Below are 72,089 nucleotides of genomic sequence, written 5' to 3'. Positions count from 1 at the left end.
CTCTCCTCCTCCCCACCTCCCCATACTCTCCCCTCAAGCCAGCAACAACTCTTCATAAGGTAAAGTACAATTGAAAACAGTAAAACAAAACATTTATAATAATTACATGTATTATAACTGCATTATAAAATTTCATATTGATGTTTTTCGGGGTGGAATGGATTAATTTTATTTCCATTATTTTAAATGGGGAAATTCGTTTCGCAAGACGAGTGGTTTCACATGACGAGCTCAGTGTCGGAACGGATTAAATTCGTTAATCGAGGCTCCTCTGTTTCTTTATTGTTCAACAATACATGCCATATCAATAAGCAAATTTTTGTAAACAAAGAATTTTGTAATCCTATTTGATATTCATATTTATCTTCTTAGCTACTTATATGTGGAGTACTGTATGTCCAAATCTGTTACCCATGTATTACAGATATGTCAATAGAATCAACAATTACAATATAAAATATACATGTTTTGCTTCCAAAATATAGTACCGATCTACCAGAATAAAACCAGAATTTTATCAAATTTTCTACCATCTTAAGAATCAAATGAGAGAGAGAGAAAGTATTAATGAATTGCAACAGGTAGGAACAAGTAAACACTGTGTGTGTCACTGTGTGTATCAGTGTTTAGATTACAGTACTGTACAGTACTTCGCTGCAAGACAACATATGTTGTGTAAATAGATTTTTTACCCACCTGTGATGCCTGTACTGCCTGCCGCAGTTTCTCTGCTAACTCTACCAATGAGAAAGTTGGCGACACGCTGAGGTCAGGGAGGCTTGCTAAATCCAGTTGTGTGCCTGCAAAATATATACAAAAATATCTCTCTGCAAATATATAAACAAAGTTCAAACTAAAATTAGTGCTTATAAAATGTTAGCTTATTTTATTATTCCACTTGGATGCTCCGTAAGGCAAGTCCAACTTGATCCCGAAGAAGTGGATCATGATACTCAGAGCAGTGATATTCTGAACTGGCACAACAGGAATCCTTTTAAACATCCATGGTGTTTAAATTGGCACTAGGGAGGATATTGGCACTAGAGAACAGCTCAACCCAGCCAAGTGACCACATAATAAACACTCAAATGACTTTCCAGGCCCAACTTATCATCACAAAGACATCTGAGAAACATTCTCCCAAACTGTCAATTTTCCTGTTTGCTTCCTTCAACTGGCCCCTAGATGCCAGCATCCATACCAACACCCAGTTCCTTTGCCTTAGCTGAATCACATTACAGTACTGTACTCTATTTATAACAAGTCCCCATGATGGTCATGCACGCTCAAGACTAGATTCGTTTAAATGATTTGTTATCATCCATATAAACTATATTTTCCCTGTGCTTGTTTATATGGATTTGTTTTCATCCATATAAATTATATTTTCCATGTGCTCTAGACTCGTGCTTTGTTCCTTCTGTGGTAGTACATGTAACAAGAGCAATATAATTCCGTACATGTAATAAGATCAATATACGTAATGACCTAAAGAAAATATCATACCTGATGAAGGCCCACCTGCAGGCTGTAGGAAACAACAATGACATTAAACACCATCATTAATAAATGCTCACACTGTATAGCACCTGATCGGTCTAGAAATTGTTATTAATATAATAATAATAATTATAATAATAATAATAATAATAATTTTTATTTAGGTAAGGTACATACATAAAGAGATTTTACAAAGTTTGTTGGCTTTATAGATAGAGCTAGTACATACAATGCCTAAAGCCACTATTACGCAAAGCGTTTCGGGCAGAGCTCTGCTCTATTAACAAGCTCTGTATCTCCTGGAAAAAAAAAATGGGTTAAGAAAAAATCCATCCAAACAGAATCTTATGGCTACTCAAGGAAGAGGCAACATGAATACTGTAACATATCAAAATGTGTATTAGAAGACATTAATGAGGTAGAAAGTATAAAATAATATCAGAATGTTTGCTAGAATGCATTAATGAGGCAACAAGAACATTATAACATCGCATGTGTGTAGACTCACTGATGAAGCAGCAAGAACATTGTAATATCAGAATGTGTGTTAGAATGCACCAATGATACAGAACATTGTAACATCGGAATGTGCTAGAATGCACCAATGAGACAACGTTATATCATCGGAATGTATGTTTGAATACACCAATGAGACAGAACATTATAATATCAGAATGTATGTTTGAATACACCAATGAGACAGAACATTATAATATCAGAATGTGTGTTTGAATGCACCAATGAGACAGAACATTATAATATCAGAATGTGTGTGTTTGAATGCACCAATGAGACAGAACATTATAATATCAGAATGTGTGTTTGAATGCACCAATGAGACAGAACATTATAACATCAGAATGTGTGTTTGAATACACCAATGAGATACAAAATTATAACATAAGAATGTGATATCATAAAATTATGCTGCAAACCATAGCAAGTTATGTGCTTTAATTTAATAATACACAAGCTCTTTATCACAAAGAGCAGAATAGTTTGTACAACATTATTGGCGACACAAAACAGCAAAGATGAGTTCACTAAAACTTTCATGCACATTGAAATTACATAAATTTGATGTAAGTGTGTATCTGATGAAACTCATATTTCTACTATAAACTCTATAATAAATTGTCAATGGTTGATAGATGTGTCCAACCAGAAACAACAATATTATTAATACAAATATTGCCTGTTAGCAATATTTAGCTCCACAAATAATTAAATAATTTAATTTCCATAGAGGTTTCCTTCACACAAGGAGATAAAAACTGGTACGAGAGCAACTAAAGCGTTGTGATCACCTGCTATGATGCCATCCATCTGCTGTAATGCAGCCTCCAGCATTTTAGAGGCTTCTACATTTGGGTGGAGAAGTTGAGCACTCATCCCTTGACCACTGGACTTTCTTCTGATACAAAACTTTGTTTGGACCGCTGCCACACTTTCCAAGAGCTTCTTACTTGTTAATCAGTGTTGCACTGTCCTTGTTTGTTAGCAGTGTATAACAAAATATTCTTCTTTTTAAATGAGCCTTAAGTAATCTGCATGCTCACATGATTGACAAGATGTACTCATATTATTGTTGGCACGAACCCGTAAGTTGATCCGAATACAACCTGAAAGATATACATTGTAAATAAATACTAATGAGCATTAATACATCTAAAACTGAGAGATAACAATACAGCAATAATGGCACTGAATAGATGAATTCATATTACAGTATACTGTATCACTAAAGAATGATAGTAACCCACTCATTAACATAGCAATACAACAGATATGATTAAAGCTTAAAGTACTGTAAATAGTTTCAACTGGGCTGTGGTGGATATACGGGCCTGCAGGCTGCCCCAAGCAACAGCCTGTTGGACCAAGCTCTCAAGTCAAGCCTGACTTGGGGGAGTAGAACAACTCCCAGGACCCCATCCAGGTACAATCCAGGTAGTAGCAGCAGCACCAACATAGTACTCATACATACTGAAAAGCATATATTAGCTCTGGGTCAAGCTGATATGTGACGGGCTATAAAAAAAAAAACAAGATGCTGACACATCTCTTCCTTTTATGATTAGGCAAAGTGCTCTTCTCTGAATTACATACAAAATTATGGTAAAGTATTTATCTAGCTATCTGAATACATTGTAATATGTAAATCTTCTTTTACTTTAAATTCACAAATACAGTACATAATGAAATCCAGAAAGCTTGAGATGTACAATGACACAATACAAAATGTTTTGTAAAACACAAAAATAATGCCTGTGAAAGCCCAATACATAATCAAGAATTTGCATGTACATACTGTATTATCGACATCAACTCGTGCTCAACTTGTTTACCACTGAAATTGACCCCATGCACTTCAAAACTTGATATAGGAGGGGAGGGGAATTATCAGGATAAAGTCCCAAGACATTACGACTATATGACACTTATAAGGGATCAGGATAAGGATTTGGGATGGGACGGAGAGGAAGGAATGGTGCCCCGCCACTTGGATGGTCGGGGACTGAACGCTGCCCATCATGAAGTGAGACCGTCGCTTTACCATCCAGCCCAAGTGGTTATGGGAGAGTACCTATATACCACAGTATGTATGCAAATTCTGCTTGAGAATTTAATTCATGATGTCACACACTTCATGTACACTATATATAACATGACATTTTGTCTGTTTTTTTCGTTAGGTTAGGATGGGTTAGGATAAGATAGGTTAGGTATGGTTAGATTTGTTGAAAGAGTAGAGATTGGTCAAGCTGGCCATAATTTTTATTAGTTCTTAGACCCTACTCAACAAGTCAGGTTAAGGTAGGCGCCGAATAGAAGACCTTGTGGAAAACCCTCATCCTTGGCTAATAAAACCTTGATAATCCTAACAGACTCCACGCCCCGGACTGGGATACCATAACTAATAGTCTTAAGTCATGCAAAAAACTGACTTCCACCTCAGTTCGAAGGCAAATGTGTAGGAGGCGACAACACCTCACACTGAGTCAGTCGCTTGGCAAGTGAATATTGGCTCTCCAATTAAATTTATTTGAAAATATACCTTGTGAGGTGACCCCCTTCACAATCACCTGTCACCTGACGGGTCCCGTCGGCCTCACACTAACCCCACCACGGCACTCACACTAACACAGCAACCTTACACACACACAGTACACGCTACGCCCAATAATTCCAAGGTAAACGTGGATTATGTATTATCATAAAAAGCTAGAGAAAATAGCAAGCTGGTCCCCTACCACAGTCAAGAAACACCTCTCACTCCTCCGGAAACAATTTGTAAACAAACATTTCTTAATAACAATTGCACAATAATTTATTTTGTAGTTTTATAAGGCTTATTCGTAAATTTAAATTTATAATACACTCACACTTATCAAAAGGCAACTTTCTATGCTTGAACCTTTTACCTTATTTAAGTAAAAACTTATATATTTAGCAATTCTTGAGAAATAAGTGACAACTGTTGCTCGAGTGGTCGTGGTTCAGATCCAGCACAGAAAGAGCCTTTTTATTATTATTATTATTTAAAGAAAAAACATGAACGTCAAATATCCGTGAATGAAATTTAATATTTACGGAACTTCAGTTCTAAAATGCCATTCGATTTAAAATCACTGATAACTAACTATTCACTTTGTTTAGTTAGTTTAGTTCATTTATTATGCACCCCATACCCATCTCGTGGACGGTAGTGGAAAGGGTTACAGAGGCACATAATGGGCTCAGGGACTCTAGTCTTGCTCCACAAAGTTGATTATACATTGAACCAACGCAACTCTTGGACACGGTGCCCACTGGGTCCCTGCGGTTGCCTGTCAAAAGAAAGCAAATGTGGGTCACCACATACGTACAAGACATAAACACAGTATCTGTAACTGTAGACAATCCAAAATCCGTTATCATGTTGTGTACCTCGCTCGGACCTATTAACACTATTATTCACGCATGTAGCGTGTTAATAATACTTTTTTTTTTTGCAAGGATATTCGTGCACGGGCCCTAAGCCTCTAGCTGGCCCACTAAGTGTTGCTTGTTTCTGGTTTACTTGGGCGGAGTATGAGTATTTATGACTCGTATGGACGCTTCAGTAAGATTTTGCTATATGTGTTTAACAACTTCTGCTCTGTTGAATCTAAGTTGAAATCTTAATGGGTTTGTAACTGTGCACTGTGTTAGATAATGTTCCAGTGGTCTGTCGGGTATTTCTCCACAGTGCTGACATTTCCTCTCATCTTCCGGAACCTGTAAGCCTATTTCCCATGCGCATGGGTATCCAAGCCTGATGCGACGTAAGTGTACTTTTTTTGCTCTACTGCTCCCTTTCATCAAACTAAGTGGTTAGTAGTTGGTTGAATTCTTGTACCAACCCGCAGATCCTGATGTTGCAACTGCTGTGTTGTGGTCACTGTACATATTTTGCATTGCTCTGTTTCTAATTACTTTCTTAATTTGTGATAGATTCTGTGGAATGGAATGTAAATGTCTACATTTCTTCTCTTAGTTGCAAGTTTTGCAGCTTCATCTGCAATGCCATTTCCTATTATTCCCACATGACTTGGCACCCAGTTGTAAAGTACCCATCGGCCTTGTCGTTTGAGTGTTTGCATTAATGATATGACATTTGTGATCAGATGTATGTTATCACATGTGTTCTTGTTGCAAGGTTTCAGTGGCGGTTCTCGAATCTGTATGTATGATAAGCATGTTGTCGGTGTTCAGCAAAAGCATGTTCCAAAGCCTTTTGAATGGCTAGCATCTCTGTTTATAAAGTCGAACACCCATTTGAGAGTCTACAACTATTTACAGAGTTTCCTGCTTTAACTGCAGCTCCAGTTTCTTGTCCCTGCTGATCTACTTACTTCGATCTGTGAAGTAAGTGAAGCTGTCGGATGCCAAGTTGCTTGCTAGGGTTCGAGTCTCCTGGTGGGTGTATATCTAAAGTTGTTTAACTTCACTTGCGAGTTTAGGTAAGTTAGTGCACAAAGCATAGACACAGTGTTCTTCCATATTAACAGGGACTTGATGAAAAACGTGAGTGACCTCTCACCTGCTCTGGTGCTCTTGGGGGGATGGGGATATTTGGGGCTTAAATACCCCAAAATTTCCATCCCTTTTTAAGGGTCTGAGTTTGGTGTAGTGGGTTAAAGGCGTACCAGCTATGCCAGTTGTTTGTTGTGAAGCAGCTGTTCTTGTTAGGGTTCGAGTCTCCTGGTGGGTGTGTCTAAAGTCGTTTAACTTCACTTGCGAGTTTAGGCAAGTTAGTGCACTTATAATATATATATATATATATATATATATATATATATATATATATATATATATATATATATATATATATATGTATATATATATATATATATATATATATATATATATATATATATATATATATACATATATATATATATATATATATATATATATATATATATATATATATAATATATATATATATATTTATATATATATAGGGTTGAAGGTGTTAATATATTGGTGAAGGTGTAATAGTGTATTGTTAATCCTCCCCCCTTTATTGTCCCAGGTTACTGGCCCAAAGTGGCCGTATCACCATGACAACGGTGGCACCAAGACAAGAGAAGCGTCCATGACAACGGTGACACCAAGACAAGAGAAGCGTCCATGACAACGGTGGCGTCCATGACAACGGTGGCGCCTTCTGGGAGAGAGATCTTACCCTTGAGCTTATCACGTCCCTTGTCGTGTTTACGGGCGACTAACTAGGAGCGTTATGATAGAGATGATAACACAGCGGTCACTGCACGTCTGCATCATGCCACACCGTCTCCAGGATAACTCCCGTGGGTATATACACAAACAACCCAACGAAATCTCCACCAGGAATTTCGGTCAAGAATATACCCAAGTAGAAAGACGTGGATTTAATATGAAATTGAAACTGAAATAAGTTTATTGAGGTATAAATACCCACGCAGGGATGAGGCAGCTCAAGCTATTGTCACCACGTTCAGTACAACGTGTTCACATATATTTACGCACATCACAACCAACATTACTGACCAGTCTGGTTGATAAACATGTTCATTTCTTCCGGAGGATTTAAGAACGTTGTAGTTCTTAAGGGCAAATACTATCAACAATAATGAGCGAGATGTAGGGCATAGAGGTTCGCCCGTACTCACCCAACACACTACAAATGAACTCTTCAAGTTTTATGATTCAACAGCGATTGGAGTCAGTAAAATAAATACACTGCTTCAAAACGAATGAGTATACAGGTAGTTGGCTTCGTTCTCGACTCACAACTAGGGATCCTGAGTTCGATTCCTAGGCAGAAATGGTTAAGCAAGTTTCCTGTCACCTAATGCCTCTGTTCACCTAGCAGTAAATAGGTACTTGGGAGTTAGGCCAATGTTGTGGGGTTGCATCCTGGGAAGGTCAGTAGTTCGACCTAGGGGGACGGGATTGCACATCTCGGTACAAATTGTTCAGTCTTTGACGCGGTGACGTAACGTACTCACCTAGTTGTGCTTGTGGGGGTTGAGCTCCGGCTCTGTGGGATCCTCCAGGGAGCCTCAAAGACGTGTCTCGTGGATTGTTGTAGATTAGATCATGGGGCGTCTGAGATCCCTGAGAGGGACCTCTACGGTCCACCAGGACACCCAAGACTGTCCCTTCACAATACCTCAGAGAGTTCTCAGGGGCGCCTGACTAGGGATCTCCGGAGCTCCTGAAGAGACCTCAAGAATACTCTAGGAGGCCCTTATAGAAGACTTAGTATGACCTCAAGGATGACTCAGGGGCTCCACGGAGGGGGCCTCGGGGTACAGCTCCCTCGGCATACCAACAAAGCACACTTGCTTCTTAAGCCAGAGAGACTAGGTTCGATTCCTGGTCAGGGTGGAATGACGTGACACAGTTTCTCCGTGAGCCCTTGTGCACTTTACAGCAATTTCATATCCTACTCCTGTACTCTCCTGCACTAAAAACAAATCAAATATTTCTAGTGTCAGGATTCATCGAGAATTTAAGTATCCATCTACGAAACCTGTACATCTTCCCTGAATCATGGCGGCTTTGTTTACATTTAAGAGCTTCGAATGATCTCACAATGTTCCCCATGCTCGTAAACTGTTAAATAAACACACCCTACACCGATTTAATTGAGAAAAGATATACAGGTTTGGTAATTAGAGACGTAAGTACTTGATGAACCCGACAGTGGATATGGCAAGACAACAACTGACGTACCACCAGCCCTGCCTTGCTTCACCAGCAACTCGTCAAGAAGTTGTTTTTTAAGCTGGTCAACAATACACAGGTAATACCATATAATCTCAAAACAAAAGAACTCGCAAGAGATGGGAGTTCTCCTGGGAGTTCTTTTAATGCCATTTGTCATCTTTGCCATCTCGTGGGCGTTTTAGAACTCCCAGTAGATGGCAAACGTTTCCTATATGGCTATCCTGCGCGGGCCCGAAGTTTATGATGCCAAACCAACTTACTAAGTACATAGGAAACATCTTCTCCAAGAAGAAAGATTTACAGAAACAGATTTTTACCATTTCATGGACACCAAATACAAATGAGTGCACTGGAAAAGTACACCAAAACACTTAGAATGAGCACTTATAATCTACACATGGAAAAATACTTGAAGGTCAAGAGCCTAATCACACTAAAATAAAATAGCTGAGGATTAAGAGATACGGAACGAGATAAGAAGGAGATACAGCGCTGGGAGATAAGAGATAGAAGAGGTGGTAGATAAGACGGATCACAAGTACAACTAAATAACTTAAAAGTGTGTCTCAGGTCCACGACCTACTTAATTTAGAAACTGTACTTGTGATCGGTCTCGAGTCCATTGTTGATGGGACGATGTGTATTGAATTTTGTAACTAGCTCATCAAGACTGTAACTTAGCTAAATGAATTGTGGGGTTCAGTCCCTCAGCCCATTATGTGCCTCTGTAACCCTCTCCACTACCGCCCATAGGAAGGGTATGGGGTGCATAATAAATGAACTACACTAAACTATCGTCGCAGTTTACAGTTTACATACAAAGTAAAAGTATGAGGTGTCTGGGGTGAACTAAAAGCCTCATATTGATATTATTTAAAGTTTACCACTGTCTTCTTTTTATCTTCCTCCTTCCTTTACATATTCCTTTTCTAACTCTCCTTCCGTCTCCATCTCCACATATCGGCCTTCTCTTCCTCCTCCTCCCCGTGTATCTGTTAATTTGTTCTCTCTTTTCCATATTGCTCTTAATTCTACCGTTCTCTTTCTCCTTTATTTTTCTTCTTTTGGTCCTCTTCTAGCACACCATCCGTGGCTCATAACGCTGGTCCAACATTAGCCTGCCACCACACTCTGCCACCACACAACTAACCACACACTACCACCACACAACCTAACCACACACTACCACCACACTCTGCCACCACACAACTAACCACACACTACCACCACACACTACCACCACACTACCAACCACACACTACCACCACACTACCAACTACACACTACCACCACACAACCAACCACACACTACCACCACACTACCCTATCTCCTATACAACACCTCATGTCCCTTCTATTCACTCACAATAATTATTTTTTAACAACAATTATTGACTGAAAAACTCAGATCTGGGATTAATTTAATACAAAAATATAATCAATTTAAACTTTGAGTCAAAATAGCACATGCTTGCTATATTACACCCCCTGAAGCTTAATCTTGACACGAAAGTTGCTGATAAGGAACCACGGGGGATTAAAATCTCTGTCAGTTAATGACCATCATTGACTATGGTTACCACACACCACAAGTCAATACTGCCGCTGCAGACAATGAGTTACAATACCGGAAGATATAATGACCAAACCACATCTCAGAAAGGGAAGCACGACAAAGATTCGGCCCGTCCCGGATCATTATCAAGTCTTAATAAATATTGTTCGTCAATCAATATTTTTGTATTATCCAAGGCTGAGTAAAAGTGACGGAGGAGCGGTTTATCTTCTGGTTTTTAACCTTATATATGATTGTTATTGTTTGTACATAGTATGTTAAAAATGTTGTTTGGTTTTTCTCCTAGTGGAAGGTCATTGTGTAAGGCGAGGTGCCACATGGAGCTCAGTCAAGTGCCACCTGGCTCAAGGCCACAGTGGTGGGTCTGGTGCCACTAGTGACAGTGGTGGTGGGTCTGGTGCCACTAGTGACAGTGGTGGGTCTGGTGCCACTAATGTCAGTGGTGGTGGTCTAGTGCCACTAGTGACAGTGGTGGTGGGTCTGGTGCCACTAGTGACAGTGGTGGGTCTGGTGCCACTGTGACAGTGGTGGGTCTGGTGCCACTAGTGACAGTGGTGGGTCTGGTGCCACTGTGACAGTGGTGGGTCTGGTGCCACTAGTGACAGTGGTGGGTCTGGTGCCACTAGTGACAGTGGTGGGTCTGGTGCCACTAGTGACAGTGGTGGGTCTGGTGCCACTAGTGACAGTGGTGGGTCTGGTGCCACTAGTGACAGTGGTGGGTCTGGTGCCACTAGTGACAGTGGTGGGTCTGGTGCCACTAGTGACAGTGGTGGGTCTGGTGCCACTAGTGACAGTGGTGGGTCTGGTGCCACTAGTGACAGTGGTGGGTCTGGTGCCACTAGTGACAGTGGTGGATCTGGTGCCACTAGTGACAGTGGTGGGTCTGGTGCCACTAGTGACAGTGGTGGGTCTGGTGCCACTAGTGACAGTGGTGGGTCTGGTGCCACTAGTGACAGTGGTGGGTCTGGTGCCACTAGTGTACAGGACGGTCCTAACACACTCACAGGGACATGTTCTCTTACACCATGAAAGCTTCGTATACTGTATATGTACTGCATAAGTACACATGTACTTATATGTACAACCTTGACCAACCGGGTTGCACTCAACTATTAGTACTTAACTATAAGTGTGTACGGGGGCGTGAGTCTACCTGTGTATGCCCCGCCTACCGGCCTTGTTCTACCTGTCGGGTTATAATGGAACTAGTCTGACGTTGTAATTCTTTGTTGAATCTGGTCTTAAAATTGTGGGTGGAGGTGGCTCCCACAACGTCTTCCTTCAGTGCTTTCCTCTTGTTGACCAACCACTTGGGCTGGACGGTAGAGCGACGGTCTCGCTTCATGCAGGTCGGCGTTCAATTCCCGACCGTCCAAGTGGTTAGACACCATTCCTGCCTCCCGTCCCATCCCAAATCCTTATCCTGACCCCTTCCAAGTGCTATATAGTCGTAATGGCTTGGCGCTTTCCCCCTGATAGTTCCTTCCTTCCTTCTTGTTGACCACCCGTTCAGGGGACGAGTATCTCCTAACATTCCTTTTTTTTGAGTAAAGAGGAAGGAGAGGCATAGGTGAAGGGAAGTATAGAAGTGGGAATACAGCATTCATTCCACTCCTTCCACATTCCTCCTAACATTCCTTCCACTCAGAAGATCTGTCATCTTCTACTTTCTCTCAATTTGAAGAGGTTCTCCTTGTGCACCTTGTCTAGTCCCCTCGGTATCTTGTATGTTGTGATTAAATCTCATCTATCCTTTATTGTTGTAAAGAATATGTGGGTCTGCAGGCAGCTCTAAGCAACAGCCTTCTAGATCAAGCCATGACCAGCGTGGCTCCAGACGGGGGTTAAGGAGTATAAGGACTCCCAGAAGACACTCCAGGGACACTACGTGTATACACATTCTCAGTCACGTGTTCTAAATGATATATCTTGGCGTCAGCTATGGAGGGAGAGAGGGTGTGTAGGCCACACCTTTTTTAGCCGGGGTTGTTCTAGGTTAACGGTCAACAAATCAGGCTGCTTGCCAGCGTGTTGTCTGTCTGACCAATCACCTGCCTCGCTCTTATCCAACTTGAAGTACGTTCATAACAAAAAAAAAGTATTTGGGAAGCACATGACTTGTATCAGGTCGAGTACAAAACACTTGACAACACCAAATAAACCGTGTCAACATCCTTGGCATATATCCAAGTTATGTTTTGGCCGGAATAACTAAATTAATAGGTCTAGTCTTTGGTTTTGACACGGAAACCTCGGCGAGTGTGTTATAAACACCAGGTCAATTAAAATTGAAATTGAAATCAGTTTATTGAGGTAAAATACACACAAAGGGATGAGGTAGCTCAAGCTATTCTCACCCCGTTCAGTACATCGTGTTAATACATACATAGACACACATCACAAGCAATAAACATATTACCAAACATTCTGAGAGATAAACATCTACATTTCGTCCTTTACACAAGTAGTATGGTATCAGACGTACACAAATACTTTTATGACCTAGATATACTGTATAGACATCCAGGTATAAACATATGATACTTGAAAAAACGAGAGAATATCACACCATATGAACCGAACGAAGTAATACTCAACACGTGACATCACTCTCAGTGTAGCCCGTCCTCCCAAGGTTCCATAAACATCAAGAAATCGGTCAAAGTAAAGTGTCCTCTCCTAACCTACCAAAGGACCCAAAACAGAAAACGGGACAGTACGTCAATTTCGCCAGCCGCTTCCGTTTACTAGCACAACCATTTTTGGCCTTATGTAACGCCTACGAGCGAAATGTGACGTTCTTTGTAAGAGTACAGACTGTCCAGCGCTAACACAAGTCCCTCAGCGTCCAACAAGACTATTACGCTGCCTCCAGGACTAGTCCAACACGTTATAATCTCTCTAGAAACAAAAATATCTATAACTAGCCCCGGATATACCAGTCAAAACATAAAACAACCCACAGGAACACTTTTCCATAGTATCCTTCAAGATGGATTTGTGCGAATTCTTTCTTAAGATCAAATTTCACTTTCTAGGAGCCACCTTTCCAACGGAAGGTCTACTAATGCAATGGAACCTTTCATTCTGCTTACTACTATTACTAATAATAATAATAATAATAATAATAATAATAATAATAATAATAATAATAATAATTTATTTTAAATATACGAAAGAATAATGTTCAGTGGTTTCATAATTGTTACAAAGTACGGGGATTAAATAGGACATTAATATGCAAAATATTTATTCATATATATGTGTAATCTGCATATGTAGCCCTTTGTGTATGTCCTATGTTGACGGCTTGTTTATTGTGCACCCCATACTCATCCTGTGAGTGGTAGTTATTGTGCACCCCATACTCATCCTGTGAGTGGTAGTTATTGTGCACCCCATACTCATCCTGTGAGTGGTAGTTATTGTGCACCCCATACTCATCCTGTGAGTGGTAGTTATTGTGCACCCCATACTCATCCTGTGAGTGGTAGTTATTGTGCACCCCATACTCATCCTGTGAGTGGTAGTTATTGTGCACCCCATACTCATCCTGTGAGTGGTAGTTATTGTGCACCCCATACTCATCCTGTGAGTGGTAGTTTATTGTGCACCCCATACTCATCCTGTGAGTGGTAGTTATTGTGCACCCCATACTCATCCTGTGAGTGGTAGTTATTGTGCACCCCATACTCATCCTGTGAGTGGTAGTTATTGTGCACCCCATACTCATCCTGTGAGTGGTAGTTATTGTGCACCCCATACTCATCCTGTGAGTGGTAGTTTATTGTGCACCCCATACTCATCCTGTGAGTGGTAGTTATTGTGCACCCCATACTTATCCTGTGAGTTGTAGTTTATTGTGCACCCCATACTCATCCTTTGAGTGGTAGTTATTGTGCACCCCATACTCATCCTGTGAGTGGTAGCCCATAACAGAATTACTGAGAGCACAGAAGGTCTTAATCAGACCTCAGTGGATATATTTACATTATCAATTACATCTAACTATGCTGTAGTTATAATGGCAGCTAGTTACAAAAATATTTGCATTACAATATATATAAGTATTTACATGAATTGTTATACATTGATGGTCTGTATTTTGCTAATACATAAAATATTTATATGTGGGGATATTACAAGATCATTGAAGAGCTGCTGTTTGTTATTATTAGTCTTCGCACTACACCGTTTGATCATTAGTCTCATATGTCATTCATCTACTTGAAGAGTAACATACATACAGTGCAAAGATTTCACATATTCTATATGTGAAATATTTCAGATATTCTATATGTGAAATATTTCAGATATTCTATATGTGAAATATTTCAGATATTCTATATGTGAAATATTTCAGATATTCTATATGTGAAATATTTCAGATATTCTATATGTGAAATATTTCAGATATTCTATATGTGAAATATTTCAGATATTCTATATGTGAAATATTTCAGATATTCTATATGTGAAATATTTCAGATATTCTATATGTGAAATATTTCAGATATTCTATATGTGAAATATTTCAGATATTCTATATGTGAAATATTTCAGATATTCTATATGTGAAATATTTCAGATATTCTATATGTGAAATATTTCAGATATTCTATATGTGAAATATTTCAGATATTCTATATGTGAAATATTTCAGATATTCTATATGTGAAATATTTCAGATATTCTATATGTGAAATATTTCAGATATTCTATATGTGAAATATTTCAGATATTCTATATGTGAAATATTTCAGATATTCTATCATTTGTAATAAGATGGTTCGCCATTTCATGCAACATGAGTTAAGGTTTATCTCTAAATGGCTCAAATGGTCACAGTTTAGGATGTAATGTCCTAGTGTGTGTGTGTGTGTGTGTGTGTGTGTGTGTGTGTGTGTGTGTGTGTGTGTGTGTGTGTGTGTGTGTGTGTGTGTGTATGTGTGCCCATCTGCCAGATATACTTGTAACCAAGCACTCACCTACTTGTACTCAGCTTGTTGTGCTTGCGGGGGAGGTTGAGCTTCGGCTCTTTGTTCCCGCCTTCCAACTGTCAGTCTACTGGTGTTCAGGTTACTGAGCTTATCAAGCTCTATCACATCTACATGTGAAACTGTGTATGGAGTCAGCCTCAGTGGTATTCGTATCCCAGCTGTGACAACGTTTCTTTGTCTGGTGATTTTGTTACTTGTCCCCAAACACATGTTTTGCTTGACACATCTTATTGTAATATTAAGGGGATCTGCTAGTTCCTCTTTATTTTACCGTCTTCAGATTCATCCAAGAGATCTCCTCTAATGACATTTTTGATAGATATATTTGATATCTGGAGATTACATTGAGCATTGTGTTTATTTACTGCAAGCTAAGCAAGGGCATCAACTTTATCATGTTGCTACACTCCAAGGATATAACCAACCTTAGGGGAGCCGGTCGGCCGAGCGGACAGTACGCTGGACTTGTGATCTTGTGGTCCCGGGTTCGATCCCGGGCGCCGGTGAGAAACAATGGGCAGAGTCTCTTTCACCCTATGCCCCTGTTACCTAGCAGTAAAATAGGTACCTGGGTGTTAGTCAGCTGTCACGGGCTGCTTCCTGGGGGTGCAGGCCTGGTCGAGGACCGGGCCGCGGGGACACTAAAAGCCCTGAAATCATCTCAAGATAACCTCAAGATAACCTAACCTTACTGTATGTATCATGTTCGATTTATTTCTTCTTCGTGTGCCACTGGGTTCAGCTCCCTCAATCTTTTATTCATTTGTTTATATACACAAGAGTTCTTACATGCTTGTACAGCCACTAGCAAGCGCAGCGTGTCGGGCAGGTCCTTAAGCCTGTGTTCCCTGGAATACGACCCTGACAAATCGCTTAACAAGCAGGTACCCATTTACTGTTGGGTAAAAAGAGGCTACAGGTAAGGATTGACGCCCGGTAAACCCTCTCCGGCCAGGATACGAACCCAGAAAAAAACGCTCGCCTCCTGGTGACTTCCTCCTGGTGCTAATATCCTCAGCTTCAGCCCTCCTGATCAGTCCTGTGTGTTGCTTCCTTACTCTTCCTTGTGATATCTTTCAAACTGATTGATTAAGCCACCCAAAAGGTGGCACGGGCATGAATAGCCCGTAAATGGTGGCCCTTTTGAGCCATTACCAGTATCAAGAGCTGATACTGGAGATCTGTGGAGGTGCGACTGCACCCTGCGTGACGGGAGATGTCTCCCGTGTCTTCCAAACTGCTGATACCAAGTATTTGTATCACCACACCTCGCTATAGCCCGGTGCCCGGCCTCTCTCCCTCACTGTCTCTCAGGTAAACAATATACTGTAATGTTTATGTAAGCTTATATGATTATAATTGTACAACAGTTCATGAATAAAGGTTTTGATTTGATTTAATTTGGAAGAAGAACTCTGGTGGTGGGTGTTTGGCCTGGGGACGGTGGTCTGAGATCACTTGAGAGGTTACTCACTAAGCTGTCGCCCGACTCACAATACCCAGCGGACTGACAGCCCATGAATATTGTATATTATGTGTGGCTTGTGGACATTATCACATTGACTGGTGGTTATTCACTGTATTTGTCAGTCTTCTGTCGTGCGCTATTGTTTACATCTCCGGGGTTTAGTGAGTGTAGCGTAGTCAAAGTTGGGTGTTGTCTTCGACACTCCCTCCTCCTTTGATGTCCGCGGGACAATGAGCCGGCGGCTTGACACATGTCCCCTCCCTCCCTCCTCAACATTGCTCCTAAGGAAAATTTCCAGGTGAATTTTAAAGTGAGGTAGTGTTAACAGTTTGGGGAGGGGGGGGGTGTTCCATGGGTAACACCTGTGAGTGAAAAAACATCTCCTGCCTTATGTGTGATTGTGGCTTGTTGAGCTGTAAGTTGTAGCCCCTTGTGTGTGTGTGTTACATTGTGGCTTCAAAAGACGTGGTCTGGATTAATATCTTCCACGTGTTGTATCTTGGGACAACAGCGTCCGTCCTTCCTCGTTCCCTTTTGGCGGAAACCACCACAGCAGCAAGTTACTGATAGCAGCAGGTTTACTCCCAGTAACCTCGGTGATAGGATAACAAAAAAGCAAGAGAGCTGCGATAAGGGAGGGAGGTGGGGGTGGGGGAGGAGTGTTGCTATATATTGCGGGGAGCTGACTGAGGTAGTCGCAGTTCTCCTGAAGGAGGAGACACCAGCGGTTAAGTGTTTCCTCGCAAGACACGGGATACATCCATGAGTTTTAAGGTGGGCCAGACATTGTTTCTTATGACGCTGCAATTGTTATATAATCATTTGAAAATAGCTCTATAGTTTATATATATTAAGAATATATTATTTTTATCCTGAACTATGACACTAACAGTCGCTAGTTTTGATTTGTTGGTTGGCTAGTCCAGGGGCCAGATTCACGAAAGCAATTACGCAAGCACTTACGAACCTGTACATCTTTTCTCAATCTTTGGCGGCTTTGTTTCAAATTATTAAACAGTTAATGAGCACCGAAGCACCAGGAGGCTGTTTATAACAATAACAACAGTTGAATGGGAAGTTTTCATGCTTGTAAACTGTTTCATAAATGTAACCAAAGCCGTCAAAGATTGAGGAAAGGTGTACACGTTCGTAAGTGCTTTCGTGAATCTGGCCCCAGAACTAATGTGGTGCCACTAGTGTGTATCAGCTCTATACACACTAGTGGCACCACACACTAGTGGCACTACACACTTTACACTACACAGTGTATATCCCGGTGGTAGGTGTGAAAGCCTAATATTGCTCGGTTTCAGGTGGTGTGGGCGCTGGCGGCGGCCCTGGCTGTGGGCGTCACCGCTGAGCCTCGCTACGCCAGACCAGGAGGTGACTACCACTCTTATCTCTTCCATTACCATTAAGAAAAGCCTAAGATATTCAGCTGACAGACCAACTTGCACTTTCTCAAACAAACAGAAAACTGTATATGATCTGATGATTCAATTAATATAAACGGTGCAAATATGTCATTTGTAATTCGATGGAATGTACACACTCCAGTAATGTACTCAAGTTCGTCAGCTTTATACAAAGGCTTGCCACTAAGGTGCTGATCTAAGATCAGATCAAACATTTGGGTATTTTATCAAACATTTACGCAAACATTTGCGCATTTTGTCAAACATTTACGCAACCACTTACGGAACCTGTACATCTTTTCTCGATCATGGCGGCTTTGTTTATATTTATCAAACAGTTTATGAACTCCAAAGCACTACGAGGTTGTATGTAACAATACTAATCCCGAATTGAGAAGTTTTGAAGCTTGTAAACTGGTTAATAAATGTAAAAATAAAAGCCGCCATGTTTGAGAAAAGATGTACAGGTTTTCGTAAGTGGTTGCATAAATGTTTGATGAACTCTGGTCCGTCTCTGTATTTCTCTAAGTACCCAAGTGTTAACGTAAGGTAGCCAGAGATGTCTCCCACCTGTGTCAGTGGCAGGGGGAAGACCAAGGGTAGGTTACAATTGAGTGTATGCAGTTTGTTATTCATACCAGCTAACACTATCTCTTCAACTGGTGCGGTTTGCGTTATCAATGACAGAGTGAAAATCCCTGTGAGGAATTCGTTCTAGATGGGACAGACACGAACGGCCTCTTTAGGCCGTTCGTCTCGACGTCCACGAGGTCATTAGAGGCAACGACAATATGGATGAGAGTCCAGAACAATTATGGCGTCTTAAGTATGCTGAAAATGAGGTATAGCCAATGTTGGATCACTTGATGGTGAGGAGGGTTAAGGGAGTCATGGTTACGAGAGCACTGAGACAACCATCCACAAGAACACACCATCACTGGCACCTAAAGAGTCGCCGTCTCAGGATGTACGGTGTCGCATAATGCTCCAGTAATTATATTCTTCTCTCAGGAAATGCCACACTAAAAGTTTGATTAGTAAAAATAACAGACAAAACACCACCATGAACAGACTTCGAACCATCTGCAAACACCGCCATGAGCAGACTTCGACCTATCTGTGAACTCCACCATCGGCAGACTTCGACCCGTCTGTAAACAGATTAGTAGCGCGGGAGTGGCATATCAAAATAAACAAAGAAATCTATTATTCATGTACATGAAACTTACAAAATATTTCAGATCATGAGCCACAGGTGTACGGCAGCAGTGCCCAGCCAGACCGTCTGGCTCGACGCGTTTGTTACTACGAGACGTGGGCCGTCTACCGTCCTGATGAGGTTCACTACGACATAGAGGACATCCCCGCTGACCTCTGTACTCACCTCATCTACTCCTTCTGTGGGGTTTCCAATGTTACTTGGGAGGTCATGGTCCTGGACCCTGAGGTGAGATGCTAACATTTCTCGTGGTGAAATGACTCGTTATATTAGACAAATCTTGTGTATATCTATATATCTTGTGTTATAAAAGATACGAGTCTCGTCAGATTGTGATGCAGAGATAAGTCTTACTGGGATGAGCGGTTATAATTTAAAGCTTATTGACATGGTATAAAGATGTGAATCTAAGGATTCATTAGGTTCTGCTTTATTCAAGCTAACTAAGAGTTCATAACAATTCTAAATAAATTGCTCGAGCTAGAAACACAATAAATTTATATTAGATGTTTACCAGTCAGAAACAACTTACTTTTATTTTAATAAATAGATTCTAAATACTGAGGGGGGGGGGTATTATTGAAGTTATTACCAAGAATTTCATAAGAATAGATTGTATGATGACAGGTCTTTCCTTGAGCGACTCTGCTGAATTATTTTCTTGGTGGACGAGCTAGGCGCCAGAGCTATGACATTCAAACGACCACATTTGCAATAGCTTTGTCTCTTGTGCCTTGACAGCTGGACATCAACGCCAACGGCTACCGTCGCTTCGTGGCTCTCAAGGAGAAGTATCCTGACTTGAAGACGATGATCGCCGTGGGTGGTTGGGCCGAGGGAGGCAAAAAGTACTCACAGATGGTCTCCGTGGACGAGCGCCGACACACCTTCGTCAGGAGCGTTGTCCGTGAGTACTGGTGATGACCGTGTACTGTGTGGACGACTTACATTACCAATATTATCAAGGAGTCCAGCGACATTAACCCTTAGTTTGCTAGTCGCGTCAATGAACGTGTTCGCTCAATTTGGGTTCAGTGTGCCGCTAGGGTACACCAGCGTTTAACATTTGGATTATTAGAGATTCCTCTTGAGGTTATCATGAGATGATTTCGGGGCTTAGCGTCCCCACGGCCCGGTCCTCAACCAGGCCTCCTTTTTGTTACACAAAAAGATCAAGTCGGCGGATGTATAGTTGCTGTCTTTGAAGTCAATGTAGAATTCAATTTTTTTAACCCTAGAGTGCCTACAGAACCACTAAGAAGCTAGCATTTCATCTGCTCTGCCTCTCCCCATCTTTTGGCTCTCAGTTTCTGGGCTTAGAAAGTAATATTTTCATGGATACTAGTGAATAGTTACTTATTTGTGACAACAGTGTTTCCCTGAATGACCTTGTGGAAACAGTGGATGATATAGTGAGAGAATGTAACAACACTTCCGTGGCAGAGTGAATGTTATTTGTTTATAATTACAACTAGAGGGAAATGTGTCCCACAAAGTGACGGGAGTAACAACATCCCCACAGAGCTGCTGACAGACTACGGCTTCGACGGGTTCGACCTTGACTGGGAGTACCCAGGAGCGACGGACCGCGGTGGTGCATATGCTGACAAAGACAATTACTTGAAATTAGTAAGTGTATTTATATTTCTCCTTTGACTCATACATAACAATATTAAACAATATGTATCCGTTATCAACACTGTCAATATACCGGAACCACTCATTACTTTAGGTTCAGGAGCTTCGAGACGCATTTGACTCAGTGGGAGCTGGGTGGGACCTGACGGCGGCGGTCCCTGTCGCCAAATTCAGGCTGCAAGATGGCTACCACGTGCCGCAGCTGTGCAGGTCTGTTCTCGCACGCTAACACCTTCACACTCACAAAATAAACTTGTTCATATTTCTAATGTATGTAAATGATGATAAATGTTTTACATGATGCCACTGTATCATTCTAAGTGTGTTTTATCCACTGGAATAATGTTTTGGAGTGTACCACATACAGCCTGTTGGACGCCATCCACATGATGACGTACGATCTGCGAGGCAACTGGTGTGGGTTCGCTGACGTCCACTCCATGCTGTACTATCGTCCCGGCATCGACGAGTACGCCTATGAGAAGCTCAATTGTGTAAGGCTGATCAGCTCACTTGTTATGTTTATGTGTCATGGTGCTGCGACTGGTGGTATGTCAGGTATACTTGGAGAGGTGTGGATGGTAGGGGGGGCGGAGAGGTGTGGATGGTAGGGGGGGGCGGAGGTGTGGATGGTAGGGGGGGGGGAGAGGTGGGGGTGGAGAGGTGTGGATATGAGAGAAGCGAGGGAGATGACAACGATGATGATGATCAGGGCGGTAGAAATAGCCTAAGTTACAAAATTCAATGCACATCGTCACATCAACAATGGGTTCGAGATCGACCACAAGTACAGTTTCTAAATTAAGCAACTGACATATGTGGAGAGCTAGTGTCATAAGTGATATGTTTGTCCTCCACACCAATATAATAATTTTTTTAAATATAATTTTGGAAAGAGTATTTTTTATTTCAAAGAGTATTCCTCATCACATACTTTACGATACCTTTCGTGTCTTGGAATGTCACCTACCACACACACATTCATGTATCCAAGCAAAACTTTCTGTGTATAAAAGCATCTCTTACACTGCAGAATGATGCTGTCCTTCTGTGGGAGGAATTAGGATGTCCCGCTGACAAACTGGTGTTGGGTACGCCCTTCTACGGTCGAACATACACCCTCAGCAACCCTGCAGAAAGCAATGGCCTTCATGCATACATTGTCACATGGGCGGGCGGCGGAAAGCCTGGACCATACACCAACGCCACCGGAACCTTGGCGTACTTCGAGGTAATGCCTTTCAGTCGTACGTTTAATGCGCTATGCATAATCTTCTATCAAATATGTTCTGTGATAATTTGAGGTCCACTGCTCGAGGATGATCACGTGACTAACGAAGGGTAACTCCTCTCTCAGATCTGCAAGATGATGGTTGACGACGCAGCCTGGGAAGACCGCTATGATGACGTCGGCCTCGTCCCATACACTACGAAAGGTAATCCAACGTCTTATTGTGAAACTTTACTTGATATACAGTCACTCTTTGTAGTCTGGTTGCACACAACTAGTGCAGGTATACCTGAATGGAGGTGCAGGTGTAATGAAGAGTCTCAGTGGTTCAGTCTAGTGAAGAAATCCAACTTTGACACTTGCCGATGTTTGAGAGTTTAACGTGCGCAAACATCTTTTAGTTAGCCGGCGGGTGTAGCGTTTTTTACAGTCTCCTTAAGATTCTTCAGGAGACTCTCTGATTATCATGAAAATCCTTAAGATTTTCATGATATCTCAGTATGCGTTGGTCGTGGCGGTGAGTTTAGTCCAATTCCTGGACCACTATTATACCGTGATCTAAATAACGAATGGTGTTAATTAATGAGTGTTGCCGGCAGACGACCAGTGGGTTGGCTACGAGGACCCTGACAGCCTCAAGATCAAGATGGACTACATTAAGGAAATGAAATTGCTGGGGGCCATGACCTGGGCCGTAGACCAGGACGACTACCTGGGCTGGTGCAACAGAGGAAAGAATCCCATGATGACGTAAGTTACTAGCATGACCCAGTCTCAGTCCTGAGCAACATTCCTCGTTTAGTTAACTCACTGTTTTGCCCCTCTCACGTTGACTGTGTTGTGTTATGTGTTATCTGTCCGGTGTGAGTCGTTGACTCCCGTGTGATGCGCTGACTGTCCCGTGTGGTACTTAAGGTAAGGTGAAGCAGCCTATTCTGAACACATGTAAAGAGATCACCCACAGCCTTCATAACAGACATAAAGATACCTTTTTGTTGTGTTGCAGAGTGCTCTATGAAGGCATGAAGGACTACATCGTACCTGTGGCGCCAACCACCACCACCACGGTGAGTCTCCTCCCACACTTACCCCTCCACCATGGTGAGTCTCCTCCCACACTTACCCCTCCACCACGGTGAGTCTCCTCCCACACTTACCCCTCCACCACGGTGAGTCTCCTCCCACACTTACCCCTCCACCATGGTGAGTCTCCTCCCACACTTACCCCTCCACCATGGTGAGTCTCCTCCCACACTTACCCCTCCACCATGGTGAGTCTCCTCCCACACTTACCCCTCCACCACGGTGAGTCTCCTCCCACACTTACCCCTCCACCACGGTGAGTCTCCTCCCACACTTACCCCTCCACCACGGTGAGTCTCCTCCCACACTTACCCCTCCACCACGGTGAGTCTCCTCCCACACTTACCCCCTCCACCATGGTGAGTCTCCTCCCACACTTACCCCTCCACCACGGTGAGTCTCCTCCCACACTTACCCCCTCCACCACGGTGAGTCTCCTCCCACACTTACCCCTCACCATGGTGAGTCTCCTCCCACACTTACCCCTCCACCATGGTGAGTCTCCTCCCACACTTACCCCTCCACCACGGTGAGTCTCCTCCCACACTTACCCCTCCACCACGGTGAGTCTCCTCCCACACTTACCCCTCCACCACGGTGAGTCTCCTCCCACACTTACCCCTCCACCATGGTGAGTCTCCTCCCACACTTACCCCTCCACCATGATGAGTCTCCTCCCACACTTACCCCTCCACCATGGTGAGTCTCCTCCCACACTTACCCCTCCACCATGGTGAGTCTCCTCCCACACTTACCCCTCCACCACGGTGAGTCTCCTCCCACACTTACCCCTCCACCACGGTGAGTCTCCTCCCACACTTACCCCTCCACCATGGTGAGTCTCCTCCCACACTTACCCCTCCACCACGGTGAGTCTCCTCCCACACTTACCCCTCCACCATGGTGAGTCTCCTCCCACACTTACCCGTCCACCACGGTGAGTCTCCTCCCACACTTACCCCTCCACCATGGTGAGTCTCCTCCCACACTTACCCCTCCACCATGGTGAGTCTCCTCCCACACTTACCTCCACCATGGTGAGTCTCCTCCCACACTTACCCCTCACCATGGTGAGTCTCCTCCCACACTTACCCCTCCACCATGGTGAGTCTCCTCCCACACTTACCCCACCATGGTGAGTCTCCTCCCACACTTACCCCACCACCATGGTGAGTCTCCTCCCACACACCATCACCACAGTCAACCAGTACTCTCCCACACAACACCACGGGCTGACACTGGATGGTAGTATATAAGATCTCACATAACTGTAACATGGCACATTCTTCTCTCACGGGACTGTTTCAGTGTGCAGATCTAGAACCAGTCACTATAATACTTTACAGATATAGATTATAATGTACCGGAATACATGATAGAAGGTTCTACTCCACAGTGATTATTAAACAAAATATTCACTTACCTCTGAGAGCCTGTAGGAGCCCCGTTACACCAATGGACTGTTGTGGCCACACTAGGATCACATGGTTCATCACTCCAGGTAGGCTTAGCTTTATTATTAATTATTCATTCCCGTACAGCGTCAGGTTCTGTATATACACAGTTGTGCTACAACTTCAATATTAACTATTACCATAACAATTCAGAGCATGATGCTGCAGTTAACATGGTTTGTTGTTGGCCTTGTTAAGGAGCGCCTCTCGTTACAAAGCAAATTTTATTTTTGCCCAACAAAAATACCTTTACCAAATACCAAAATACCAAAATACCAAAAATGCAACAAAAATATCCGATCCCACGATCGTCGTCGCCCCTAAATCATCACAACAACAAAAATACCTTCTTATAGTGTTTTTGAGGAAGACAAACCCGTCGTTATTGGCGACCCTTCTCTCGTGGTAATTATCCACTTTATTTAAATCACACGCTAATTGTGACTGCCTCAGGGTTCACTAAACTCTTAAGAGTGACTTCGAATGTAGTTTGGCGAGGAATGATTTCTCTACTGTGCCAGATGACCGGAAATTTGGTTCCGGTGTGACCCCGTGCGCACCTCCGTCCAGCTTCTGTGGGAGACTGGCCGCTGCCCCTCGCCCGGGCTCGTCCTCTTCTGAGTTGACCAGAATTTTTTCATGGTAACCGATTACTTTCACTATAAACTATTTTGTTTAAAGTTTGTATTATCGTTGCGAATGCAAATCGTCATGCATGGTCTCAAGTACAATATTAATCAATACAAATTCACGATACATTAGCGCGGGAATCGGTCATGTGAAATGTTTACTTCTGAAAATCCTCATTTTTATGGTCTAACAATTTCATAGTCCACATTTCATATTATTTTCAGTTAGTTTCGACAATAATTTTGTCTTTTTCATTTTAATATGAGAAGTTATTATGAGTTTTGAGGAAATGTTGTTGTTAGATTCATCTACTCTGAACAAAAGTTCCAAGTAGCACTGATATAGAAGCGTCTGCGCGAGTTTTGTTTACGTTTTCCGAAAGAAACAATCTTACGCAATTTTGTATATTGTCAGACTTTCACTGGATTTCCAACAGACGCTTAATCATAAGAAAATTCTGGGTTCAACCTCAACGCTGGCGAACGTTTGATTCCTGCTGGTCAAACTGGTCAAAGATTTGTCATACATTATGTTTACCTGCCGAAAGATAAAGTTGTTTACACGCACATTGGATTAATGCAGATGGTACTATAAGACTTATTTAATTTTCAGGGAAATTTGTATACTACTTTTTAATGCCTGTGGATAAATTTACAAAATCTTCCTTGGTGAGCCCAACTAACATTAGCGTTAATGTTGCACAACAGAGAAACCCATGGGACCCGACCACCCCCACTACCACCACCAGGGACCCCAATGCACCTACCACCACCACAACTACAAGGGACCCCAACGCACCCACAACTACGATGGGTCCCATTGACTGTAACGTACAGGACTACTGGCCCCACCCTGACTGTGATAAGGTGAGCAGTTGAGCACCAGAGGTCTTGATATAGTGTATTATGAAATTATGTGAACATTTCATGTTGATAGATGAAACTGAATTCCCTGCGGTACTTCGGGCCTTGATTTTTACAAAACTTAAAGTCTGGTGAGATAATAACTCTTTCCCGTTAAACAATCAATGACTTGTGTGTTGCATGTTGTCTTGGGCATTAGCAGCTGAAGCATCCCAATAGTAATAAACTAATATTTACCTCTGTATTGCATCATTTAATATAAAAAATTATTTTTATGTTTGATCGTGTATGGTAACAAAAGACATTAGAACAGTGTGTAATATGAGAACCCCGTGTGTGTGTGTTTCAGTATTACTGGTGCTTCGGCGGAGAGCCTCACCTAGAGCAGTGTCCGCCTGGTACATACTGGAGTCAGCCTAACAAGATCTGTGACTGGCCACAGAACGTCGACACCTCTGACTGCAACATTCCTGCCCTAAAGAGAGACCTTCACCCCAAGGCCAACTCCAACATCGCTCCTCCTCAGGTCAAAGGCAAACCCGCTCCTGCTCACCCCAAAGCCGCCAAGCCTGCTGCTCCTCAGCCCAAAGCTAAGCCCGCTGCACCCCACCCCAAGGCCAGCCACGACGCAAAGGCTGAAAAAGCCCCACCTATTGTAAAAAAGTTAAGAAACCAACTACCTTAGCTGGTGACTTATTAATACGAATATGATTTCAATACAAGTTTTATAATACAAGATTTAGTTATACTTCACCATATGATATGTATATAGTCTCTGTAAAACAATATTAATTAAATATAATACCAGTCAGGGATGGAATAAAAATATATTAATACACAGAGCACATTTTATTTTCCTTAATGAAACAGAAGTTTATTGTTGGCATGATTGAAAAATAACATAAATTTGTACAAATAACTCGAGAAGCTTTTCATGCAGGAAAATGAAACATATCCTTGTCATTCAAAGCCCGCCATTTCCCCATCTCGAATTGTTACTTAAGTGAATCAGTTAGCATTATGTCTTTGCTTTTTGCAACTTTGCATTTCATTAAAACTAAGCGAATTAATGAAGTGTTATGGTCTTATACTAGTTAACCGTACACTAGCTCGTGCCACCTCTTGGGTGGCTTAATCTTCATCAATCAACCTCACCAGTTCAAGTATGTTTATTGAGACAAGAAAGAAATACATCCTTAAAAGGACAAAGTAGCTTAGGCTATTTCTACCCCTCCTGCCTCACCAGTGAGGTCTGCCTGTCTCATGTCAGTTGCTTGGTGACGCTTGGAGTGGCTGGACGTGTTGACTGTGGACTCTTGATATATTTCGCTAAGTATTTTTTTCGTATAGATAAATATCTTAGTCCACCTAGTTAATGTTATTTAGGGAATGCATTCTTAGTGTAGCTTAATTGTTTTAAGAGTAATTATTATTATGTATATGTAGCTGTTATTATTAATTAGTGAATTATGTTTGGAATTTGTCGGTCCTGATAATTAGACTCAAGTATATAAATGGTTGGATACGTTTCCTTTCACCTAATGCAGCTGTTCACCTAGTATCCGGGATTTAGGCAACTGTCTATGTTTCTGGATACTTCCTAAGTTTCTGACAATGTTGAACACACCAAACTTTTGAGAATTGCTTAGCAGGAAAGTATATCCTGCCATCACTAGATATTTATGTATTTATCGGGTATGCAAATTACCTGTGAGATGGAGTAATGTCCTTTCTGAATTAAACATTTTCCTTAAAAATGGAGGCAAACAAGGTGCTGTTCATAGTGTAATTTTGTTTGTTGTTTATATTTTTCTATGGTAAAAAAAAGAGTTAAGGGTAAGAGGGTAAGAAAAAAAGAGCCAGTGGGGCTGGCTGACGCATAGGAAGTTCAAAAGCCAATGTTTTCTGTTATGCTGATGATCTAGTTCTATTCCCACCCACCAACGGTGCTATGGAAAATTTAATAGAAAAAATGTAAAATATATAGTAACTGTACGTTCAGTCCTGCAAAATGTGCTATGGTTTCTTTTATCATGCAGGACTCGTTTTAACGAGATCCCAACCTAAAATTAACAGGAAGAGAAATTCCAGTAAAGTCCTCTGAAAAACATCTGGGGCATATTATATCCTCACAGGCCCCACGTGTCAAGTTTTCCTGAAGCCAATGGAGACCTGATGTGTGGTCGAAAATTAAAGTTATTTAAGAGTCAGTGTCTAAGCTTGTATGGATATGAACTATGGGACCTGCAAAATGATGACCTTGGCAAGCTTAATTGTGAATAGGAGGAAATATTCAAGACTGTACCTTGGGTGTCCATCTCGCACTCACTGCCATCTCCTGCTTGGTCTGATGTCCATATTCAAACTTGATGAAATAATTCAGAAACGAATGATATAATTTTGTATGAAAGGAATCAGCCCATCAAATAAACTCAACCAACTCTTTTTCAGGAACTCGCTTGTCACTGGCACACTTATCCAGAAATATAAACTTAATTGTTAGGAAATACAACTTAGAATGAGAGATATATGTATAATGGTGTAGCAGGTCTACAGGATAGGATACCACAGCTCACCAGCAGAGAAAACAGGGAAACCTCCAACTTCAAATTTGTAATTATGAAAGAACTACTTGTCACACAGAGAGAAACTACTGGCAGACATTTTGTAACCAATTGAAGTTAGATTGATGTTAAATGAGCTGTGTGTTTGAAGTGATTTTGAACCGGGAGCCCCAGAATCTGATGATGAAGAATGCTGAGTGTGTGCAAATGTCTACGTCATGGTATGATTAGTTTATATTAGTCATACTTTTCTAATTGTCTCATCATCCTAATTTTGTGATATAAATTGTCTTACCGCTCTAATGGTAAGCCTCACTTTGTCTTTACAATACATCATTTTTCAAATTGTTACAGATTCAGTTTGTGATTCTGATAACTGATAACGACAATGTCTACGCGCTGTGTTGCTATTGTGACTTTATAATTAATGTGCTGTACTTTATGTAAACTTCCCAATTATAAATGTACTGCCGTTTATGAATAAAGTATTTTAGTTTACTTAATTTGTTGTGGGTTACTTACTGAGGAGGATCTGTAGTTTGACCTTAACTTGTAGGCCACAACCCTATCCTCCTGAAATGTAGTACTTATAGTAACTATTTGATCGAAGGAATTAATATGCACTGATGAACCAGTAATTCACTTTTTGTACTTTTAATTTTATATAGTGCGGGAAAACGTAAAGCTTAAAACCAGCCAAAACATTCCAAGACCACGTAAAGTACAATTTATGTACTATATTTGGCCTCAGATAGCGTGTATTAGGCTAAGAGAGAGATTAAGTTAGTCTATATCTATGTTGCAGTTAAAAAAAAATCCTATTTGGCCAAATTCAATATTACAAAACGTCAATTTTGTTTAGTATTCCGTCACTATATATTGATATTTTCGAGCAAATAGTTACTGTAAGTGCTATCATCTTCTGAGGATAGGTTATAGTGGGTGGTACGGTCACCTAGTGGGAATATCGTGTGTGATTCTTGCTGTAAACGGAGATGATAGGCTGCCCAAGAAGAGGCAATACACATCATTCTACATCTCTTCTCACACACATTCCATATTATGTATTGTCAAGTAAATATGACAGGCACACTGCCACGATAGCCCACTAGGGCTCGCACAGTATGCTCAAGATGGCTCTATATACCCCTGGACTCGCACAGTATACTCAAGATGGCTCTATACCCCTGGACTCGCACAGTATGCTCAATATGGCTCTATACCCCTGGACTCACACAGTATGCTCAAGATGGCTCTATACACCCCTGGGCTCGCACGGTATGCTCAAGATGGCTCTATATGCCCCGGGGCCTACACAGTATACTCAAGATGGCTCTATATACCCCTGGGCTCGCACGGTATGCTCAAGATGGCTCTATATACCCCTGGGCTCTCACAATTTGCATAAGATGGCTTTAGAAATTTACCTAAGGGCCCCACTAGTGGCCTCGACGAGGACAGGAGGCCGGCGGCTTGTCGAAGGCTCCCCCCCCACCCACTTCCCCCATTGTTGTTGAGGATCTTTTTCCAACTGGCTTTTGAAAGGAAACAATGTCTTGACATTTACGGCTTCAGTAGGTAGGTTGTTCCATAGGTTTATGGGCGAAATGCATCTCCTGTTTAGTCCTTCATTGTGACTTGTTGAGCTTGAAGCCGTTGTCCCTTGTATGTGTTACATTTAACCTTTTAACAAAAGCTGTCTTGACTAATATCCTACAAGTAGTTCATTATTTTTAAAGGCCTCGGTGAGATATATATCAGCCCTGTTAAGTCTGGTTTGTAGTGTTGTCCTGTGGCCCTCAACTGTTCCTGGCATGAGAGTTGACCTACGTTGATTCATTGTTACATCAGCGTCAGTTCCCCAGATATGACCGAGAAACCAGTGTTTAATTTCTATCACTATGGGATGAGAAACGTTAATAGACTCCACAGACATGTAGGCTCTGCTAGAGTCAACCAGGGTAGATACTGGTGTGGAGACAGGTTGTTGATTTATGAAGCAAATTACCGGGTAATATTATACGTGGGACCACTTCATTGTTTCAATCGTAGGTTAGACATATATATGCATGATTTGGTCGTGTATAAATAGGCGCTGTCTCGTAGGAGCCAATAGTCCTACGGTTTTCTAAGTTTGCATATTCTTGTGATTTTAACTACAATAACAAACGATTGTTGGCTCATCAAGAGCAACTCTTTCATAAAATATTTAATTGCTTCAAGTTCTACATTAAACATACTTGACTCTTGGGGAAAAGCAACGTTAGTAAAAAAAAGGCTTCACTGCCCGTGTCCTTGGCGGACCACTTAAACTGTTCCACTCATGTACTGTAAACACAAATGGTTGACAACACTTCTTGTTTGATCCCAGGAAGATCAGTCTATATAGGGTTCCAGCTTGTCTCTAGTAATGACTTGTTTTATCACCGCAGCAATTTTCAAAACAGAAAACCTATTCAAAATACTCTGGGCGCTTAAGTGACTCCCGAGACCCTAATAACTGCTAAAATTAGGATTTTGAGGCACACTGAAGCACGCCAGGGGCAGCCATTAGAATAATGAAATTCGTGTGCGATGAAGACGATAGAGTGATAGGCCTCGTATGTAGCGAAGATGTAGCCCTTGTTCTTCACAAGGTACCTCAACTAGTTTATATTAAAACTTGACTTTAAATACTTGAACTGCGATGTGTGACAACACTTTCCCAAGAAGGTCTTCATTTTTTCTGATGTTAATGATCAGATATGTTAATCTTTCTTGTTATCGAGCACCAGACAAAAAACAAATTATCGATGAGGTTTGTTATTTGTAATCACAACAGATAGACGATGAAAAACAAGAGAAGTGCGATAATACGGCAGCTGATGAGATGGTTGCTTATATATTGGGGCCGACAGCTTGCTCGGTGGTCTTAGTCTGCTGGCTGCGCGCTGACAGACGTGTGTCCTGGGACTGTGCGCAGGTCCTCCCGCCACACTTACTACATCAATGAGTTTCAAGGTGGGATCAAAGATGTACTTATTTGACGCAATAATACGGCATTCCTCTTTACTGTTCCTTGACACAGGATAATTGTACATACATTTGTAACGTTAACCCCCCCCCCTTGTTTTGTTTGATTGTTGCCGCCGAAGGTGGCTAGTTTATTGTGCACCCCATACTCATCCTGTGAGCGGTAGCGCAAAAGCATTACAGAGGGCACAAAAGGTCTTTATCAGACCTCATCTTAGATTATTACATAAACAATTTCCCCCCCCCCTCTTGTCATCAGTCCTGGCCTTTGCAATAAAAACATTTGTAAAATTAATATTTACTAGGTGGACCTAAATGCATATACTCGGGACACTATAAACTCGGGAGTTTAGTCCTTTTCCTCACTTTTCTACAGGGAGGGAAAGAGGCTAACTATTCTACAAGGCCCCTACTTCACACACCCTCCCCACGCTGTCCACTTCAACCTTTCTCACATCCTACTCCTTTACACACCTACACCCTTCATATTCCTTCACCATCTTCTATACCCTTTCTCCCCCATGCTCCTTAAAATACCCCCAACCCACGATAATTTGTTATTTAAATTTAAAGGCCAAATCCTTTATGCGGCGCTCCAACATCTTCATATATACATAATAATATATACCAAATATGTGTAGGCTCCATAAAAGTAAATATATGGTAAGTTGTACTTTCAATATCGGCCTTGAAAGGACAAGTTACAATAATTGTGTTCGAGTGTGTTTATGTATAAGTGAGTGAAGTCGTACTGTTGTTGTTGTTTTAGATTTAGCTATTCAGAACGAAATGCCCATGTATCACGGACTATAGTAAAGTATAGTAAGTGAAGTCATACGCAAGTGGACGTATTGTGTTAATTTTTCAACCATCAACTACGTTACCGAATAACTAGGCAGCAAACTCGCCTTATACACCTTACCGCCTGACGATTAAATCAGACCTGAACGTTGTGAGGGTTTGCTGCTATAATGAGCTGTCAGTCGCTAGGCGTACAACCCTTTGACGTCTTCCCTAACATCACTCAGATGTTCTTACGCATTCCCCTAACACCACTCTGGTGTGATTACACCTTCCCTAACATAGCTCTGGTATGGTTACAGGCAGCAGTGGTGGGGGTGTTGGCGGTGGTGGCGGCTGTGGGAGTCTACGCAGAGCCTCGCTACGCCAGGCCTGGAGGTAAACTACTTTATATTCAAAATTACCATTTGGTTAACAACAGCTTCCAAATATACGTGCATGCAATTTATATCCACTGCCTAAAATCCTGTGATGGTAGTTAATATACAGGATCGGTAACAACATTTCCCACTTCAGATCATGAGCCACAGGTGTACGGCAGCAGTGCCCAGCCAGAGCGTCTGGCTCGACGGGTCTGTTACTACGAGACGTGGGCCGTCCATCGTCCTGAGGAGGTGCACTATGACATAGAGGACATCCCCGCTGACCTCTGTACTCACCTCATCTACTCCTTCTGTGGGGTTTCCAATGTTACTTGGGAGGTCATGGTCCTGGACCCTGAGGTGAGATGCTAACATCTTTCGTGGTGAAATGACTCGTTATATTAGACAAATCTTGTGTATATCTATATATCTTGTGTTATAAAAGATACGAGTCTCGTCAGATTGTGATGCAGAGATAAGTCTTACTGGGATGAGCGGTTATAATTTAAAGCTTATTGACATGGTATAAAGATGTGAATCTAAGGATTCATTAGGTTCTGCTTTATTCAAACTAACTAAGAGTTCATAACAATTCTAAATAAATTGCTCGAGCTAGAAACACAATAAATTTATATTTGATGTTTACGTCAGAAACAACTTACTTTTATTTTAATAAATAGATTCTAAATACTGAGGGGGGGGGGGGGGGTATTATTGAAGTTATTACCAAGAATTTCATTAGAATAGATTGTATGATGACAGGTCTTTCCTTGAGCGACTCTGCTGAATTATTTTCTTGGTGGACGAGCTAGGCGCCAGAGCTATGACATTCAAACGACCACATTTGCAATAGCTTTGTCTCTTGTGCCTTGACAGCTGGACATCAACGCCAACGGCTACCGTCGCTTCGTAGCTCTCAAGGAGAAGTATCCTGACTTGAAGACGATGATCGCCGTGGGTGGTTGGGCCGAGGGAGGCAAAAAGTACTCACAGATGGTCTCCGTGGACGAGCGCCGACACACCTTCGTCAGGAGCGTTGTCCGTGAGTACTGGTGATGCAGCCCGTCCTGTTGTTGTTTTAGATTCAGCTACTGGGAACAAAAGTTCCAAGTAGTACGGGCCATGGTGAGCCCGTAGTTACGGTGAGCCAGGTGACCCTGTGACTTACCTGACACAGGAGCGGGGCTGTGTGCGCGCAGCCCGTCCTCTCCAGTTGACACCTGTGTTGGGGCAGTTGTATTAAATTTCCCTATCCCAATCTAACCGGGGACCCCACGAATAGAGAGTAACAGCCCATCAATTTTGCGAGCCACTATGTTTTATAGTACAATACATCATATTTAAGCCATTGGGAATTTATCCGTCAAAATATGATGTACAATTCGAGGGGACAGGTTAGGTGATGACCGTGTACTCTGGATAACCTACATTGTCAGTACTCTCGAGGAGCCCTCAATGTTTGGACGGAAAACTTTGTATATAACCAATTAATGTTACTTGCTGTTATAATTAAGGATAAGCAAGAGAAGGTTGGACATATATATGGGTGAGTGTGGGTGGATATAAATAGGTGTTGCCGCGTACAAACCAATAGGTTTCCGCAGTCGCCTTTATTCTTAATTAGTTTTCCATAAACTGACGGCAGTAACAATATCCCCACAGAGCTGCTGACAGACTACGGGTTTGACGGGTTTGACCTTGACTGGGAGTACCCAGGAGCGATGGACCGCGGTGGTGCAATGGCTGATAAGGACAATTACTTAAAATTGGTAAGTGTTTATAGTTTCAAGTGAACATATCCTAATGTACCACCACAAATATTTCATGTTCGATCATTTAAATTTACTGAAACTATTTACAATTTTAGGTTCAAGAGCTTCGAGCTGCATTTGACTCGGTGGGTGCTGGGTGGGACCTGACGGCAGCGGTGCCTATAGCCAAGTTTAGGCTACAGGAGGGCTACCATGTGCCGGAACTGTGCAGGTATGTTGTTGTAGGAAATTCTCTCTGTATTATGCACCCCATACCCGTCCCGTGGGCGGTGCTGGAATGGGTTACAGAGCCATATAATCGGTCGTTTCACTTTTGCCGTAGGTTAACACGTTCCTCGCACTGACATATAATCCTTTTTCGTGTAAATTATGGCAAAAGGTTTTACATAACACCACTGTATCATTCTAAGTGTTATATCCACTGGAATAATGTTTTGGAGTGTACCACATACAGCCTGTTGGACGCCATCCACATGATGACATACGACCTGCGAGGCAACTGGTGTGGGTTCGCCGACGTCCACTCCATGCTGTACATGCGCCCCGGCCTTGACGAATGGTCCTACGAGACACTCAATGATGTAAGTTCAATTTATTATGGCCCACATAATCATCTTGTGGGCAGTGGCGGGAAGGTTAGTCCACGTAACAGGTTAAGGACCTAGAGCTCAATGCTCTAAGCAATTAACTTGCGTCCAATAAATCCTCCCCGGCCAGGATAAGAACCCAGGACAAATCGCTTGCAAAGGGCCGGGCGAGCATTTTAGTACTGTGCCACGGGAGACTGCCCTGGCACAGTGGTTAACTAGTATGTTAACTAATTAACCACTAGTTAGTCTAGTGAACTACTAGACTGGCGTTGTTAACTAGTTATAAACGCTCTTCGTCGACCACTCACATCACTAGTTAGGTTTTGAAGAAAATTTATGCTAATAATTATTATATTCAACACCGGCTAGTTGTCTTCACGGGCACACCCAAGGGTTCGGGAATATCGATAAGGTACGGCTGCTTTCCTCTTGGAAAATTATGTACAACCGCATATCAGTTTCATAACTAACAAAAACACAAACTAATATAGTTTCTAGTTTCTTGACAACGCCAACGTATAAATATAAATATATTGTACCGTAGTGGTAAATATTTATTTACCCAGTAAAAACTTTCAATGTTATAAATTTGGTTTACACAAACATCTACCATAATTCTTTGTTTATGTTTTTCCCAACTTCCTGTTCACAATAGTCTTCCCGACACTACAGAACGATGGGGTCCTGCTGTGGGAGGAATTCGGGTGTTACCGTGACAAACTAGTGCTGGGTACTCCCTTCTACGGGCGCACATACACTCTTGGTAGCCCCGACAACAACGGCCTCCACGCCCCCGTCAAGAAGTGGGAAGGCGGCGGAAAGCCTGGACCATACACCAACGCCACCGGAACCTTGGCGTACTTCGAGGTAATGCCTTTCAGTCGTACGTTTAATGCGCTATGCATAATCTTCTATCAAATATGTTTTGTGATAATTTGAGGTACACTGCTTGAGGATGATCACGTGACTAACGAAGGGTAACTCCTCTCTCAGATCTGCAAGATGATGGTTGACGACGCAGCCTGGGAAGACCGCTATGATGACGTCGGCCTCGTCCCATACACTACGAAAGGTAATCCAACGTCTTCGTTCTGAGTTTTAATTGTTATTTTATTTAATTGTTATTTATTTTAGATTTTCTTAATAGACAACAATGAAATCGAAAGCACTGACAATGAACTTGTGCCATATATCCAATCACTGTCTCACCAAATAGTTTTATATGGTTCTGATAATTAGCTTAGCTTTGAGGAGCCTCAGAGGAAGACTTCTTCAGGGTAACCTCTGGACTCGTGACCACTTTATGCTTTGTTATCAGAGAGAAGCTAGAACCTGCTAAATGAGACCGAAAGATTCGTGAGATTCATAAAGATATCAGAAAATCAGATTGTATATGGTGGCGGAAGTGGGTTAAAGCTAGTGAACCTGTTATTATGCTTTATATAATGTACGAAATATTAATGAGTGTTGCCGGCAGACGACCAGTGGGTTGGCTACGAGGACCCTGACAGCCTCAAGATCAAGATGGACTACATTAAGGACATGCATCTGCTCGGGGCCATGACCTGGGCCATAGACCAGGACGATTACCTGGGCTGGTGCAACAGAGGAAAGAATCCTATGATGACGTAAGATATATTTATATTAGATCCTTTGAATCTCTTCCAACTCTGAAGTCGGACAAAAGCTAAGAATGCAGCCTATCCTCTAAACAAAGGTCAAAAGTCTATTCCGAGGACGGGTTGCGTCAATAACGTAGTCAAAATGCTTGGCCACCTCCCCCTTTTTACAAATAATGTTTGATTTATTGCATTTCACTTCATGACCTTTACATTAGAACCAAAACACTAGACCTAATCTTCCTTACGCCTAATTATATATAAAACTACAATGTATAATATTCATATATATTTTAGTAAATGCCATAGAATAGAACAGCGGAGCATGGACGGGCCCAGCCAGAGGATGGGTTGTACTCTGGAGCGTCCACTTTATGCTATTAGTGATTGGTGAAGATTAAGCTACCCAAGAGGTGGCAGGGGCATGAATAGCTCCCAAGTCGTAGATTTGTTTTGGAAGTGACTGATCTTAGGTCGTAGTGAGGTGAACTGCCCATCATATAGGCAGTACTCAAGAAGGTACAAATAATTCCATTGATTGGGACAGGAAGCTTGTACTAAGGATTATCGAGATTGCCCTTGGATGCAACCCATAACAGTTGCTTTACTCCTAGATATATATTTAATTGCTAGGTGAACAGAGGCATCATGTGAAAGGAAACGTGCTCATCCGTTTCTTTTCTGACAGCCCGGGGATTGAACCCATGTCCCTTGATTGTGAGCCATGGACGTAGAGCACTGTGCTACAGTTCTCCCCGAACTACTGTGTCTACAACAATTTGAAATCTCACGGTAATAATGTTACAATACTAAGTTAATTTTGCAGTACAAAATTTGTTACAATGTGTCATTGGCTTTCTGGACACCAGTCTAACCCCCTCACCCAGCACTAGACCAAGATACGCGCTCTTCCCATGCTCAAATATACAAAATATCAAGAATTAAATTTATTAAGACTGTATGCATTGACTCCTGTAACGATTCATAATCCTAGGTTGCCGGGTTAAGAATATCTAATTACACCAGTTTATAACACTAAGCAATAGTAATTTTCTTATACCAAGACTCGTCTTAAGCAACGATTTAAAATACACGTGGTTGAATCTAAGAAAATAGTCTTTGGGCGGCCATGTTTCATCCCACGGAATAAACATTTCAGCTCAAATTCTCCTGTAGGTCAGAGAGATTAAAATACGAACTAGTGGGGCTTTCTTCCCTTCCAGCCTAATGAAATCGTCAATTTCCAGCCAATAGAGATTCACAATTTCCAGATTATAGAAAGAGGAATTTCACAAAAACACACGATGTAGGAGACGGAGGTTAGGAGCTAGACCTCACTTCCAGCAAGCAAACAAAATGAATACCATGCACTTGCTTAATAAATGGAAGAGGACTGGTGTGTGGTATAGCTGCCGACTTTGGAACAATGGTATCATGTTTGTCTTTTGTTATGTTGCAGAGTAATCTACGAGGGTATGAAGGACTATATCGTGCCAGTCTCTCCTACAACCACTCCCACGACAACGGTGAGTCCTTTAAGTTTAACGTCCAGTAGGAGTCAGGGTAAAACTGGCGCTTTTTTATACGAGAAAAATAAGACATAAGGCGAGTGATTTCAAAGGTATCAGATTCGTCATGGATTTTATCGAGGGACAAACGATTCAGACATATTGGCAAAGATTTCCAATCATCCTTGAAATCAGGATATTCTAGTGGGTCAAGTCAATTATTATCAAACCACATGAGAGGAAATGTCAACACTGGAGAAATGCCCAACAGACCACTGGAACATTGTCTAACACAGCAGTTACAAAGCAAATAGGATTTCAACCAAGATTCAACAGAGCAGTTGTTGCTAAACACATTAGGCATAATCTTACCGAGGCGAACACACGAGTCATAAATACAACGCCAAAGTAAGACAAAAACGAGTAACACTTAGTGGGCCAGCCAGAGGCTTAGGCCCCGCGCAGGAATACCCCTGAAAAAAAAAACTGACCAATAGTTATTCCGCACAATGCAAGTATAGAACATGACGCAAAGTATACAGAGGCAAAATAAAAGTGATTTTCAGTTACAAAAATAAATTTGACATTGTGTATCAGAGAAAAGATCATGTATAAAGCGTAGTTATTTAATCTTTATTAGACCCGCTGTAAGTAGTGCAAGGTGCATATATATCAGAGACAGGAAGGGGCCTGTAATAATGAACATAAAATGTCACGTCAGATAAACTGTAAGCAAATATGAACTTCATACAAGAACATAAGTGAAACCGATCAACATATTTTCTGATGATTCTGCTATAATTTATCCAATAACTGTGGCTATAAAAGGAAAATATTACATTATAGAACTTCAGTGCCTGTCAAACTATATAATTTTTGTTAATCTTGGTTCCTTTATATCTTAAGGGGCAATATCTCTAGCTTCTTTGCATGTTATAAAATCCCTTTTCTCGTATTTCCTCCTTCAGTTTTAATTTTAATTTAAGAGATCTCTGGTACTTATTTTCATGGAATACTAGACTTTAAAAATCTCTTTTCCTACAAATACGGCTAATACAGTGGTCACTTGCCCCCTTGGCATTTCATATTTAATGCTCTCAATGTCAATCTCGCTCTGTGTGAAGACCAATTCTAGCCTCCAGTGTGTGCATATACTAAGTAACACTAAGTAAACATGATAATTGTTGTTCGGCAGAGTCCTTGGTGGACACCACCTACTACCACCACCACCACTAGGGACCCCAGCGCCCCCACCACCACAACCACCACAAGGGACCCCAACGCACCCACAACTACGTTGGGTCCCGTAGACTGTAACGTGCAGGACTACTGGCCTCACCCTGACTGTGATAAGGTGAGTAACAATATTGCATCAGACAAAACGGCAATTCTCAGATACTTGCACTTCTCTTTTTCAATCAGACATGGAGTATTAAGAAATTAAGTCAAATTCACGCTATGTTACGTTCCTTCGGTAATACAATCAAGGCTTCAGGATACCACCATAGATCGCCTGTACTAGCGTGTATGTATATACACGCTAGTATAGCGTGTATATACATACACGCGTATGTATATAGCGTGACAACAAAACTTGCATAATGAAAGATATTTTAAAAAATGTGTAATGCAAGGAACATTTTTTTCAGTATTACTGGTGCTTCGATGGAGTGCCCCACCTAGAGGAGTGTCCGGCCGGTACGTACTGGAGTCAGGCCAACAAGATCTGTGACTGGCCACAGAACGTCGACACCTCTGACTGCAACATTCCTGCCCTAAAGAGAGACCTTCACCCCAAGGCCAACTCCAACATCGCTCCTCCTCAGGTCAAAGGCAAACCCGCTCCTGCTCACCCCAAAGTCAAGCCTGCTGCTCCTCAGCCCAAAGCTAAGCCCGCTCCATCCCACCCCAAGGCCAGCCACGACGCAAAAACTGAAAAGGCCCCACCTATTGTAAAAAGGTTGAGGAACCAGCTACCATAGCTACTATGGCGGAATATTGTGCTTTACTAGAGCAACTTTATATAATAAAAATGTACCTGCATTATGCTAATTCATTTATAAAATTAGTCTTAAAATATAAATGTTAATGTATTGCTGATAACTTTACTTTTCCTATATACTGAAATTTTAACACTAACAATTATACATGCATGTTTTGTTGGTCCTTAACAACTCTTACTCAAAACCATTCGAAAATTGAAGATTGTGGGTTCCGTTATGAATGACAGGGCATAAATGCGGGAAAGGAACATCTTTATGGGAGATGGGACATGCATGAACGACCTCCTTAGCAATCGAGTTCGCGAGTTCATTCAAGATAACACCAATATGACTGGTATGTAGCAAACTTCGATGGTCTTACATCTGCAATAGATGACACACAGTCAGTATTGGATTTTGAAATCCACAATGAGAAAGGAACGTTGACGCCTAAAAAGGAGCTGATGAAGGGCAAGAAGGACACACGTGCATGCAGATTTAGATTAGAAGGTGGAGGCCAAGAGGACTCTGGTAAGGGAAGCTGCACAAGCATCACAATTGTCAGACTCCAGAACACAGACGTCATTATATCATACTTAGGTGGGTTAGACCATATAAAATACACTTATTTACCAGTTTTGAAAGTTCTCCTACACCTGAAACCCAGAGAAGCTAGGTCATACAAACGTAGGTGGCTTTATCTCGTAATATGGGCAAACATCACGGAACAGGGTGACACAATATCAGCATTCTATCAATATATCTTGATAATATTAAATCAATGTGCTATCAGCTTTTGAAGATATCTTCGAGACTGACCACCAACTGACAAGCTCTCATACTAATGGTAGCTAGTCAAAATCTTATTTGTAGCTGATTGAAGTTACTGGTAGTTGGCCAAGGTCATATTCGTATATGGTCAGCCACACTAGCTTGCCAAGACTACTTGTAGTTAGCACAAGGTCACGTCAGCAATAAACAGACAGACTAAGAATGGATAAAATTCCTAAATTGGTCACAGGTAAGTAAATTGTCAAATACTTAAAAGTCTACATTAAAATAACACAAGATACAAGATCTTGTACAAAATACTTGGATACAAAATCTAAGAGGCGCTTAAAATCAGGAAGAGATCAGAAGAACAAAAAACTGATTTGAGAGCTGGGTAAGGGGCAGCAGAATACACAGGTGTAAACTGGGTAAGGGAAGGAGTTAAGGCTTAACTGGTAGTACATAGCTAACGAAGCTAGCCAGGGAAAAAAGGAGACCTTGTAATTCAAGAATTTTCTTTGTTTCTGGATTTGGAACACTATAAATTTTTAGGTAAACAATGGACTGCTCATCAAGCAGTGTTGACATGATTTGTAGCAGGAAAGGTGACAGTCGCCAGTTAGTACACAACTTGACCGTCTACATTGGCAAGATCTGGTTGACTACAAATAGGAAAACAGTAGGCCAGTTAGGGCTGACCTTCGTACGCCGGCCATATTTCTAACTGGTAGAATGTAGAATATTGATGAATGGATAGAAGTACTGTAATTCCGGAACATTAAGGATACTTCCTCCAAAACCCACGGTGGCTTGAAGGCCTTGGCTGTGAGGTGACTTCATCCTGGCAGTCATTTAAAGGGTTCCCCAAAGACGACTTGAACAAGGATAACTGCAGACAAGACTGCTAATGAATGTTTATGATAATTACTGGGTTGTCGTATCTAAACAAGTTGCCACATGATCAGTCTTTTATGTAGCTTTAATTTCGATAATATAGATACCTGAACATTGTAAACATAATTTAACAGATACCAAAATAACAACCCATCCTTCTGTTTAGATAGTACTTTTTGTAACTATGTGCCCATAACTTTTTGTAACTATGTGCCCATAACTTTTTGTAACTATGTGCCCATAACTTTTTGTAACTATGTGCCCATAACTATGTGCACCATAGTACAAACATTGAAAAACTAAGCAATTAGAATTTTGTACTATTCACTTTATAGTCCAAAAAAGGAAGCTAAAAGCAAACTTAAATATTCCTAGGCCTAGAATAGCACACACGTAGTATATTCTCAGGCCTCAGATAGCATGTAGTAGGCCTAGGAAGGTTACTTTAGTTTGTCTTTGCAACAAATGGAAAATCTTTTTCCGGTTTGTGCAAATTCAAAAGAACCTATTTCTACTTTTCTAATTGTGTTGTGCATCGGTATATGTACAATGGTCCTCATTGTTACTATAAGTACTTCCAAAACAGGAGGATGTCCTGAATATAATACCAGCCTTGACTCACATCTCGGAGGTCAACCTAACCCCACCGAACTGAAGAATCCATAGACAGCACAACCATGAAATTACTGTATATTTTCATGGACAATTGCAAAAAAACATTAATCACAGTGTTAAAACACTATTCTGGAGACAGCTTAGATACTAGTAACATTCCTGACACACTAAAAACAGCACAGACTGCACAACTGAAGAACAGTAGATGCAAAAAATTAGACAACTATGATATGTTTTGCATTCTTTGGAAGACATGTAATAAACAGAACAGACTTCATGAAGGCTTTCAACAAATATGACCATGATGTAAAAATTCCTTAAAATGAGCATGAAGCATTAACTGCAAACCTGTATGATGCATCTTTGAAGTCCTAACATACAGAACTTTTTGTAAGAACTTGTAAGCCAACAAAGTGCAATCAGGATCATCAAAATCTCGTTCCCAAAACACTGCACTTGCTCCAGTACTCTCTCTCGCTTTCATATCTCCAACTTCCAAACTGATATAAATCATGTCTTTCAATATGCCACAAAGAACATGTTTAAGAAAATTAAGTCCCAGATCCTACGTGGCAAAATCGAAGAAACTAAAACAAGAGCCACATACATCAAGTAGTCAGATCACACAATAGTGTAGAATGACAATCATGGGCTCAATGTAATGAAATGTCCTTTATTGTTTGGTCCCCTAGTGAACTTGACTCTGGTACAACCAAACCTCTTTTAGACCCTTCCATACTCTACTGGAGCCAGGACCACAATGTGGCCCACTACACAAGGGAAAGTGGACCAGAAATCGGCCACAACACTAGCAAAATCCATGGAAAGCATAAATGCAATAAAGCAAGAAACTACTACTTGAAGGAAATTAGGTAAACAAGGCAATTCATTAAGAGTGCACCCATGGGGGATTAATTCACAAAAGCAGCAGCACTGGCAATGGCAATATTGGTAAAAAAAATTAAGGAATATTTCAAGCCAAAAGTGTGGGGGGGGGATGATTATTTAACATGCATTATGAATATTCAAGAAATAACAATTTATAGATTGAAATGAGCATAAATAGAATGGTTGCTTGTCGTGGAAGGAAGGAAAGGGAAAACTCATTCTATATTTAAATTGTAATGACAATAAGACTACTGTTTAAAAGGTAGAAACATTGCTTAAGTGGGGAAATCATGAAATTTACTCAGGACCAGCAGATATATAGATATCAATACCTATTTCATGTGGTGTGGAGGATTAGCTCAAGAAAACAGGTGAGTATGGTACAGAAAAGGGTTATGATATTAAATAGACATTAAATAAATTGCCTGTCCATTCATTACATCATTTACAATACATTATATAACATCACATTACAGCAGTCATCCATCAATCAAGGGCTGAAAGGCAGGACCCAAGAGGATGATGGCTCATCCTCCACAAATACAACTAGACCAGTACCCACAGCAGCAACTTGCCACATCATAAGACATTCAGAGAAAAAATAAAGGAAGTGTAAAAGAAACAGTACCAAAAACTGGAGCCAACTCAGTCATCTGCAAAATTTGCATTTGGTGGTGCATTATAGCAAAGCTGAAGTGGCAGGTCTTACAAGGGTCAAGCATGGGGCAGGGATGGTGCAGACAGATGAATATAAAATAACCAAGACATCACAAAGTTCTACAAGGACTGATGTGATTAAAGGCTAACTAACAATGTCTTACCTTTGGATGTAGAAGAGGTTTTCCTCTTGTAGCTGGGAGATGGAGGAGCAGAGTGCAGGTGCATGACCAGGATACAAATGTCATGGAAGTAAGCTGTTATAGCAATTCAGGACGGGTACATTGGCACTAGAATGTGAGGCAAGAAGTGATAGCCGAGGTATTGCACGAGCAGTGTCGGCATATGTTAGCGAGGCAAACTTGTTTAAATTTGTCTCACTTCAATGAAATTGTCCTCAAGTTAAGTCGCAGGAGGGATTGTTGTAATATAAAATGGTCAAGGTGTTAGAATAAGTAAAATGAATGCCACAATTTATGCAGTAAGCTAGCCGGCTTGCACAGGTCGATTTAAAGTGGCTGGACTTACCACAGCAGGGAAAAAAAAAAAAGATTCACAAGACTCCAACAAATTGGAATACTAAATGAGAAACATCCAACAAGCATTGTACAGGCATGGAGGTAAAAATTCCATCATAACATTTAACTTCTTCCCAGGAGGAATCACCGAGAATGAGAGGGCTCTACCATAATAAATAATGTCGCTGTCATAGTATCAAGATTGCAAGAACACACTAAAAGGGAATATTCCCTACAAGCCCTGCCTCCAACAGATAGAGAACAATGACATTTTCTCATATTTAAGAGCTCCTTACTTCTGGTAATTGTCATGAAGCCTTATTAAGCCTACTGGTACTGGGATTTAGTAGCACTAACATTCGGACTGAAAGGCAACATTAGTAACTGTGTAATTTGTCAATATACAGCATCAAATCTGCTGTAACAATCATGTAAAAAGTAACTAACGTTCATGAAAAGTTACTTTGCTCTATACAACATACCGGGCTCAATATTAAGGACGCCAACGTCCCCTCCCAACCAAAGTAGTAGTGAAACGAACGTCAGGGCAACAGAGGAGCAGACCAGGCTATTTCCAGAGGGTGGAGCAGAAGCAATCATGTCCATAGAAGTTATCTGGAAGCAATTGTAGCTATAAACAAAATTTATTTCAATCTTGAAACTAGAGGTATTCAATGCAGTGCTGCAAAGTGGAATAAGAATTTTTGGCAGTGTCAAATTTCTTTACATTAAATGACTGAGTTAACCTAGCATGACAATATGCCGGAAAGTTTAAGCTTATTTTTTTTTCAATTTTGACAACAGGATAAATGCAATTGGAAATATGTCTTACAGGACAACTTTTATTACTGGATTGCTACCAACTATACTTTCAACCACAGAAAAAAGATTGAATATATTAGCAGGCAGTAGTCATGAAAGAAATAGGATAAGAGAGCACGCCTGAATGCAAGATTTCGCTGCTTTACCAGTCATTTCATTGGATACAATACCATCACTACGTACCCAGCAAACTCCACGTGTTAGTTTACTAAAAAGATACTAAAGTCAATATTGAAAAGCCAGTAAAGCTACAGTAAAAACAAAAAATCATGTAACACACTGAGGAGTAGTGTTATTTTGGAAAACAACCAACAATTAGTACAATAAGGGGAGCATCGGTTAAGGTCCACTGCACAACCCGCAAACACTTCCTCGTGCATGAGAGGAACAGATTTTCCAGTCAAGATGTGTGCCCCTGGTTGGCCACACACTAGTCTCAGTGCAAATGAATGTGAGGCATACATATAATAAGGACTTTTCCTAAAGTTCCTATTAAAGTGGCAGGAGGACAAGTAAGTATGTATCAAAAGCAGGCATGAAGCCGGGAAGACTATGTAGCACCATCAAATGTGCGGAATAATCAGAGGGCGCTAAATATCACTAAGGATGTCAATATGAGAACAAAAATGCATAAGACGAACGATATCAAAAGCATCCAATTCACCAAGAATTTTATCGAGGGACATCCACAGAGATAGGTCATAAAGATAGTGCTGTACAGTAAAGTATCTACAGTAATAATCTAGTGTATTAAGTTAATACACAAAGTATCAACATTGTATCTACACCTGAAAAAGTTCATCAATTCACTCTTCAACAGTTGCAGACTGCATTATTAATGACAAGATAGAAATCAGAATAATGACTTGGTTTTTGAGAGATGGGATAGTTACAACGTGCCTCTTTAGTGGCAGAGTCTACAAGGTCATTAGAGGCAACACTAATATGACCAGGAACCCTGCACAAACAGACCATCTCAATTCTACTAAATATGAAATTAACTTAAAAAATACCTAGGTACAAATTTCCTTGGCAAGAGTTGCAGGCGGCTGGGCTAGACTAGCTGTGCCAGTGGTCCATGCAGTCTCATACTTTGGCAATGCTGGTTGTTTTCTGCTACTTGGTTTGCTCTACCTGCCAAATGTTCTATTTGTATTTTCATATTTTCTACTTTTAACTTCCTTGCTTGTACATAAAGTACTTGCTGCAGTTCAAGCATGTGGCAACACCTCCACTTTTAATAAAAACTCAGAAAGTTTAATCAGTTATTTTCCAAGTGTTTCTGATGTTTTAAAGTACCAAACCATTTGAAATGGAGAAGATTTTACATGTGGTTACCTCATCAAGGATGAAGATTTCCCAAACAAAATGAGTGAAGAACTTGTTTATCTTTAACAAGTAATGAGTAGCAGCCGAGCCATTCTTTTCCACTATTCCTGTTAAGGACTTCGGCATCAGAGGAGCCAATTACCACCTCAGGATGAAATCTAAATATTTAAGCATCGCAGACAACCTCCACCAATTTCGTAACCAACGAATATCAGCATTAACTCCAAAGACTGTCATTAGGACTTTTAGACAATTTATTAAAGGTGTACAATTTCAAAGTGAAAATATAAACAGTCAAAATATGACCAGTAGTTTGTTATCAATGTTGATTCCCTTAAAGGAGCACACACAAGTGTCACAAGTTTGTCTGAAAATGAAATATAAATTTAAAATTTTCTTGTTTCTTTGTGACCTGTACTGCACTACCATTAAAAAAAAAGGGAAGAAAAAAAAAAGGTAAAAGGGTACAAAGTAGAAATTGCCAGCTAGTTACACTGTAAACCTGGATACAAAAGTCTGCGTGTACACCACCAGGATCCTCTCACAAACCGTCAACATTTTTCTGTATTGACCAACTTGCGATTTAAAGATGCCATGATGTGCAAAATGAACCGTCCTTTCTGGTCTTAATTTTATTTTCCTTGTACTGTACCAGTCTCTTTCTTGACTCTGCTTTTCAAGCATTTTCTTGTGCACAAATGGTCACCAGGTTTGACTAGTGTCCCATATATAGGCACTAAATACCCAGATGTGAGTTGCACTTTCTTTCCTACGTTACCAAGTGGTCACACTTTTAGCTCTTAAGTCGTGCCTATGCATATATATTTTTTTTTTCCTTTTACAGACAATGCATCATTTCCACACAACTCCCCTTTTCTACACAAAAATACTGAGAAAAGTAAAACAAAGTTCCATATATATAAAAGTTATATGTGACTGAGAATGAAAATATTTCAACTTCATACAGAGCATTGCAAATTCATTTTACAATTACACCATGACTTTGTTTCCAATGCAAACAGGTTACAGAAGCACATGTAAAACTATATCTTATCCAGTTAGAACTTAATGCAAGATTGCTGAACCACTAACTTACTGTAAAAATGCACATTGTTAATCTACTTCAAAATTTTCAATGGATCCAAAAGCCTATAAACCATTCTCGTGTCCTGGAGCAGATTCCTTGCCCTTATACATCATGTGCTCACTGATTATTATCCTCTACATACAACCCTACATTTCTCAATTCCAGCCTTGTTAACAAGAGAATGGTTCAAGCCTGCGGTGAGAAAAGTTCCACAGCTGACATAACTTACCCATTACAGCCCTGTATCACCTAAAACACCAACTTTTGGTTCTGCTTACTTACTGTTCATTACTTTATAATACTTGGCAGTCTTTGCTTGTCTGCACTAAAACACTTTTAAAATGTTCCTAATTATCGAGTATAAAACAATTATATATATTTTTAGGTACAGGTTGTGCATTCAGGGGCAGGGGAAGTTTCTTGCTATTGTCTACTTTCTTTAATTAATCAATAATTTTCAAATCATGTACAATAAGGCTGTAAAACTTTTCATCATGACCACATTTTTCAAATAAATCAACAATACGCTCAATGTTCAGTGAAACCCGACTTAGTTAACATAGATTCCCAAGTGCTACTCACTACACATTATTTTCCAAAACTTTTACAACAGATAAACCATTAAAATCCTATCAGTCTTTAATTTTCAGGTATGTTATACAGGTCCTCTTCTCTTTCTCAGCATCATTTAGCTGTTGCAAGTAACCCCACTTGCAATGTTTTTTAGTAGTGGGCATCAACTGGGCTCCGACGTCCTCCATAAGATGAACTAGACAAAGAAGAGATAAAACTATGTCAACAACAATTAACGCAAGAACTTTCCTGAAAATGAAAAATTTTCAACTATGTAAATTAGTCAAGTACCATAACCAGTTTCAACAAAATACACTTTCCCATTTTCATAGCAAGTTTCCCTCGTTCATATTAAGAAACCGCCGTACATTTGGTGAATTGCTTCAAACACATTTCTGAGAATTACAATTACAACTGCTATTTCATGCCTACACTGACATTTGCTATGTTATATTCACTTGTAACACTTGTTTTCAAGTCAAGCAGTTTTCCAGTCACAAAATACTTGCCATATTTGTTATCAATTCAAGTTGATATTTGAACGATGCCATACATCATTCTACCTGGAGTATTCCTTGCGAGAGTAAGCCCGGTCTGGGCTATAGCCACGTGAGTCACGAGAGCGTGAGGTTCGGATGACCTCCCTGGATGAGGGAGGAGGAGAGGAGGCAGGGTAGTAGCGAGAAGAGCTGCCATACCCACCACCAATTGGCGACCGCGACCTGTAACCACGCTATTTATGTAACCGCAATACTGAAACTCCGCTTGTTTGTTTAGCGGACACTTCTCAGCTCTTAAATCACTGTTGTCTTCTCACAAACAAAAATAAACAAGAAATAAAACGTTTTATCAGGCAACCCAAGAAGCTAACACAAGTAGGCAAGGAGTCCATAAAGATGACTTTTTAGATGGATATATTGCTGAAGCTGGCACACAATCTTTGTGTTTGGAAAATTGACTCATCTGCCCACTTTTCTAGAGCGTTTTCAGCAGCTGGTTGGCTAACTTGTGCATTATCAAAGGCAGTACATCTTCTTCCCCCTTTGTTAAAAATTTTCTTTAGTACTTGTCAAATGAAGCCTGTATTGAGGTGTACGGTGCACAGTGAATAATTTCTTCCAACACTGGAACAAATATACAGAGTACCATTTTCCATACTAGCTTTTTTTCAGAATATTTCTTCAATCTATTTTTCACAGCTTTCTGATCTTGCTATTTTCAATAAGTGAAGCCACTTACAATTTTATTTGAATCACAAACTTAATAAATTATTCTATGCCTTATTTTGTACCAACTTAGAATTCCTTGTTTCAAATTCCTGATATTTCATTTACTGTATAAAATATGTGCATCCTTCCTTTCTACCTCCATTCCCAGTTGCAAATCTTCACTACTTCCTTTGCCATTTTCTCACTTCCTGTCAACAATGTTCATTGATAGCTGCACAACATATCACTGACTTCCTTTCCTTCACAGATTAGTTTGATCAGAGCAAAACTAAACTACATGTACTTCCAGAAAAATTTTCCAAATACAGAATACTTCTACGCCTTTCTTGGAGCTCTAAAAATGTCTCCACTATCTATGTTGCTTTTTTTCTTTACAATTTTTTTTTCAACTAATTAGGCTTGACTGCTTTCTCTACACAAAGAAGTGTTCTCAAACTTTCAATATTCCTCAAGTTAACATTTCAATATTCATTTGTATCCATCCATATCTTGCAAACCATACAAGTTTCAACTAATCCCTGCAGTAAAATTTTGTCTATCGCAAAGATCTACTTCACTCGGGCCATGTTATTCTTTCCAGTCAGCATTTTCAAATCTTCTATAATAAAAAAATAAAGGAAAATAAAAAAATGCACTTGACAATCAATATCTTTGCAAACTGATTCATCGGCTATTCACACAAATTATGAAACTGGTTTCTGATAAGCAATTATCCGACAATATAACAAGACACATTATTGACAACATAAGAATTGCTTCACATACCCTAAATTCTATACTATTTGGAATAGCTTATTAATTGCTAATTGCCATTATCTTACTGTAAACTGCCATAAAAGCCAACACCAATTTCTCATATCGTCTGCCTCTCAACTTTTTAATACTGTATGCATTCTAACTGCCACCTTTAAAATTGAACCGTTTTCTTTAGTTTAAAAAGTAAAAATTAAAATCATTTAATTACTCCATTCAAGAGATATTTTCTATATATTTAACTTATCAAACTTTTAAAGGCACATTATAGAAACTTTTCTGGGCACCAGTTACTAATTTCCTTATTCCTTACTTCCTTTCCTTGTCAACTTGTTGGGTTGCTCTTAAAAGCATGCAAACTAAATAAGGCACAAGAAACACAATATCAAACAAGAAAACTTCCAAAGAAAAATTGTCTTAGAACACGAGTGTCAAGCTAGACACGAGATGTACGTCACTCCAATCTTAAGACATCCAATCCTCAACTGCAAATTTTTCTGAAAGGTAATTTCATCTTAAACCTGCTTTCTTTCTGGTTTCTCTTTGATCTCTTTCCCTGTAATTGAGGAGTATTTAAAACATAAGATTGGAAATATTGGCGAAGAATCTGAAAGAGAAATTTTCATCATCATGAGTATTTAGCAGGAAGTTTTCTATTGCTACATTATTGGTTACGATCCAGGAACTGACATATGATCAGTTTCTATTAAGATGATTTTATAGCTTACTTTTTTCATCTTTATCTGATTTTGAAAATCCTAAATTGTTGATCTACTCACGCAACCATTATCTTACTTGTTTTCATTAATTTTAAAAAGTGCTTTTATCAGTTACTGGCCTTGAATACATCGACAGACTCTGCAGTAGCCAATGCAGATAGTACTGTCTGTCATTTATCTATTAAGTTTACTAGTGACTCGGTGTTTGGCCAACATCATCAAGTGACAGCTCCTGGAGTGGCGAGAGCAGGGTACCTGGTGCGCTGGTAGCCCGGAGAGGCAGAACGATATCGATCAGGTGAATGGCTGACTGGTGAACGGCTGCGCTGGTACTCCTCCCGACGCGACCCGCTGTAGTTCACATACTTGTCATACTTGTCATCTGAATAGTGGGACTTGTACTTGTCACCAGAGGGGTAGCGAGAGTAGCCGTTCTCAGCTGGCTTGTCATACGACTTTTCATACTTGTCATAACTGTAGTTGTCGTAGTTGCTGGAGCCTCCACCATAGCCTCCACGTGAGAACCCTCTGGAGTAGCTGCCACCACGTGAATAGCCACCTCCACGGTTATAGTTGCCACGTGAGAAACCTCCACCACCTCTGGAGTATCCTCCTCCACCACGTGAATAACCTCCACGACTATTGTAGCCACCACCCCTATCAGAACCCCTGTACCCTCCTCTGGAGAATCCACCCCTATATCCCCCACTTCCCCTTGGATAGTAGCCCTGGCCGCCGCTGCTGTAGCTGCTGGAGTAATAGCCCCCACCCCCTCTACCCCCTCTGTCATAGCCACCTCGACCAAAGCCACGGCCACGACCACGGGCTACCCCTCCTCTTGTAACTCGGGCTGATACCCGAGACCCCATAAAATCGGCTCCGTCCATCTGGTTAGCTGCATATTCAGCATCACGGGCATCAAAGTATTCCACAAAGCCAGAACCAGGTGGATCGTAGATAAGGTACACTTTTGCTATCTTGCCAAAACGAGAAAATGTTTTATCCACTTGGTCCTTGCGAATGTCTTTTGGAAGGCTTTCCAAAAACACTCTTGTGTTATGGCTTTTACTGAAAAAGAAAAAAAGAAACATTATTAATTCAGAGAGACAGAAAGAGGGAAGAGGAGGGGGAAGAATAAAAAAGGAGATGGAGTCAAAGGGTGAGAGAAGAAATATGGAATGGGACTGTATGTCAAGCAAAGATGAGAGAGGACGGGGGAGTATGGGGAGACGAGAAGATGAAGGGTATAGTGTGTGGGACGGGGTTGAGGGGGGGTATAGGGAGGGGTGGTGGAGGAGGATATAGGGAGGGGTGGTGGAGGATACCTGCTTGATGGGGTTCTGGGAGTTCTTCTACTTCCCAAGCCCATCCCCAGGGCCAGGCTCGAGGGAGGAAGATATAGGGAGGGGTGGAGGAGGAAGATACAGGGAGGGATGGAGAGGGAGGTATAGGGAGGGGTGGAAGGGGGTATAGGGAGAGGTATAGGGAGAGGTAGAGGGAGGTATAGGGAGGTATAGTGAGGGGTGGAGTGGGAATAGGGAGGGCCTCTGGGTACAAGGTCCCTGGGGCCCCTGGTATATGGGCCCCCAGGGATGTTGAGCCCTCAAATCATGGTAAAGGGTGGAGGGTTAATGGGGGGGGGGAGGGTCAATGATGGGGAAGGATGATAGGGTAGTGGGGAGGGAAGGGGAAAGAATATAGTGAGAGAGGAAGGTAGGGAAGAATATAGACAGAGAAAGGGAAAGGAATATAGAAAGGGAAAGGGGTATAGGGAGGGAGGAAAGGAGGTATATACGAAGGGAATGGAGGAAAAACAGAAAGGTTGGGACATAAGAAAGGGGAAGAAGAGAGAGGAAGAGAAACAAGTAGACGAGAGAAAAGAGCAACAGATCATATAAAGAAATGAAAAATACATTCATAAACATATTCCAATGCTAACTAAATGATGTACAACACAAATATTGAACAATTTGAAACAAATATAAAGACACAAAGTTAACTACAATATTGATATCTATTCTCACACTTCAGTCAACACTTCCCTTTTCTCCTGGACACACAATTGTCAACACCATGCACACATCCATCTTCCACGTGTTGCTTTACCAGCTATACGCGACAGGTGGTGGTGGCGTGTCCTGCATCAGTGTGGGAGGAAGGGGGGTGGTGGCCTGCATCAGTGTGGGAGGAAGGGGGGTGGTGTCCTGCATCAGTGTGGGAGGAAGGGGGTGGTGTCCTGCATCAGTGTGGGAGGAAGGGGGGTGGTGGCCTGCATCAGTAATTACCTAAGTGTAATTACCTAAGTGTAGTTACAGGATGAGAGCTACGCTCGTGGTGTCCCGTCTTCCCAGCACTCTTTGTCATATAACGCTTTGAAACTACTGACGGTCTTGGCCTCCACCACCTTCTCACTTAACTTGTTCCAACCGTCTACCACTCTATTTGCGAAGGTGAATTTTCTTATATTTCTTCGGCATCTGTGTTTAGCTAGTTTAAATCTATGACCTCTTGTTCTTGAAATTCCAGGTCTCAGGAAGTCTTCCCTGTCGATTTTATCAATTCCTGTAACTATTTTGTATGTAGTGATCATATCACCTCTTTTTCTTCTGTCTTCTAGTTTTGGCATATTTAATGCTTCTAACCTCTCCTCGTAGCTCTTGCCCTTCAGTTCTGGGAGCCACTTAGTAGCATGTCTTTGCACCTTTTCCAGTTTGTTGATGTGCTTCTTAAGATATGGGCACCACACAACAGCTGCATATTCTAGCTTTGGCCTAACAAAAGTCATGAACAATTTCTTTAGTATATCGCCATCCATGTATTTAAATGCAATTCTGAAGTTAGAAAGCATAGCATAGGCTCCTTGCACAATATTCTTTATGTGGTCCTCAGGTGATAGTTTTCTATCTAGAACCACTCCTAGATCTCTTTCTTTATCAGAATTCTTTAAAGATTTCTCACATAATATATAGGTTGTGTGGGGTCTATGTTCTCCTATTCCACATTCCATAACATGACATTTATTAACATTAAATTCCATTTGCCAAGTGGTGCTCCATATACTTATTTTGTCCAGGTCTTCTTGAAGGGCATGACAGTCATCTAAATTTCTTATCCTTCCTATTATCTTAGCATCATCAGCAAACATGTTCATATAATTCTGTATACCAACTGGTAGATCATTTATGTACACAATAAACATCACTGGTGCAAGAACTGAACCCTGTGGTACTCCACTTGTGACATTTCTCCATTCTGATACATTGCCTCTGATTACTGCCCTCATTTTTCTATCAGTCAGAAAATTTTTCATCCATGATAGAAGCTTACCTGTCACCCCTCCAATATTTTCCAGTTTCCAGAACAACCTCTTATGTGGAACTCTGTCGAAAGCCTTTTTTAGGTCCAGATAGATGCAGTCAACCCAACCATCTCTTTCCTGTAAGATCTCTGTGGCTCGATCATAGAAACTGAGTAAATTCGATACACAGGATCTTCCAGATCGAAAACCATACTGTCTGTCTGATATTATATCATTTCTCTCTAGGTGTTCTACCCATTTAGTTTTGATTAGTTTTTCCAATACTTTCACTATTACACTTGTCAATGATACAGGTCTATAATTGAGGGGGTCTTCCCTGCTGCCACTTTTGTAGATTGGAACTATGTTAGCCTGTGGGAGTGTGATCAGTGTGGGAGGAAGGGGGTGGTGGCCTGCATCAGTGTGGGAGGAAGGGGGTGGTGGCCTGCATCAGTGTGGGAGGAAGGGGGGTGGTGTCCTGCATCAGTGTGGGAGGAAGGGGGTGGTGTCCTGCATCAGTGTGGGAGGAAGGGGGTGGTGGCCTGCATCAGTGTGGGAGGAAGGGGGGTGGTGGCCTGCATCAGTGTGGGAGGAAGGGGGTGGTGTCCTGCATCAGTGTGGGAGGAAGGGGGGTGGTGGATTACAACTCATGTGAAACACAGCTTGGGCTATCTGCTAGGTATTGGCAAGGATAATATATTCACTACAGTATACATTAATTTTCTCTCACTTATACTGCTTGTTGGTTCGAAACGAATTTTGAAATTGTTTACCTTAAATTTGCTCCAGGAGGCCCATACTGTATTTGTGAACGAAAACCAGAAAAATTTGTCCGAAATTGTTTGGTTTGTGGTCCGAAAGACAATAAACCACAGAATTTAGTTTTAAATATGCTCAATGGCTTTTTCAAGAACCCTGATTATCTGAATCAGGGTTCCGCTGTACATTAACCTTCCATTTATCAAGGTTAAGTGGGTTATACAGTATACAGCACTTATCCTTACTGGCATTACTGTATTCTAGTTTATATCTAAATAGTTTGTGAGGCCATTTTCATTCAAATGTTTACACTACATTTTCAATTACCGATACTGCCCCCCCCCCCCCCACCAATCCCAGTCTAATCTATCAGTGAAATAATTTGTATCACTATTTTGTTCTGTATTTTTTCAACTCCACACTGCATTCAGGTATTTCCCAATTTCTGGAATCGGGGACAACAATGGATAACAAGACAATGCATTCATTACAAATTTAATGTCAAAGCTCATTTTTCAGCTTAATGACATCAAAAAACAAATTGCAGTTTCTTGTATTCAATAAATCCCAGAATCATTTATCAGAGGCCACTGCATCCATTAAACCATTAGACCGCAGTTTTTGTCAATTGTTGATTCAAAGGGTAATGCAGTTATCATATGAAGATTTAACAAAATTTGACTGGGTTTTACTTGTACTGTATGCTAATATGGATAAAATAGGTGTATGTGAATGTAACACAGTTTAGCTTGACCCCAGAAAAAATTCTGCTACCATTTCATGGTACAAATGCAGTTACTGTTATGAATGTTACAAGGGGAATGTGGTTGTAATATAATAATTTAAACAATTATTGCCTGAATTTTACATGTATGATGCAAATATGGATATAAAAGCTTTCTGTGAGTGTAAATAAAAGAAAAGTAGGTGATATAACAATCAGTGAAATACTGGAGAATAAAACTAGAACCATCAGCATAGTTGAGCACCAAGTGTTGACAAGTGCCAGACGCAACCTTATAGAGCGCCTCCACCCAAAAAAATGATAAATACAGTATTTGTAAATACATACAATAAATTGTCTAAATGGTAATAGAAATGAATTTTGTTTTGTTTTTCTACAAAGTGATAGGGACTGGAAAGTATTATGAACCCCATGTAGCCTAGTGAGTTATTCTACACACCTGACAATGTAGGAGTCAAGGGAAGGAATTAAATTAGGCAAAACATCAGTAAATTAAGACTGAAGAGATAAAAGCAGAGGGCAAACATGTTGTGGAAATAAAGAAAGTTGTCGACATTATGGAGGTTGTAAAGAGTCACTTGAGTTGCGAAAGTAGTCTAGGATAGACGTACGTCGGTGCCTCCTGGGAAGATAATTATAGTTATCGGTTAAGAGCGAGTGAAAGCTACATGCACAACGTGTGAGGAAGCTGCCGAGAACAACGTACAATGTTTGTCAGTGATCGTGAATGATATTGGGGGGCGTCCCTACTGTGAGATATCCTTTGAGTCGATAGAATTGAGCAGGCGTGCCTATGTGGAACCTGCCAGGCGACTTCAACCACACCAAGTCGGGACTGGGAGAAGCATTTAGTGGCAGTCCAAGTGAGATAGGTGGACGACATGCAGTAACGCCATTTTGGAGCCCCAGTGGACAGGCTTCGTCGTCGTTATTGCTTGTTATTGTTTATCATTGTTTGATAACAATATCATTATTGTTTGTTATATTGTTATCATACTGCTTGTTGTTGTTTGTGTGCCCAGTGATCGTAGAGAACATTTGTGGATATAGGTTAGAGTTTATGAAAATGGTGAGAAGATATACGAGTTTGAGGTGATGGGACATTGTGTAGGCAAGATCAACATGCTAGCTTGCCGGAAGTCAATGAATGATTGATGAGGCAGAGCTTCTGGTGCCCCGTCGGAGGAAGACTTCAAGTGTGGACTTGTCCAGCATGGGGAAGTACCCACCACGGAATGACCGGCACAAGTGGGATGTCGGATGGCGAGATTTAATGTTTATATATATATTTGTTATTTATGTTTTGATAGAATATTTTATTATGGCATGGTAATGGAATTATAGGCTTGTGTTTGGGAAGTTCATATCTGAGCTTCATGTCTGGTGAAGATTATATGGTGAAACTCCATGTGTGTAGTGGAACTTCACTGGTAGAGTGGATCTTCAGTATTACAGTGGAATTTCAAGTGTAGTAGAACTATACGTTTTTTGGTGAAGCCATGGAGAGGAACTTCACATGTACAGCGTGGGACTTCAAGTAGCAGCAAATATTGAAGGGACTGCAGGAGTACCTATCTGACTTGACACATTGACAGATGGTCTTAGTGGTAGGCCCTCAGGACATAATATAGAGAATATATGGACAACATTGTTGTTTGAGGGAGTGCATGAATTCATGTTATGAATGATGCAGTACAAGGTGAGAAAGTTTATACTTTTTTGTCTGAGATAATTTATGTGCAAGTCCAGAATGAGAGAGAGGGGCAATAGGCTGTTGACCAGGATTTGAAGCAGCATCCTCGTGTACTGTTTTGTTGGAGCACAGCTATTATATAAGAGTGGTGTCAGTTTGTAGGACCTGATGATGATATATTGTTTCTTTATTCTTAGTTTTGTTCCGTAATAAATGTTTGTACGTAGACAACTTGCCTTTGCACCTGCCCTGGTGAGGAATTCCTAGAAAGAGAGAGAGAAACGGTTGCAGTTTGATCGACAGCAAATATAATACTTATATAGGGGAATTGTAAGATCATCCCGGCTAAAGAGTGAGTGGGTAAGTATCGGTGGCTCAGTGGGGTGTGTATTTATGACAAATAGGCCAGATCTGAGCCAATTCCCCATAAAAAAGGTGACATTGAGCCCCTCCTCCATACATAAGATGTTTACAGGGTGAGCCTCCAAGGTGTACTCCCTTGTCCATTGATAGATTACAAGCAGCAGTAAGTATCAAGAGTTATTATATTATTTTATCAGGAGGAGGGGGTCCGATTGAAAGATAGAAAATCCCGACCCCGATAAAAGGTAGTGAAATGGTACATAAAAACAAAGCAACAAAATCATTAAAGAGGTAGTGTAAAGGACAAAGGGAGGGGGAAATTTTCCTGAAAATTTTATATACCAACACAATGGAGTGAAATAAAAAAAAATACTGAAGCAAAAAGATATAATTCAGCTTAAGGTCCCAGATATGGTCTCACTAACAGACAAAACGTGGAGAAAATATTTTAAACAAGGTCGTATTCCCAAGGGGCTACTCAGTTTGGAGACTTGACAGGGAAACTAGGAGGGGGAGTGGCTGTGCTGGTGAAAGAACTGAAGGCAAGTGTGTTAATAATCGAAAACTCTCGAGAAGTTGACAAGGCATTGCAGGTTTGGAATCAGAATGATAAACTAATAAAAACTGATAACTGTAAATGCCTACAGCCCACCAGCAAGCAACACATGGACAAAGGAACTAAATGATAACCGAGAGGTCCTCATAATGGTCATACGAGAGATTATAGTAAAAGCAGATAAAAGATAAATCACAATAGTGGGTTCTAGGGCACTTTAAATTGAAAGCAATAGACTAGAAGGCCTACCAAGCAAGAACAGAGGACATTTGGACAGGCAGATTTGTAAACCTCATTCTGAACACATTCATGTACAGTATCAACACATCAAGCATGCCACAACTTCAATTCTACAAAATTCTAACTTCAGAATTACTTTTAAATACATGGATGGTGAAATACCGAAGAAATTGTTCACGACTTTTGTTAAAACCAAAGCTGGAATATGCAGTGGTTGTACGGTGCTCGTATCATAAGGAGCACATCAACAAACTGGATAAGGTGCAAAGACATGCAACTAAGTGGTGCCCAGAACTGAAGAACAAGAGCTACGAGGAGAGGTTAGAGGCATTAAATATGCCAAAACTTGAAGATAAAAGAAAAAAGAGTCAATATGATCACTACGTACAAAATAGTAACGAGAATCAATAAAATTGATAGGGAAGAATTTCCGAGAACTGGAACTTCAAGAGCAAGAGGTCACAGATTTAAACTAACTAAACAAAGCTGCCATAGAACAACCCGTTCTCGCAAATTTAATAAGTCAATATTGACTTATTAGTTGCGTGCATAGGCGACATACTAAACATAATAGTTTCCCTTGAAAAGCTTCATAGAAAACACCGACCTTACCTAACCTACTTAGTATGTTAAAATAAGCATCTGATAGCTTCGTAATTACAATTGTTACTTAACCTATTATAGGTATAGGTTAGGTAATAATTGTAATTACGAAGCAATAAGATGCTTATCTTAACATACTAAGTAGGTTAGGTAAGGTCGGTGTTTTCTATGAAGTTTTTCGAGGGAAACTATTATGTTAAGTATGTCACCTATGCACATATTTAATAAGTCAATATTGACTTATTACATTTGCGAGAACGGGTTGCATAGAAATATGAGAAAATTCACTTTCGCAAAGATTGATTGACGGTTGGAACAAGTTAAGTGAGTGGAGGCCAAAACAGTCGGAAATTTCAAAGTGTTACTGTATATGACAATGCTGGGAAGATGAGACACCACAAGCATAGCTCTCATCCTGAAACTATACTTAGGTAATTACAAGAACGACGGAAGGGGATGTTCCATCAGTATTGGATTTAATATTCACCAGGAAAGAAGAGATATTTGACATCCAGTACCTTCCTTCCTTGGGAAAGAGTGATCATGTCCTGTTGGATCCTAAGTATTCTTTGTGATATAATCTAGAAGAGAATGGGGACATTACAAGTTGATAAACTCAATTGCAACAATACTATGGGGAATGAAATTTCTTTACTGAATTTAATTGGCGAGTCTTCTTGTTAGGCAAGGAAATAAATGAGATGAATGCCAAATTTTGTGAAACAGTATATGAACACACACACATACATTCATATCAAAACAGAGATGCAGAACCAAAAAACAGGATTGTTTTAACATAAATTGAGAGGGCCCGAGAGGAAAAAGACAAGAATATGGGGTCAATATAGGAAGAGGCCTAACCCTAAAATATACCAGCACCACAAGAAAGAAATATACACAGCAGTGAGGAAGAAAGGAATTTTGATAAGGAAGAAGTGAACAAATGCAAAATAGATCCAGGCCTCTTCTATAAATGATAATTGTAGCAAACATTAAAGCAAACTACATGTAAGGGATAAAATCCAAAGAACCGAGAATGCAAAAGAAATGTATGAAACGCTAAATTAACAGTTCCAAAGTGTGTTTGTACACAATGAGGATTTCAGAGAGCTGGACCCAATACCAATTCCAGAGCACACCACAGAATACTCAGAGGTATCTCAAGACAAAGTGGAAAAATTACTCAAGGGGCTAGGAAGAAATAAAGCAGTTGGACCTGATGGAGTTTCACCTTGGGTGCTGCAAAAATTTGTAACCGAGCTGAACATTTCACTCCAGTTAATATTCCAAACATCTTTGTGCATAGGAATCTTAGTAGATACTGTATATGAAAAAAGACAAACATAGTTTCAAGCTATAAAAATGGAAGCTGAGTAAAATCTATAAAATGGTAAAATATAAAATGGTATATTAAAAATATACCAATACATGTATATAAAATATAAAAAATACCAAAATATAAAATATATATAAAAATCTATAATAATGGTAGCTACCTTTAAATTACAGACCTGTACTGTATATACAGCGTGGTGGTCAAACACTAGAAAAAAATAGTTAAAACCAAATGGGTAGAACACCTGGAGAGTAAAGCCGTAAGGACCGCCAGTATGCTTTTCGTACAGTAAGATCTTATGTAACAAATCTATCTAGCTCTTATGACAGAGCCACAGAGATTCTAGAGAGATTCCATCTCTTCTACAGGAGAGATGGTTGGGTTGACTGTCTATGTGGACCTAAAAAAGGCTTTTGACAGTTCCACACATGAGGCTGGTTCTGGAAACAAGCATGCTGGAGGGGTGACTGGGAGACTTAACATAGATGAAATTTCCTAACTGACAGACAGATGAAGGCAGTAATCAGAGAGACTGTATCTGACTGGAGGAGTGTTACTAGCAAGAGCACCACAGGGTTCAGTTCTTGCACTAGTAATGTTTATTGTCTAAATAAGCAATCTACCAGAAGGAATACAGATTTATATGATCATGTTTGCGGATGATAAGATACTGGGGGAAGATAGGAGATGCAGACGATGTTAATGCCCTTCAATTTGATCTAGATAAGTGCTTGGAGTGTCAAGAGCCAAATGGAATTCAATGTGAATAAATGCCATGTTATGGAATATGCAGCAGTTGTAAGGTACTCATATCTCAAGAAGCACAAATAATCTGTTAAGGAGCAAAGGCATGCTACACAGTGGCTTCCGGAACTGAAAAACAAGAGGAGTGACTAGAGGCGTTAAACATGACAAAACTATAAAATAGAAGAAAAAGAGGTGATATGATCACCACTTACAAAATACTAACAGGAATTAACCAAACTGACAAAGATGAATTCTTGAAACCAGCAACTTCCAGAACAAGATGGCAGATTCAAGCTAAGAAAACAAAAGTGCTGAAAAAATATTAGAAAGTTTTTTTTGCAAATAGACATACAACTGGAACAAGCCAAGTGAGAAAATGAAGGAGCCCAAAACCGTCAGTAGTTTCAAAGCGTTATGTGACAGAGTACTGGGAAGATGGGACACCATGAGCATAGCTCTCATCCTTTAACTACACTTAGGTAATTACAGTACTAAGAAACTAGGTAAATTTTGTCCAAATAGCATTAGTACCAGTACTATTTCATAATCTGGTGATATAGATTTAACTCTATTTATACTAATTTTGTTTCCTTTGATATAACTTAAATCCAATTTAAGATAGCACCCTCAATACCATGAGCTATCTTTTTAATCAATCTTTCATGTGGCATTTTATCAAAAGCTTAGGTTATGTCAAAGTACACGTGATAAACCGTCCCACTATCAACTGGTTCAATTACAATGGAATAAAATGATAGCAAATTAGTCAAACACTAGTGGCTTTAAGTAAAACCATGTAAAATCATTTATTAATCAATATTTTCTCAAGGTGTAGACAAACGGCTTTGGCAAATATCGATTCAAGTCATTTTCCCACAATAGACATTAACCTAACTGGCCGATATATTACTTGTGTCAAGTATCTCTTCTTAAAAATTGGAACCACATTAACAACCCTCCACAACTCCAGCATTCTGTCTGACTAACGATTTATTACATATGCTTGGCAAGGGCTCACAAAGCTCTACTTTCCATTTTTAAGTACCCTAGCAAACACTTCGTTCAGCCCAGGGGTTATGTTTGGCTTGAATTTATCTATTTGCTTAATAATTTCCTCCCTGGTAACCACTAAACATGTTACCCTGTCCTCTTCCCCATCAATACAGACTTGTTGGGCTGAAGGCATAATGTTAAGTGCTTCTTTAGTAAATAAAACTAAATATTTATTTAAAATACTACTTATCTTTGTCATTATCAGTAATCTGGCCTGTTTTAGTTTTTAATTGCCTTGCTATACAAACTTCATAACTTCCTTTTGATTTCCTTATTTCTTTCTTAACATTTCTAACTAATTTGACAAATTCTTGTTGTAAATTGAGTTTCCCATTCTTAATCCTTCTGGACAAAGTTCCATTTTTACATATAAGGTAAGATATAAGATCTATAGTTATCCATTTGTGATCATTATTATTCAATCTTATCAATTTGTAATGTATACTAAATTCCTGGGCTTTGCCAAGAATATTTTTATGCAAGTTATATTTTTGAATCTACATTTTAATCTCTTGTTACATCACCCATTGCTTGATTTACATCTTGCTCCATGACCGGCCCACCTCCCATGTTTAAATTAAATCTGTCCAATCCATCCCTCCCAATAAAGAATCCATTAGCCCTCTGACAGTGGCTACAGTAAAATGGTCATTTCTGCCCATGCACAACAAATATAAAATTAAAAATATGAAAATTATAGAATTACTGCATTAATTTGTATGCAAAATATGATAAAAAAAAAGATAATATTTATCTTTTTACTGGGTGAAAGTGCTCTGAAAAGTTATATGCTGGTTATGTGGTCTGGCACCTGTCAACACACGGTGCTGAGTATGCTGACACTAAGGTATGCACGACAACTCCTGTTTTTTCCTTGAATGTTTCACCGATTGCTCATCACTTGTTATTCTTTATTTACAGGTGCATGTTGAATAACTTGAAAAATCACATAACACAGGATAACGTTTCGAATGATGATTGTTTACCTGGTATACTTCATTACAACAACATAATAAACTTTGTTGTTTGGCTGTGGGTGATGACATTGGTGACGAGTGCCTAAATGGCACCACATGGGCGCGAGTATGGAGTGAAACCAAGACGTAAGCTACAAATGTACCCACTCAAAGATGACGGCAGGCTTCTAGTACAGTATATATAATGCATTATAATGGTTCAGTCGATTGGTTTACCTGGTATAAAATCATTATAACCACATGGAGTTGTGAAAACTATATGAATATCATTGTATACATATGTAATTATGATGGAATTTTATACTGTATGCAGGAGTTTTTCATGGGTCAAGGTAACCGCCATAACATCCGCAGATATTACATCCTTATTTGCATCATACATGTAAAACCCAGACAATAACTTAACTTGCAGTAACAAAATTGAAAAGAGTATACACTTCAGAATTACCGCACGCTCCCGTGAAATGCCCACAGCCACCTGGGGTAGTGTGGCGCTCGCGCGCCCAGAGCGCAAGTGTTAAGGGCATTGCTATTTTGAGGACATTCTCCATCCCTGTTTCTTTTACCTGTACTTTTTTCCCCTGCCAACACTTATTTTTATTGCGTTTTTTCTCAAAATCCATTCCCATACCACTATTTACTAAAATTTTAAATACAAACTCTTCCCACCATAGATTCCAACAAAATGACAAAAGCAATTCCCAGCCCTAGATAAATCAAGTCTAACCCAAGCATACATATTCCTTCCATAGAAGTGTCCCCAGAGTCATTCCATCTCAAATCACTAAAAAGTCACCTATGGCTCCCACTCGACCCTCTCCAAATGCCATGAAATTTTGTAGCAAGATAGCCCTAGACCCCAAATGACACTGCAAAATATTAGAGGTCAATCTGCTTTGGTTCTTAAATAACGGGTCCATATTGAATGGGTTCTCTTCCCGTTAATGTATAATTACCACAAAAAATACCAACTTTGACCCTTTGTTAAATCACGATTAGTGCCCAGAGGTGTGAAATTTGGCTTACCAGGGCAACTTTTGGTGCAGAATACAGCACCATGGTTTGAATGGTGTCATTCAAAACCAAATTGGGAATGACGCATATTGAGATATTTTGAGATATATTGGCAGTGATATGACATGGATTGGTAGCTGAATGGTTACCCAAACTATATTTTTTATTACACTGCTGTATTCTGCACCAAAAATTGCCCTGGTATGCCACATTTCACACCTCTCTGGGCACTAGTCATGTTTTAACAAAGGGTAAAAAGTTGGTAATTTTTGTGGTATTTACGCATTAATGGGAAGAGCGCATTCAATATGGACCTGTTATTCAAAAACCAAAGCAGAGCTCTAATATTTTGCACATTTTCATTTGGGGTCTAGGGCTACTTTATTACAAAATTTCATTAGATTTAGAAAGGATCAAGTGGGGAGGCCTTTGGTGAATTCACATGGAATGATCTCCCCCCCCCCCCAAGTTATCAATGAATGATATTGCATTTCAGTTGCAATATTTGTTAAATTCAATCTTTTTCTTATATTGTGCTCTGTAAATATAGTAGGCTGCATAAAACAAATATGATTGTTATAACTCATGCAGCCCTCTGTAAAGTCAAGGTGCGAATCCTCTATTCTTTCAAGATGTGCACAAATAGCATCTGAAATTATAGTCATGCAATTTTCCCATGACAGATGTCAAGCTATAGCAATTCCAATAATTCACGGGGCTATTCATTTGTTTTTAAACCGGCATCAAACTCACAACTTCTACAATTCCAGTGCTGTTCAACTTATTACATTCTGTGAAGCCCCTGACAAATACTTTCTCTGGTCCTGGGGACTTATTAGCCTTTTATATTTATTTACTTAATAAATTGGTAATCCCTTTACAAATCATGTGTTCTTCCCCTACACAGACTTTTTCAACAAAAAGTTTAACGTATCGTTTCCTCTAGGAAAAGACATTACTAATTAGAACACTTCTCATTTATGCCATTATCAGACACATGACCACCATTGGCTCATTCTCATCCCTAATGTTTAATAAATCTCAAAGAATGCGCATTAGTCTTTGCCCTACTATAAATATTTCATAATGGGTTATGATCAAACACAGGCATTTTTTACAATTGCTTTTTAATTTTTAAAATACTGTACAACTATATTAGATTAAGCTGGGATAAGTAGGGTGAGTGATATTTAACATTTATAAACATTGAACTTAGGTTAGGTTAGTTGTGATACAACACACAACTTCATTGACAAATTGTGTTGATTACTAAATGCCCAATGTCTACAGCGAGGTGTGGGGGCAGCGCACCAGCCCACACGGGCGACCCTACGATGCTTTACCCTCAGCTTAACTGTCATGGGTCGATCCTCCACTTCAATGACAATTAACTACCCCATGTTATGAATATTGGACCGAGGTCAGCCAGGATTGGACAGTGCATAGTCCTAACATACACAGCCATCTTGCAGAGAGAGTTTTCTCATTGTTAGAACTGTACATACAGATTAGGTTACGCCAGATAAGGATAGATAAGGCAAGCTCAATACAAAAATATTCACTGTTAAAGCTTTATGTGTGAAATGGAGTGTAGGAGTGTATGGGAGGCGCCGACACCAGCGTCCTGCTCACCACCAGTGACCACCAGCAGGGCCTCCTGCACCTCCTGTACCCTCAGGTACACACACGTGGTGACGCCCTCGCCTGCAGGTACACCAAGGGTACCATAGGCATGTGTAGTACACCTGTAAACCAGGCTCAGTTTACCCCTCGTGTAGTAGTGTGGGTAGGGGGAGGACCACGCCCCTACACCCATAACGGTATTACACCCTGTGTGTGAGTGAGGGTAGAGAGGAGTGTGAGTGTGTGAGGGAGACATGGCGGGTGTTGCGTGTGGGTGTCCCGGCGGCCCCAGCCTCCACCGCCTCCCTGCACCTCTCACTCCATTTCACACTACACCTCTACCCTCTCACATGCCTACACTCACTACTACACTTCTACACACATTACTAGGCCCTACAAAAACAAAAGAATGCGTAAATATTATCCTTACTCGTCACTGGTATTACTCTCCATGTTGAACGGTGCAAATGGCGTCCCTTTCCGCCCGCTCGATGAAAACAGACAAAGAAAAATTTTATGTCTCCTATATAAAACTCATAAAAACACAAAGTCAGAAGCACATTAAAATTAATATCTGAATAGTTTTATATATAAACTTTAGTCATATTGATAATAAATGGAAGCGATGCATTTTATAGAGCTAGGCAATGCATATTATAGACGTTATTTGACCAGAGAGACAGCGCGCCAAGTTCAAAAGTCGCGTCGCCCTCCTAATTGAGGCTATTATCATCATTAATTTCTTCTATAGCATTCTATGGGTTTATTTACGACTATTTGGTTTAAATCCTGGGCCCTAAGAATAAATTTCATCACGTCTATCTATTTATCTACATCATTCAAATAGTGTGCCGAAAGCTGACCTTTGTTATTTAAATACAAAAAATATATGGTTTACAAGACGAATAGATTTAAGAATTAACAAAACCCCAAAACCGATGGGGCTTCCTGTCCTCGTTGAGACCACTAGAATTGGTGACCCTCAAGTAAATATGAAATAATATTATAGCTATATTACAATTATTAATAGAGAGATAATACTCATCCCTATTCAGCCAGCATTAACTGGAGCGATAGACAGATCGTGTTCCAGGGAAAGCTAGCATATATGGCTTTGTGATGAACTGAGGGAAGACGAGCTCTAAACCTGACACCAAGAGTCAGACTTTATTTATTATTAGAACTATTACTAAGAGGAGGAATTACCTTGTGGGAAAGATGACAGAGAAGTACTGAGAAACATCGTGGGGAAGCTTCACAAAGACCCACGTCAATTGATTTATTGAGATGATTTGTTTAAATATTTACAAGAAAGTGCAAAGGACTATAATAATTAGGGAGGGCCACACGAGGCCTCTTGACCAATACTAGGCAGACCCTGTTTAATCCGCCCCTCTCACCCATACAGTCTATTCTTGAAACCCGTTAAACTGTATTAATGCTGTCTGGCTCACTCATTCCACTCATCCACAACACTTTTCCAGTCGAAATTTTATATCGTTGATTGTTGCCGCCGGAGGCGGGTAGGCAAGTGTGCACCCCATACTCATCCTGTGAGTGGTATTTTACTTTGCACCCCATACTCATCCTGAGTGGTAGTTTATTTTGCACCCCATACTCATCCTGTGAGTGGTAGTTTATTGTGCATCCCATGAGTGGTAGTTCATTGTGCATCCCATACTCATCCTGTGAGTGGTAGTTTATTGTGCATCCCATACTCATCCTGTGAGTGGTAGTTTATTGTGCATCCTATACTCACCTTGTAATTGGTAGTTTATTGTGCACCCCATACTCATCCTATGAGCAGTAGTTATTGTGCACACCATGTAAGCGTACTCATCATGTAAGCGAACTTATCCAGTGAGCGGTAGCGCAAAAAAATGATTACCGAGGGGACAAAATGTCTCAATTGGATCTCAACGGAGATTTTAACTTTAACAGTTACATGTAACCTGCCATTTGTGGGGACGAACGAAATTTTAGATTTATTTATATATATAAAAGAAGGTACATTGAGTTTATGAGAGTACGTAGCACTTTTGCAGTCACTGGGAGTAGAAACCCTTCAGGCAAACTGCACGTACAGTACCATAAAGAAGGGCTTAGATTAAGAGGACTCGGTTACAAGTAAACTACTGGCTCAGTAAGTGTAATTTACTAGTTAACCAGTTGGGGCGATGATGCCCGAGGAAGCAGTATGGTTAGCATGTGGGGAATTTCAAGTAAATGGGGTTAGGTGAAGATTACAGTGGATGTAGGAAGTAAGAATAAAAGGGGGTCGGGCGGGAACCTCTCCTGCGTGCAAACGTGTCTCCTTTGCCAAACCATTTATACCAACAACGTATTTTGTGCATACAAGGTAGCTGCAGCATTCATTAATATTATTGCTGAATTTTTAGCAATGTGATAACCAAAGACTAGTGCTCTAGGGAATAAAAATACTGTACATCATATTAGGAACTCAAAATCTTAAATACTGTCAATACTACACAACTTTTACACATTTTACACTGTACATACAACGATACTGAAATTTTTGCAATTTTAAATTTATCTGGCATATATGTTATGAAATCCTATTAAATCCAGTGTATTAATAGATTATTTATGTCAATTGAATTAAAGAAAATATGGTATTTGGTTGTGTTGGGACATGCAGAGGTGTGATGAAATTCCATCTTGCATAGTGTCCCTTCCTTTGGTATCAGTTGATCGTATACCAACTCGATGATATTGATCATGACTTTTTAAACAGCATAAGTTAAACATTTTGATTTGGTGACTTATGTAATACTGTAGCTGTACATTTACATAGATATAATTTATGTACATATACTGTACATTTATGTAATAGTATATCAGCAGTTACAAACTATTATACCTGAGAAATATTTTATGCCTCAAGTGTGGGGTGTGAATATGAGTGCCATCATTTAAGCAACAGCTCTCTCGATATAATTTCAAGTCTGTAGCCAGCCCATCCTCCTGTTTTGGCAGTACTGTACTCATAGTAATGATGAAGACCATAGTACATCTACTGTACCAACAAACTACAATAAGGTAGAAATTTGTACTATTGAATTTGGACATCCATGAAAGGCTTTGTATTTAAGTTGCAAAGATCACCTAAACCTAACCACCTTAGGCCTAATACACTAAAATCTAATATAGGCCTATATCTAATATTAAATCTAATATAGGCCTATATCTAATATTAAATCTAATATAGGCCTATATCTAATAGCAAAATCTAATATAGGCCTAGTGTGCTATACTAGGCCTAAGACTTTTTTAACTATGTATAGCACAAGATTTTACTTCCAGCACTAAAATACTTTGAAGATCACTTACAACAAAGGTGTCATCTTGTTGCATATTGTCGTGGTAAATAGTGCCCCAGATAATACTTAACTAATCATATTATATTAAACACAAATTGATTATTCCATTTATTACTCAAATTACATTTCTTAAGTACCAATAACTTGTTGATAATCACACTTCAATTTTGTTTTTTGTAAAAATGTACTAGGAGTTAAATGAAATTGGGAGAAAAACTGTAGAATGGAAGTTTATTAATTTCAAGCATAACAAAGGGAGATCTATGTAAGTGTGCATTATTATACCGAAGCCTGGCTGGCTGGCTGGACATATTCCAGCTGTCCCGGAAACACTGAGTAGGATCTGTAAATTCAAGAAAAAACCATTTTAGTGTACTACTATGTAACAGGTGTTTAACTTAAAAAAAAATAGGAGAAAAACAATTAGCAATAATGGAATTAACATAAGGTTCTAGAATGAAATGTTACCACAGTAATAGATAAAATGTTACAGCATGAAATGTAAAGGCATACATTCACATCTGTTTTTAAATAAACAAGGTTCAGTAAAAAACTAAACTAGTCCTTATGTGCTTTCCTAATTAAATATGCTCAAAGCAAATGAGAAAAGTGAAGATAATCTTCCTACAGGAATTATCTAGTTACTTAGGCATCCCACTAATTCTGTTCTCTTACCCGTGATGAGTATCTCTAGAAGCTCCTCCTTATTTCAGCTGTGACAGTCCAGCTCTCATAATTTCATCGACAATGAGAAGATTACGTGCAATAACCGAACTGAAAAGAAACGATTCCATTAAAAAACAGGTACATTATCTTAGTGATCATGCCTCTTCACCAAACGGTAATTGGGAACCTGGTTGTAAACCAATTGGCAGGTTATGTTCCAGGGAAACTAGTAAGTTCAAGGTGTAAGATGATCAGCAGGGATCAATGTAAGGAAGGACTGAGCAGCAGTGATCAATATAAAGAAGGACTGGTCAGCAGGGATTAATATAAGACTGGACAGCAGGGATTAATCTAAGGAAAGACAGTAGCAGGGATTAATACAAGGAAAGACTGGGTAGCAGGGATTAATACAAGGAAAGACTGGGTAGCAGGGATTAATACAAGGGAAGACTGGGTAGCAGGCATCAATATATATTTATATTGCAAAAACCAGAACATTTCTATATATATATATTTGACATAAGTTTAACTTTCTAAACTTCGTTCTTAAGTGATCATATTAATTTATAAAGATCAATTAAATTTAAGTGCCTGAGATGTGTTACAGCTATTGTGTATAGCATAATAAACAATTATAATAATAATAATGAAAAAGAAGCTTTTAACTAAACATTTAATTCCTATTTATTTTAATGTTTAATATTGTATCTAAAGTTGTACACAGTGGTGGCAAGACAATTTACTAGCATAGAATGAATATACCGCTGCTTTATTAGCATCTTTCAGGCATAAAATCACAAGGGCATTAAGAAATCATTGCCAATCTGCTATAAAATTTGTATAAGTGCGATCACTACTCTTTCTACTTACCATGCATCTAGCATGTGCCTTTTAACGCAATAATTATCAAATATGCCGGCATCACATGGGTTGAGTGTCTCGCCTGTAGTAATGTCCAAGCCCACTGGCCCTCCTGCACTGTTCTTGTACTCTTCTCGCAGCTTTACCAGACTGTCCATCTGATCATATCCACAATTACTAGCTAAAAGAATAGATTAATTTAAATTAGATTTTCCTGTATGTTACTCGTAATGATAACATGGAGGCACCTGAAAGAAATACTGTATAAATTAACACCCAAAAATAAAACGCTGGAGAAGACCGAGATGCCAACTTTGCCAGACCATCTGGGAAGACCCAGACCCCACACTGATTCCAACTGGAGAAGAAATGGATGAAAGGAAAGCATCAAGATAATCAGTAAAAGTATCCCAGAACTGCCCCCCCCCCAAGGTGACAAGCAAAAAACATTACACGTGATCCAAATGCTCCAGAAAAATACTTTCTGATGACTTGTATTTAGTTTATCTGATTATGTTTTATGGTTTCATACAAAATATATATACACAGTATACTTTTTGGCAGCTCACCATTATTGTAAGATTTGCCTGCAACTAATAATAAAATACTTGAAACAAGTTGATTGATTTAGTTAAAATAAAGCTCATAATGTAGCTAGAACCTAGGCTTTTAAATAGCATTTTTTTACAATAGACAAAATTACTAAATGAGAAGACTGGCTTGCAGGGGGCTATAAAGATTAAAATGTCTAAAAATTTCTAAATACAAAAAATATATATATATTTGTTATAAAACTTAACTACCTAGATTGGATTTTTTGGGGAAATATA

General features: G+C 40.2%; 4 protein-coding genes across 9 annotated transcripts in view; 2 read left to right on the top strand and 2 right to left on the bottom strand.

The window, feature by feature from the left end:
- The first annotated feature begins 17,440 nt into the window (after positions 1-17,440).
- On the top strand, positions 17,441-27,159 carry LOC138359144 (endochitinase-like). Its single transcript, XM_069317913.1, has 13 exons — positions 17,441-17,560; positions 18,100-18,169; positions 19,443-19,648; positions 20,162-20,327; positions 20,943-21,049; positions 21,153-21,268; positions 21,426-21,552; positions 22,092-22,289; positions 22,416-22,494; positions 22,889-23,039; positions 23,296-23,356; positions 26,164-26,322; positions 26,669-27,159. Exons 1-13 carry the CDS (start codon positions 17,549-17,551, stop codon positions 27,002-27,004), a joined length of 1,788 nt encoding a protein of 595 aa, XP_069174014.1. The 5' UTR covers positions 17,441-17,548; the 3' UTR covers positions 27,005-27,159.
- Positions 27,160-31,727: 4,568 nt separating this feature from the next.
- Positions 31,728-40,641, top strand: LOC123773298 (endochitinase). Its single transcript, XM_045766906.2, has 13 exons — positions 31,728-31,883; positions 32,999-33,074; positions 33,213-33,418; positions 33,935-34,100; positions 34,721-34,827; positions 34,926-35,041; positions 35,285-35,411; positions 36,093-36,287; positions 36,414-36,492; positions 36,898-37,048; positions 38,499-38,565; positions 39,743-39,901; positions 40,197-40,641. The coding sequence occupies exons 1-13, from the start codon at positions 31,872-31,874 to the stop codon at positions 40,527-40,529; spliced, it is 1,794 nt and encodes a 597-aa protein (XP_045622862.2). The 5' UTR covers positions 31,728-31,871; the 3' UTR covers positions 40,530-40,641.
- A 6,618-nt stretch (positions 40,642-47,259) lies between these two features.
- LOC123773480 (uncharacterized) lies at positions 47,260-66,896 on the bottom strand. Of its 6 annotated transcripts, none has more exons than XR_011225769.1 (5): positions 66,822-66,895; positions 58,116-58,142; positions 51,640-52,452; positions 49,193-49,405; positions 47,260-48,879 (listed from the first exon to the last, which is right to left on the bottom strand). XR_011225769.1 is itself a non-coding variant. In XM_045767292.2 (5 exons), exons 1-5 carry the CDS (start codon positions 66,842-66,844, stop codon positions 48,834-48,836), a joined length of 1,068 nt encoding a protein of 355 aa, XP_045623248.1. In that variant the 5' UTR covers positions 66,845-66,895; the 3' UTR covers positions 47,260-48,833. The 6 variants fall into 6 exon arrangements, 4 of the variants coding, with proteins under 4 accessions (XP_045623248.1, XP_045623249.1, XP_069174015.1 ...); XM_045767292.2 differs by having other exon boundaries at positions 49,247-49,405; XR_011225770.1 differs by lacking the exon at positions 58,116-58,142 and having other exon boundaries at positions 66,822-66,896.
- Positions 66,897-69,946: 3,050 nt separating this feature from the next.
- CCT6 (chaperonin containing TCP1 subunit 6) overlaps positions 69,947-72,089 on the bottom strand; it is a 10,614-nt gene continuing 8,471 nt past the window's right edge. The window contains exons 9-11 of the mRNA XM_045767294.2: positions 71,269-71,440; positions 70,408-70,506; positions 69,947-70,075 (exon numbers count right to left, since the gene is read on the bottom strand). Coding sequence (XP_045623250.1) covers positions 70,437-70,506; positions 71,269-71,440 — 242 coding nt within the window. The 3' untranslated portion in view covers positions 69,947-70,075; positions 70,408-70,436. The remainder of the gene's footprint in view (positions 70,076-70,407; positions 70,507-71,268; positions 71,441-72,089) is intronic.

Source organism: Procambarus clarkii, chromosome 89 (genome assembly GCF_040958095.1).
Source record: "Procambarus clarkii isolate CNS0578487 chromosome 89, FALCON_Pclarkii_2.0, whole genome shotgun sequence".
In the NCBI taxonomy this organism is placed as follows: domain Eukaryota; kingdom Metazoa; phylum Arthropoda; class Malacostraca; order Decapoda; family Cambaridae; genus Procambarus; species Procambarus clarkii.
This window is presented reverse-complemented; position numbering and strand designations above follow the sequence as displayed.

Bases quoted from the DNA above. Each gene is read 5' to 3' on its own strand.
- LOC138359144 (XM_069317913.1), top strand. The intron at 21,050-21,152 runs GTAAGTGTATTT...TCATTACTTTAG, and splicing joins AAGACAATTACTTGAAATTA to GTTCAGGAGCTTCGAGACGC. The intron at 23,357-26,163 runs GTGAGTCTCCTC...GTTGCACAACAG, and splicing joins CGCCAACCACCACCACCACG to AGAAACCCATGGGACCCGAC.
- LOC123773298 (XM_045766906.2), top strand. The intron at 35,042-35,284 runs GTATGTTGTTGT...TACCACATACAG, and splicing joins CATGTGCCGGAACTGTGCAG to CCTGTTGGACGCCATCCACA. The intron at 35,412-36,092 runs GTAAGTTCAATT...CCGACACTACAG, and splicing joins CCTACGAGACACTCAATGAT to AACGATGGGGTCCTGCTGTG.
- LOC123773480 (XM_045767292.2), bottom strand. From the start codon at position 66,844: ATGGAGAGTAATACCAGTGACGA. The intron at 58,143-66,821 runs GTAAGGATAATA...CTCTCTTTCTAG, and splicing joins GAGAGTAATACCAGTGACGA to GAATTCCTCACCAGGGCAGG. The intron at 49,406-51,639 runs GTACCCTGCTCT...GCGTGGTTACAG, and splicing joins CCGGGCTACCAGCGCACCAG to GTCGCGGTCGCCAATTGGTG.